Here is a 72089-nt window from a genome sequence, read left to right on the forward strand (position 1 = left end):
CCCCCAGGGGCACAGAAGAGAGCTGCAGTCATGCCCCATATATAGCCATCCTTGTCTGTTGGGGATCGCATCTTTATGTTTCCATAAAGATCTGTGCAAGTCCTAACTGGTACTGTGGATGTGAACCCAATTATCAATAGAACTTTGAAGGTGTTATGAATTAAGGTGTGGACTCATTTTCTAAAAGGATCTTTGAAGACTGAATCAGGGTGGGCTTTAAGCCGTATGATTGCAGTTGTTATCAGCAGAGGAAATTTGGATGTGGCCAGTCAGTAGAATCCAGAAGTAGGAGGAGCCAGAAAGGGAGATCGCCACATGATGGGCGGATGGTCATCATCAGAATGCTACAGACTTTGGAGAAAGAATGGCCTTGGTTTTGGACTTCTCACCTCCAAAACTGTAAGACAATAAATTCCTGTTGTGTGGAATTTGTCATAGCATCCCTGACAAAGTAAGACATTGTCTTTGATCCACTTTGAGTTAATTTTTGTATATGGTGTGAGGCAGGGGTCCACCTGCTTCTTCTGCATATGGATACCCCGTTTTCCCAGCACCTTTTGCTGAAGAGACTATTCTTTCTCAGTTGAGTGAACTTGGCACACTTGTCAAAAATCACTTGACCATGGATGTGAGGGTTTATTTCTGAACTCTCAATTTGATTCCATTTGTCTAAATGTCTGTCCTTGTGCCAGTATGTCTTGGGGTTTTTTATGGCATTCCAGACAGAAATAAGCCTTGATGAATTGGGATTTTTTAGGTAAATTGTCTCTAGACACTGGAATCTGGACTAACTGTTCACTCAGTCAAGTATCTCTGTATAGTAATATATAGCTCTGTCTCTCTGAGCATTTTGAGATTACATTCTCATCTGAAATGTTATTCCATCCAGGGGGAGTTTAAACTCCTTTGGACAGGAGGGTCATTTCCTGTTTGGGGTGGGAGCTGAAACTGATTCCTCCATTTACATAGCACCTGCCACTTTTATGTGGTGCTACTAAGTTCCTGTCCCCCCAAGGCACCGCCCCCCCCTCAGTGAGCCAAGGTCCTGGGCTGGTTCTTTTTCAGGCACTTCGGGCCTATGCCCTGTGTCTTAAACTTGGATAAATTATTTCTACTTCCACTGTTGCCACCTAGCTCAGAATGGACCTGGGGCTGGCTTGTGTGAGAACGGCTAGAAAATAGGCAGATGTGCTGACGAAAGTATGTTACAGAGTGGGGAAAGAGAAAAGGAAGAGCTGACTTCAGCTGCCTTTTTCTTTTCTTTCAAAGATTTATTTATTTATTTATTTCTCTCCCCTCCCCCCCACCCTGGTTGTCTGTTCTCTGTGTCTATTTGCCGCATCTTCTTCTTTGTCCGCTTTTGTTGTTGTCAGTGGAACGGGAATCTGTGTTTCTTTTTGTTGTGTCAGCTCTCTGTGTGGGTGGCGCCATTCCTGGGCAGGCTGCACATTCTTTCGCGCTGGGCGGCTCTTCTTACGGGGCGCATTCCTTGCGCGTGAGGCTCCCCTACGGGGGGGACACCCCTGCGTGGCACAGCACTCCTTGCACGCATCAGCACTGCGCATGGGTCAACTCCACATGGGTCAAGGAGGCCCGGGGTTTGAACCGTGTGGTAGACGGACGCCCTAACCACTGGGCCAGGTCCGCTTCCCTTTAGCTGCCTTTTTAACTATTAAACCACAAAGAAGAATAAAGAAAGCTCATCCTGTCATAAAACACTTTTCATCAACAAGGAACATATCATTTTTCATTTTAGGGTTCTTAATTAAACACTAGCAGTAAATGGATTTCTTTAGTATCTGTGTGGTTTGTAAAGAAATTTCACCTCCAAGGCAATCTCACAAAAAAGAACCTGGAAGCCAAAATCCAACATTCTCGTTCTCAATTTCAGGGCAAGGCAACCTTGCAGGTGATGGCACGGTGGATCTCGCCCCACTCCTGCCTGCAGAATAAAGGGCTGCAGCTTCTGCGTCCTGCTGCCACGCCAATTCCAAGGAGCTTTGGTTCATTTCCTATATGTTTATTAAGTTAATAGAATGCAAAACAAAAAATCCCTTGAACTTTCCAGCAATAGACTAACGACTGCTTTGTTTGAAAGGAACTCCGATTCTCTTCTTTCATTGATTCTCTGTCCCAGGAGCCACACTGGCCACAGTGCCCTCCCCCCCACCTGGCAAGGCCTTGCAGAGGGGACAGCTGCCGGGGCCACCCAGCAGAGCTCCTGGACAGCGCATCGGCCAGGCCTGCCGCGCAAGGTGCCGTCAGGGGCTCAGGGGCCCAGGGGCCCCTCTGCCTTCCAGCCCGAATCACCTTTGACTGAACTCACATTTTCTCTAAACAATATGCCTCATGGTGGAGGGAACACGGGTGGGTGGCCCATCCTGCCGCCAGTGGGACAGAAACTTCCGTGCCTGCCCTCGGTAGTTCTGAGGCCTTGGACCAGTTCCCTGAGCTTCCCGAGCCAGGTGTCATCTATAGATTGGGGTAAACGAGAATGCCCGAGGAACGCCGAGGACCAGGCTCACAGGTGGCAGGACGCCCTCTCCCTTCCTTATAGCAAACCATCATTAGAGCAGTTTTACATTCACAGACAAATGGATCAGAAAGTAGAGTTCTCATGTACCCCACACCTAGCCCCCAGTGCCCCTCTGGTTAACATCCTGCAGTAGTGTGGAACACTTGCTACAATTGATGACCCAATATTGATACATTATTAGTTACTAAAGTCTACAGTTTACACTAGGGTTCACTCGGCGCTGTACCCAATGGGTTTCGATAGATGCATAATATCATGCATCTACCATTACAATATCACACAGTGTAGTTTCATTGACCTAAAAATCCCCTATGCTCCCCACATTCATCTCCCCCTCCCTTCCCCTGAACCCTGGGCAATCACCAAACTTTTAACTATCTCCATGGTTTTGCCTTTCCCAGAACGACATATAGCTGGAATTGTACAGTATGTAGCCTTTTCAGGCTGGCTTCTTTCAATTATCAATGTGCATTTAAGATTCTTCCATGTATTTTTGTAGCTTGATGGCTCGGTTCTTTTATTTCAGGAGGTACCGGGGATTGAACCCAGGACCTTGTACATGGGAAGCAGTTGTTCAACCACTTGAGCTACATCTGCTCCCAGCTCAGTACTTTTTATTACTGAATAATACTCCATTGTAAGGATGCACCACAGTGTGTTTATACATCCCCTATGGAAGGGCATCTTGGTTGTTTCCAATTTTGGGCATGGGCAAATATGATTAAAGCTGCTATAACCATTGTATGCAGGTTTTTGAGTGGACATAAATTTTAAACTCATTTTGGGTTAATATCTAGGAGAACAAATGATGAATTGTATTGTAAACTTACGTTTAGCTTTGTAAGAAACTGCCAAACGGTCTTCCAGAGTGGCTGTACCATTTTGCTGTCCCTCTGACCATGTTTGAAAGATCCTTTTGGGCTACCAGCTTTTGATGTTACCAGGGTTTGTTTTGGATTGTGGCCATTTGGATAGACATGTCCCCGCCTTTCCTTTCTTTCCCGGTAGGAGTCAAGTCCCAGACACAAGAGACTGGAACCCCCAATTCAACCCTAGATGACTGTCACTTGGTGAAGCTCAGCCAGGGGCTAAGTTCCAGCTTTCTGTGGGTGCTCATCTCCTCTTCTCCACCTAAGGGGTGCCCCTGGGGGCTCAGGGCATTTGTGAAATGGGCTGATTCTCCTTAGGCCTGCCACTATCAGTAAGAGTTGTTTTTAAAAGGCCCATCAGTCCCAGTGTCGTCATTGTTTTGATAACGATGATTATTACAGACCTTCTCCAGAGCTGTTTCCCACAGCCGCTGCCTATAAATCCAGGGTAGATTCCTCAAGAGAGTAGAAAGGGCCCCACGGTGAAAACTTGGGTTGGATTTACTCTTAATGGCCACTTCAAAAAAATATCCAAGTAATAATATTATAAAAGGCCTCTTTCCATTTTAAAATATTGTAATTTTTAAAAATCAGAAGGAAAATTCCTCTGAACCAGCAGCAAAGAATTATATCAACACGTTTCTCTGAGAACAAGCTTAAACCAAACATCTATGGGTCAAGTCATATTTGCAACATCTTAACTTGGGCTAATTAGGAGAATTGTAAGGCAATTTCCAGCTTTTCCCCCTACCACACCTCTGTTTGGGGATATGCAGATATTTTCTCCACTTCCACATTTTATTAATATTTATTTGGTTTTTAGCCAATCCTCAGATTTCGCTTTCCTCCATGCTCTGAAAAGGGACTGAATGCTGACGTTGCCTGACATACATTCTCTCACGCAAATGGAGGTTTTGTCCACAACTTCATAGCTCATTCAGTGGAGTCGGAGGCACGTCATGGGGAGGGCGGATTATTAGAGCCATACCAGAGGTGCGGAAGAAGCTCTCCTTTCTTTGGGTGCCTCAGCGTCTACCGGGAAGAGACTGATCCCAAAGAGCCCTCTGCCAGGCGCTGCTCCCTCCACCCTTGCCGTTGTCCTTCCATTCCCCCTCGGGTGCGTCTGCTTCCTTGAGGGTGCTCCCAGGGAGTTTTGCTTTCTGTTTATTTGTATTATTTATTCTTTTTCCTTCTTTTTGGTTTTATCCACTGATCATAAACAAGTGGTAACTCCATTTCCAGACTCTGAAAATCAGTTTCCTTTTCCGACTTTTCCAGTTCCTCTTACTCAAGATCGAGTCCAGTGAGTAACGGTTGGGATGGTCCAGGTTTCCACACAGATCTGAAGACAGGGGTGTGAGGGCGAGCCCAGCCTCGATGGGGTGGGAGTGGGCTTTGGCTTGGTGGAGTGATGGGGTGTGCACATTCTCACTTTTGAGTTCGGGTAAGCAGTGTGAATTGGACAAACAGGAGACACTATAAAAATAAAATGTCTTAGATGAACAGATGATTAGAATTCACAGGCTGCTACAAATTTTACTAAACTCCTCTCCACTTGTTGAAAAAGAAGCTTTCAAATTCGGTATATTGAATAAATAGGTCCCAGGAAAGAGGTCTGCTAAAACCAAAGGGCAGGAGTTAACTCAGCTTACAGAGAGCACTGCAAGCACAAAGCCCAGGGCGAAAAAAGCTCTGAAACGCTCTCTGTTTAGACTTCAAAGAGACTCAAGGCCGCAGCAGCTGGGCCTGGCGGCTCCTTCTTTGATAATGACACCGCTCACCCTCGTGCACCCAGGACAAGCCAACGGCTATGTGCAGAGGAGCCACCGAAAGGGAGAATGCAAATAGGAAAGATCAATACTTAGATTCTGTATGATAAGGGATCAAGGCAGAAAGACAAGTTTAAACACAAGCAAATAGAATGAATCAAGGCACAGAAGTAATTTTAGAAACGTAAACGTAAAATTTGAAACAGCATGAAGTACTGGTAAAGTGCACAAATAACTGAAAATGTAAATATCCAGCCTGACTAGTGTACTCTAAACCACTTTGATCTTTCAGAACAATGTGAAAATATATCTAATAAAAGCTAAAAAATTGTTTCATGACCTTTATCCCAATACACTTCTTTGGGAATTACACCACATAAAAATTATTTCTTTATCAATGTGAAAAAGAGGAACCAGCCCAGATGCTCAGGAATGAGGAATTGGTTTGCTAAATGATGGCATGTGAGCCTAAAAGTATGCATCCTTACCTCCTTATTTTATAGATGAGGAACTGACACCGCCGGGAAATTAATCCCTGTGGGAGAATGGTTTTCACCTCCTGCCAATTTGCACGACTGGGGAGCGAGCCGAGGAGTCCTGCATGGGAAGATTCGGAGGCTCTACCTGGACTCCTGCAAAAGAAAACCTGTTCCGCGAACCGCTTCTGCCATTTGGGCAAGAGCCAGGAATGGTGGGGAGCTCAGGTGGAGTTTGCGCCCATGCATGCTTCCGTCAGCAGGGAGCCAGTCTCTTCCTGACTCTCCAAGGGGAAAGGAAGGCCCAGCGGGCAAAGGAAGGCCCACCTCTTCTCCAAATGACCAATCTCCCAGAAACTCCACAGCCCCAGCCCTCCCAGCCTCCTACACACCTCTGTGAAGGGCGAAGAACCCTGGAGGGAGGAGGATGTACGACAGAGTGTGAAGACAAGAGTAAGAATAATTTCAGGGTTGCAGTTTTGCTCTTACTAGTTTCCATTCCCTGCTGCTAAGGAGAGTCTCTCCTGAGGAGGAATCCTTTGAGAGCAAAGCAGAGAGGACCCTTCCAGAAATACTGATGACCAAGAAGAGCTGATTTTCATATTTAAACGTAAACTTTTCTTTTCAGCTATTGTCTGCTTTCATTCCCATTCGCTGGAAAGAAATGGCCCTTCCAATAGCTACTACCAAAGTTTTCATGATTCATAGACTAAAAGCCACAAATAAAATTGTCACATAATTTATTTCAGATTTGATGTATGTTATTCAAAGTCGTGGTTAAAATCTATTTTATAAAATATTTACTTCATTTACATAGATCTTCAACTTTACTTTATCTTATAAAATAATATTTTTCACCTCTTAATAGCAAGAAATAAAATGGGCTACTGCTAAGCTCTGGGTAATGTTTTCTTTTCACTAAATATATAGAACAAGTTTGATCATGATGCATCTGATTTAGAGATTCATGGCCAATAAAATTTTGCTTTTTATGTTTTACTATGTAGTAAAATTGATAATATATTTATGTTATTTTGATCAGTTGTGTTCTAAAATAATCATTTTCATGAAAATTCAATCTGAAAGAAAAATTAAAGCCTAGAATATTATGACCACATTGAAAGGATAAAATTTCAGTTTGATACATTTATTTTATGCGATACTATAACTAATTAGATACCTTCAAGAATAACAATATGGTATGTAGATAAAAATCTGTGCAGGAAGTGAGTTGGAAATAGAGTTTCAAGAAGAAAAAAACTAGCTTAGTTCATTTTTAAAAATGGATTTTGGTGAGCATCAAGTCATTATTGTTTTGAAATTTCATCAAATACTTTTAAAAGAGTGATGTAACAGTTTTATTTTTAGATGTTCAATATTTGCATCTTTGCAATTCTAAATTTATGATGAACATTTGGAACATTCACCTTAAAATATGCAATGGAGTGAATAGTTTTCAAAATTCTTTTAGGGGGTATATGACAAAAATATTTGTAAACTATTATACTGCAGAGGTTGTTCTATGAGAAATGCCTCACAAAAATGGTATCTTGATCAAATAAATTTGAGAAATGCTTCAAATTCCTGTTTTGAAATTTTACAATGTATACTAACTACTCTGATAAATCCCATAGTAAAGAAGCATGTTTAGCTTTTTTGGGGGGTGGAACTGGGGACTGGGGATTGAACCTGGGACCTTGTATATGGGAGGTGGGAGCTCAACTGCTTGAGCCACATCTACTCCCATGTTTAGCTTTGTTTAATCCAATGTCTCCCAAATTTATTTGATCTCTGATCCCAATTTTCTCAAACACGCCCTTTTAATATCCAATGGGAGGGAAGCGGATGTGGCTAAAGTGGTTTAAGTCCCTCTGCTTACCATACGGAAGGACCCGGGTTCGATCCCTGGGGCCTCCTGGTGAAAAAGAAGAAAAAGTGTGCCCGCGTGGTGAGCCAAGTGCCTGTGCAGTGAGCCCAGTGCCCAGGCGGTGAGCTGAGTGCCCACGTGGTGAGCCGAATGCCCACGTGAGTAATCATGTAGCAAGCCAAGTGCCCATGTGGTGAGCCAGTGCCTGCATGATGAGTCAGTGCCCATGCAAGTGAGTCACATAGCAACATGATGACACAACAAAAGAAAGCTGAAGGGGAGAGTCAAGGTGAAGCCCAGCAGAGACCAGAAACAGAGGTGGCACAATTGACAGGGACCCTCTCTCCACATCAAAGTTCCCCAGGATCGAATCCCAATGAATCCTAGAAGAGGAAGACAAGAAGAGAAGACCAAAAGAGAAACAGATACAGAAGATTCACAGCGAATGGACACAGACAGCAAAAACAGCATGGTGGGGGAGGGGAAGAGAGGGAAAAAAAAATAAAATTGTAGTGTTTAATAAAAGAAAAAAAAAGCAGTTTGAAAAAATATATATCCAATGGGATAGTCTTGGGGAAAAGCTGTGCTGCCATATTGCCATAGTTCCTTAGATTAAATTTATGTCCAAAAACATGTGAATGAAATATTAAGTGAGAAAAATAGATGAAAATAATGCCGACAAACATTACAACTATATAAAACTGTATTGGTCCAAAAATTTGGACCAATATAAATATTTTAGCATTCCCTCACCTTTTCTTTTGTAATGTTGCCTAAGACAATGACAAAAAATAAGAGAAGAAAAAGAGGGAGGGAGTCAGAAAGTGACGTACCCAGGCAGGTGGGCAGGAATGAGAGCTGGTTGGTTGGTTGGTTGACTTAGGAGAAGGTCCTCACCATCAGTTAACAGAGCCCCTGGCCTCATCCACACCAAACCTTAGTATCGGGGAATGATCTCAATCTGGAAAGGTGTTTTAGCCTGTAGAGCCCAGCTCTGGAGAATTAAATATTCAGTGCAATCTGGTAGACATTTAAGTTTGGGGGCAAAAGAGCTAATATCAAATTTGGGTGTGAACAGTTCATCTCACTTGGATGAACTATTGCCAGTTAGTGACCTTTCTCTGATAAAACACCTTGGGAAGGAATGGAGCAGCTGGCTGGGTGTCATGATCTCACAGGTGAGCTGTGCATGTTTCCTCCTTCCAGAGAATCACCTCTTGTAGGTGCTAGTATCTGTGGCAGACTCAGCTTGTCACATCTTAAGGAGGACGGTGCATCTGTGAAACAAAACCTTCAGTCTTTAAAAAGGAGGGATCTCAAGTGAGCAACGCCATGGGACAAAGCCAAATATAAGGATCCAACAGGAATGAGAATATATCTGGCAGAAAACCACCAGTTTCAAACCAACTCTACCAGCTTCTTGATTGAAGACAGGTACTGCTGGAATCCATGAGCGACTGCATCTTGACAAAAGGGAAGAGAAGGGCTCAGAATACCAGCTTCAATACAAGGAAGTCTTTAACTTCCTAAAGAAAGCTGTCACTCTTTATATCGTCAAGTCTGAAGTAATCTGCCCTTGATTATCTGAGAATTTAATTGCAGATTATCTATAGCTTTCATATATAGAGACATATAATTCCCAAAATGGTCCCAACAATATCCACCATCCCATATGCTCTTTTTTCAATGAGTCATCCCCATCCCTATATCAAGATGCAGTCTACTTCCCCTCATCCTGAATCTGAGCTGATCTGGAACCCATTTTGACCAACAGAACATGGTAGAAATTAGCTGGTTTGCTTCCAAGGCAAGCCCTCAAGAGATTTGCAGCCTCCACCTCCTTCTTGAAGTCTAGCTGCCTTGTTGCAAGGAAGTCCAAGAATTAACACAGAAAAACCCAGAAGAGAACTGAGTAAACAACCTAGCTCCCAACTGGTTGGCGCCAACATGGGAGTGAGTCCATTTTGGACCTTGCAGTCAGACCAGAAGCCCCACAGATGCCATGTGAAGCAGAACTACTTGGCCAACTCACAGAACTGTGAGAAATGTAAAGCTTATTTTAAGCCAATAACCTTTGGGATGGTTTCCTACGCAGCCATAGATAACTGAAACGGTAACCCAAGATCTTCTCTTCCTGTGACTCATAGGCATCCCGTGACAGGTAAGGATCCGGGAAGGGGCTTAGAAGGGGGACATCTCAGACCATGTGTGACTCTTGTGTGCTCAGGCCTCATGAATATCTCTGAATATCAGGAGGACGTTTGCATTGTCTGTAAGATGTGCTGTGTCTGAAAACTCCAAGAACCTTAGTATCAGGCAGTGGAAGTTCAAAATATATGTCTGCTGCTTGATGGTTAGTTGTATGACCTTGGACAAATTACTGAAATTCTTGGGAGTCCCAGGATGTTTATGGCAAACATGACCAAATGGCCCACCTACATTGGTACACCCACAGGAATGGATTATCTTCAAGAACATGATTTTTCTGGGGTTACATCACAGTGCACCCACACAGATAAAACACTTCCTCAGCAGGGTTCTCCTAAGGATTTAATGAAATAACAATTTTTTTAAAAAATAATAAATTGGCACATATATATATCTATATATATTTTCCCCTCACCCCGCACTGCTGTTTTTGCTGTCTGTGTCCATTCACTGTGTGATCTTCTGTATCTATTTCTCCTTTTGTCTTCTCTTCTCATTTTTTTTCTCCTCTAGGATTCACTGGGATTTGATCCTGGCAACCTCTGATGTGGAGAGAGGTTCCCTGTCAGCTGCACAACCTCAGTTCCTGGTCTCTGCCGCGCTTCATCTTGACTCTCCCCTTCTCTCTTTAGTTGCGTCATCATCTTGCTGCGTGACTCCCTTGCATGGCACTGGCTCACCGTGCAGGCACGCCTTTTCTTCTTCTTTTTCACCAGGAGGCCCCAGGGGTCAAACCCAGGTCCTCCCATATGATAGGCAGAGGCCCTATCACTTGATCCACATCTGCTTCCCAGAAATAACATATTTGATGTGCCCAGCACCGTACTCCAAATACTGCTGCTGTGATTGCTGTTGCTCCTGCTCTTCCTTCTTTGCCTCGCCCACAATATAAAAAGCATGCTGGAGAAAAGGTAAGAAGGCGCATGCAGAATCTTGGGCCCATGTCATCTAATTTATGATTCCTAAGGCCAGGACACTGTAGGAGGGACAAAGTGCCCCAAAACCTTAGAGAAAGATTCCGGGAGACTTTGGAAATAATTCGACCTGTCGAAAGGTCATGGATTCAGCTACATGAATCGTAAAATGTAAATTATGATTCCAAGTGTGAAAATGAGCAAATTGAAAGTAATTTTTCAAGTTAAAAAAAAAAATCAAAGGAAAGAGCCTGTAAAGCATCAGCTGGAGGGACTGCCTTCTCTGTCCTCCTGCCCTCACTACACCTGACGAACACACCCTACTCCCTTGGGGTCTTTCGGTCTTTTAGTTCTGTTTTTTGTGCACTGCCTTAGACCCGGGGCGCACGGTGAGGTCAGAAAGACCAGAGGCAGAAAGTCAGTTTCATCCGCTGCCCGCCGTGAGCTCAGCACTTAACCTGGGCAGCAGGCACCTCTTCTGGGTACTAACCCCTCCTACCCCCGATGCCCATCTGCAGGGTCACAGAAGTGGGCCCCAATATTCTATAACCCCCTCCTTACGCCCCCAGCAACAGCTGCTGGCACTAAATTGGGCAACTCACCCACACTGAACCAATCTGATTCTTTCCTCCAGAAACTTGGATTAGGGTCTAGAGAGAGGCAGGCAGTTTCTTTGTGGGGCTGGAATTGAGCTGTGACTGTGAGTGCTCTGGGGAGACCACCCACCCACCACCATGGGGGCGGGATGGCAGGGAGCCAGGGGCTCGACACCCAGCAGACCCAGAGGATACAGAGAGCAGAGAATTCCAAATTCTTCATGACTTTCGATAGCCTGATTTGAGGCCCAGCTCTTTCTCTTTGGATTCCATAGAATACCTCTGAATCCTTAGAAAACAGTCTATTTATTTGCTTAAAATAACTGAGATTAGTTGTTTGCAGCCAGATATTCCTCCCTAGGCCACCCTAACAAATCACTCAACTTCGTTATGTTTCCATTTCTTCATCTAGAATAGCAGGGAATTCTACCTCCAGTTGACATTAAGTTGCACTTTCCTAGCGCCTGCCTCACGGCCTAGGCTAGGGTTTTCTTACTATAGACAGAGAAATGGAGTCCTTGTACAGCAGGTCTCTAGGAGGGAGCTCCCTCCAGAGCATGCCAGCCAGAGAGAATTTATCTTTCTATACACCAGCAAAGGCCTACAATACTCACCAAGAGAAATCAAAGTCCCTAGGTGAGGAGGAGTCTTTGCAAACAGAAGCTGGGTAAAATACTTGTTCAGATGGAATTTCAGGCATGACCCCATGTATTAGTCAGCCAAAGGGGTGCTGATGCAAAATACCAGAAACTGGTTGGTTTTTATAAAGGGTATTTATTTGGGGAAGGAGCTTACAAATACGAGGCCCTAAAACAAGTTACTTCCCTCACCAAAGTCTATTTCCATGTGTTGGAGCAGGATGGCTGCCAATGGCTGCTGGGGTTCAGGCTTCCTGGGTTCCTCCCTTCCAGGGTCTTGCTTGTCTCTGGGTTCAGGGTTTCTTTCTTCCCGGGGCTTCCTTTTCTTTCCTCTGTGAGCTTATTTCTTGGGGCTCCAGCTTAAGGCTTCAGCATCAAACACCAATGTTAAAACTCCAACATCAAAAACCCCCAACTCTGTCCTTTGCCATGCCTTTTATCTGTGAGTCCCCACCGACCAAGGGTACAGACCAGATTACAAACATAATCCAATATCTATTTTTGGAATTCATAACCATTTCAAACTGCTTCACCCCATAAGTATAGAAAATTCTAGGGGCTATCTTCTTTCTATATTTTCAGCCAGTCCCATTAAATTATGTATTATACTGAATTATATAGTTCCTTATACTATTATGAATGGTTTTTTAAATGCAAATCTTGTCTTCCTCATCAAATTAAATGTTCTTCTAGAGTAGAGATCAAATTGCACATTTCAACCCTGTTCTGAACTGCCACTCTTGGTATGTGGCAGTCATGAAAGACATGCAGTCAGATTGCACTCACCACCCAAGTAACGCATTGCTTAAGGATGCCCTTAACTACATCAAGATAGAGAAGTATATGGAATTTCCTGGCTGGAGGAAATAAATAGAATAAATGAATGATGTCAACAAATATTTATTGAGCTCCTGCTCACCCACTTACACATCCAGGCACCTGCAGCTCATCTTCCCAAGAGCAAGAAGAGAGCAAATGGGCACTGGCTGCTCTCCCCTTCGTTCTGATAAAAGTCTGTTGCTCGAATATGCCACAGAAGTATATACCTTGCACACAGATCATGTGCTAATCCATGTCCTTCGTGAAAGAGCTGGGATGAAATGTGCAAGGATTTTTATTAGGGGAAATGCCTGTGTGAGAGAACACAGGAAGGACACTGGATGAGGCTGGGAGACGCAGACCAGGACACAGATCTGATTCAGAGGGAAAGAGAGAGGGTTGAAGGCCCCAGGGAGCCACGCAGTGCCAGGAAGTCTCAATGACGTCAGAGGAGACCTGCGGCCCAGGAACAGTCCTGCCTCAGTGTCCCTGGCCTGCTCGGTACAGGCTGAAAGCAGGCCCGGAGGCCAGGGCCGGGGCTCACACTAACTGTGGATTTCAGAGCAGAGCCCCTGGGGTCCCCGTAGTTGGCAATCTGCAGGGCATGGCCACTGCAGACGTTCAAGTGTTTGCTGTGCTGAAACCACAGTATACCCAGGCACATCCTGCCCTTTTCTTACCCAGTCCATTCTCACCTTGACTGAATAAACTACAGCTCCCAGGAGGTAAATGACCTGTCATTCAGTTTGAGAGTCTGGACAAATTTCCATAATACCAGTCCATTAGGAAGTTCCTAGGATCCATGCTATTTTCAATTTCGGCATGTTCAGATCACCCAGCAAACACGCCATTTACTTGGTATGGGCCAAGATTTGTTCTCCAAAAAACAGATATGGTGCAAGAGAAGTATGTGTACATGAGAGAGAGAGAGTGAGAAAATGAGAAACAGATAGATACCTAGCAGATTCAGAATTTGCAGCAGCTAAGTTTCAAATCTGAATATTTCAGCATTTACCTTCTTTGAATGAAATGAAAGAGCAGAGACAATGTAGTCAAAATCACTTAATGTCAAGTCATTAATAAAAAATCTGCTTATGGATTTTTTTTCCCACCAGTTTGCAAGCAATTTGGCAAAATTGCAATACAGTTAGCCAAATACTCACTGACATCAAAACACTCTCAAGGTTCTTGATAAGTGAAAAAGCACTGCTTTCCCAGACTAACAAACATGTGGTGTCAACCAAAGCAAACAAAACTTATTTCAACAAATTAAAACTTGCCATTTTGTGCCTCCTCAATAGACATTTTGGTTATACAAAGCAGTACCATTTGAGAAGACCAGAAGAATAATTGTACTAATTCTGTAGAATTAAAGGGCTAAGAAATTGCCTGTGTTCTGGATGATATTAATTTTCTGCTACTTTTATTTATAGAACACACTATTTACATTACTCTGGAAGAAGAAATCTAATCATATTTAAATCAATTTTTCTAGTAGCAGATTAAGCTAGATTTGTAATGGCTTGCAAAATGACAAATTTAATGATATTTGCAAAATAACTATCTTTGAACAGAAAAGTAGTCTTATTTTGTGTCCACATCTGACCTTCCTACACAATCATGGCAAGAAAAATAAATTTTATTCAGGGAAAAACCATTGGCTACTTCCCTTGGACCTGTGTGCTTAATCTAATTTAGTCAAACTAAAAGGAGTACAAAGAGCCAAGGGTTAACTTACACATATCACTCAGATCAGCTTTAAAAATTATTTCTCTTCCCAAAAATCCAACACCTTTTGTTTGGAATTTGAAAATAGGGAACAACTGCACCTAATTTTTATGATTGTTTTCCTATGAGCACCTTCTTCTTGAACATTCTTTCATTCTATCATTCCTTCCAACATTTATCGATTAGTGTGTGCCTGTAATTCTGTTAGGTTCTTGGAGGACATGAAATATAAGAACTGCATCTTTGTCTCAGGAAACTTTCAAGTTAGCCGGAAAATGAAGCATGCACATACACGCCTACAGTACTTGACCACGTGCAATCAGAGAAATAGAAGTGTAAGCCTGAGAGGGGTAAGTCTGAGTTCTGGAGTGAAAGAAGACAAAGAATAGACCAGAAAAGAGAAAACTGTGAGGAGAGAGAGGAGGAAGGAGAATATAAAGCATGGGCCCTTCTGTTGAAGGAGAGTCCCATTTAAGGGAGAAGGGGGGCATCAAACAGGAAAGGTGAGAGAAGGCATATAGCAGGCATTTTTCATGTCAGACTAGGGAGTTTAGCCTCGATTCAGTAGGCAGCAAGAACCACTAAAGGCTTTTACCAGGGGAGTAACTTAAACAAAGCTTAGGAAGATTAATTCGGTGGGGATGTGCATAGTCCCTAGAAGAGACAGTAAGAAGCAGAGAAGCAGGGGGCCCTTACAGAGCATGAGGAAGAGGGTCCAAGTCAGGAAGGGGCAGGGGATGGAAAGTGAGGGCGAATGGAATAGCCGCTAAAAGTGAAGAATTGTCAGGATTTGGTTGCTCAAATGGATGAGCATGCAGGAGAAATGAGGACAAAAGTGGCCCCTGTCCAAGCTTGGAAATGGGTTGACTGGAAGAAAAATAGGGAAGATGGGGAGATGCTGGCATGGACTGAAGGGATGCATGGTGGGGGGCAACAAGACTTTGAACCTGATCACATAGAGTCTGTGTGTGAAGGGCATGTCCAGACAGTCACTTTGTAGGTAATTAGAAATGTGGGACTAGAACTCAGGAGAGCACCTACAGATTTGTGCTTGAGATTTGGGAGTGATAAGAGTGAGAAAGAGGGAAGCAGATGTGGCTCAAGTGATAGAGCTTCCGCCTACCATATGGGAGGACCTGGGTTCTATTCCTGGGGCCTCCTGGTGAAAAAGAAGAAGAAAAAGCATGTCTGTGCGGCAAGCCAGTGCCCACGTGAGTGCCTGCATGGTGAGCCAGTGCCCCATGTACATGAGTCATGCAGCAAGATGATGATGCATCAAAAGAGAGACAAGGGGAAAGTCAAGGTGAAACACAGCAGAGACCAGGAATTGAGGTGGCACAATTGACAGGGACTCTCTCTCTCTATCAGAAGTTTCCAGATTATATCCGGTGAATCCTAGAAGAGAGAAAATGAGAAGAGAAGACGACACAAACAGCAAAAACAGCAGAGCGGGAGGAGGGGTGGGAGGATAAATACATTTTAAAATCTTTTAAAAAAGAGTGAGAGTTTGGTTCCCTGGACACAGAGAAGCCCATGGAAGTAGATAATGTGGTAGGCAGAGGAGAGGTATGGCAGGAGCAAGAGAAGACTAGAAAAGAGAGCTAACTCAAGACAGAACTTTAGGAAGTGCTCATGTCTTCCAAATGTCTGTCCCCTGCTCCTCCAATACATCTGCAACAGGAGGTGCCTGCTGGCCAGCTGCCCCTCCGTCATCACATTCTCCCACCAGCTGCTCTCAGCGGCATCCTTGGGTGGGTGGGCATGGTGCAGAGATGTCAGCATGTCTCCTTTGGGGTCTGCCCTTTAATTAGGAGCAAAACAACTCACAAGGCTCTGGGGTATGGTAAAAACTGTATTAAAATTTGGGGGATAACTAGAATATATTGTAAATCAGGAAAAAAATAAAGCTTACGACTATTTGCTAAATACGATTATTCCCAGAGTCCTAGAGAAAAGGTGGAAAGTCAACGCTTTGACCCGGCACCTCCACCTCCTAGTCTTGCTTGCATGATTTAAGGGCCCTCCTTTACTTTCGCTGCTTAAGGAAAAGGCCATCTTACTTTTTCTGCTGTGCAAATATCCACATTCTGGTCTGGACCCAGCAGCACCTCTAACCCTGGGCTATATTCTCACTCCACACTGGCATGCAATCCAGGGAGCACAGTACGCTACCAGGATGTTTCCCAGAGTCGTTTCCCAGCTGGCTTCAGATAAACAGTCCAAGGGCTTTCTCCAAGTTCAGTCCCTGTTCAGGCATCTCCACTGGTGGGAGGTGAAGACAACGCTCCAGATTTTCCTTCTGTTCTCACGTTGATTACATGAAAACCACCCTCACACACTCCTCTCAGGGTCAAACAATAACTCTCAGAGATAAAATGCCTACATAGATATTCAAAAAGCAAAATATTTTCCTAAAGGCAATGCAACCTGCCCACACTGCCCCAGCCTATCACTGCAGTGACTTTCTACATGGTTAGGCAGAACAAGTTGTTTACCATTTTCCCTTCTTCTGCCCCAGCACATGGCCAGGGCCCCCCTGTGAGACACTGGGCTCTCCAACAGCAGACCCCTCCTCTACCCCAAAGAGCACGGGGCTGCTACAGAGATCCTCAAAAGCTCTGAGGTTACCTTTTTCTTACAAGGAACATGAGAAGAACAGCCAGCTAAAGTGGCTGAGAACTAATGGTCAGAAAGGTTAAAGAATAGGGAAAATACAACTATAATTTAGGCCAAGAAAAGAAAGAGATTCAGGGACTAAAAGCCCTGAATTCTAGGTGCTTCAAAGAAATCAACATTGAAGAAAATGGCAAAAGTCATTGAATTTCCAATCTAGATGTCACTGGTAACCATCTACAGAGGCGTTTCAATAGAACAAGGGGTGAGGGTGGTTGCTGAAAGGCAATACCTGCCAAATGAACTTCCATCCTCAGCAAAAATATCCTGCAAGATTGAGGGTGATACAAAGACACTTCCTGATAAGCAAAAATAGAGAATTTGTCACCAGCAGAACCACACTTTAGGCACAAAGGGAAATGAGCTCAGACAGAGGATTAAAGATACAAGAAGGACCAAAGAACAACTGAAGGGGTAAATATGTATGTACATCTACTTGAGGGCAAATATGTATCCCAGTCTAAATGAATATTTGATTGTATAAACACTAATAACCATGAATTATGGAGTAATTTTCAATCTGCATAATGAGTTTATTAGTGTTCATGGTATAAGCCTCTCTTCAAAACAAATTTTTAAAGAAAGGTCAGGATAGAGCCAAGATGGTGGCAGAGTAAGGAGCTCCTGGAGTCAGCTCATGAAACAGGGCAGCTGGTGGTCCCCCAGAGCTACCTACAGCACTTTTTGGAGGACCCAGGAGACCAGAGAAGTGTCCTGCAACATCCTTGCCAGTGTGGAACAGGGAGACTACCCATCTGCACAGAGGAATCGTGAGTAGAGCCCTCCATGCCGCAGATGTTGGTGCCCATGGCACGCAAGCCACCTCGGGAGCTATTCTGTGGTTGGAGTTGAAGTTCCATCTCCCCACAAAAAATGGGAGGAAGACACGGTGTGGCACCGACTTCAGCTCCAGACTAGTAGATTCGGCGGGCTGAAGTAGTATCGTAGGAACAACTAAACTTTGAGCCTGTTTAGGTCAGAGGGAAGCTGGGGGCCAACATTATGACTTCACCCCAGGCACGAGGGGAAGCGGCGCTGACTGAAAATCACAGTGCTTGTAAAGACCGACTTCTTCCCACCCAGGCTGGACTGCAGCTCTAGACTAAACCCCAGTCCTACCTCTGGCAGGGAGGAAGCTGGGGGCACCTGCACCACCTCTCTGGGAAGCTGCCAGCCATGCCGCAGAGGCTGGTGCCCATCCTACCCTAGGGGCGCAAGCCGCCTCAGGAGCTATTCTGTGGCTGGAGTTAAAAGTTCCATTTCCTATAAATGGTAGTGGAAGAGACAGATGTCCACTGACCTCAGCTACTGATTAGTGGACTCAGCTGGCTAAAGTATAATCCTAGAGACAGCTAGGGTCTGAGCCTGTCCAAGTGGGAAAGAGTCCGGTAGCTGCCATGTTGACTCCGCCCCCGGCATGAGGGGTAGCCTGGCTGACTGAAATCCAGTGAAGTTAGGGACTGGCTTCTTTCCACCAAGGTCAGACTGCAGACCTAGCCCAGGCTCCAGCCCCACCTCCAGCAGAGAGGGAGCTGGCGGGACCTGCACCAGGCCCTCCAGGCAACTGCAAGTGCCCTCCACTGGCAGAGGCTGAATACTTGGACGCCTGGGGCTGCATCCCCGCACCCTAAGAGAACAGGAGAGGAGCAGGGTATCCTCGGCCTCTCCAGGCAATGGCAGGAGTTTTCTGCCCACACAGATTTGTTGAGTGCCTTTGAGCCCCTCTCCACCTCTGTTCCCCAACAGGGTAGGAGGAGGTTAATGTTGTCTCAACCTCTCAGGGCAACAGTTTTGGGCTGCACAAGTCTGACTGCTGGGCACCTGTGACTCCACCTCCATCCCCAATAGGACAATAGACAGACTGTGTTTGCCCAGCCTCTTTGGGTAATGGCAGGTGCTTTTTGCCCACACAGCCTGATCTGGTGGGTACCTGTGGACTCAGTCCCCAACAGGAAAGAAGGGGACTGGTCTTTCCACCGCCTTTTTGGACAACAGCAAACCTTCAGCCTGCATGGTCTGGACTATTGGATGCCTATGAATCCACCCCCATCCCTAATGGGATAGGAGGGTTTTGGTGTCTCCACAGCCTCTCTGGACAACAGTGGACACTTTCAGTCAACAGGGACTGAACTGTCGGGTGCCTATGGATCCAACCCCCTTTAAGAGGACAGAAGGGGGATGGTGTTTCCTCAAACTCTGCAGGCAATGGCAGGTATTTTTGGCCTAAAAAGACTGAACTGGTGAGCACCCATAGAACCACCCCCACCAGCCAATAGGATAGGAGGGGGCTGATGCTTCCTCAGCCTCTCTGGGCAATGGTGGGTACTTTTAGCCTACAGGACTGAACTGTTGACCACTTGTGGTTCTGTTCCCACCCCTTAAATGGCAGAAGGGACAGTACTCCCTAAGCCTCTCAGGACAACTGTGTCAGCGGCACAGAAGTTGAGGCAAAAGAGCAGGGCAAGAGCCATATATATTTATGATTGTTATTTCTTCCTGCTGAATCATCCCTTTTATTAATATGTAATGTCCTTCCTTGTCTCTACCAACACTTTGGCTTTTAAAGTCTGTATCATCTGATATAAGTATAGCTACTCCAGCTTTTTTTTTATTACCGCATGTGTGGAATAACTTTTTCCAACCTTTCACTTTCAATTTATTGGTATCCTTGGGTCTAAGGTGAGTCTCTTGCAGACAACATATAGATGGCTTATATTTTCTTATTCATTCTGCCAGTCTGTGTCTTTTGATTGAGGAGTTTAATCCATTAACATTCAATGTTATTACTGTAAAGGCAATTCTTATTTCATCTATTTTGATCTTTGTGTTTTGTCTGTCATTTTGTATTTGACACTTTTAGTTGCTGTTACTGATACAGTTGTCATTTCTAGACTCTCTTCCAGGCCTCTCTCTCCTGTCTTTTCTTTTCAGGCTGTAATACTCTCTCTAGTATTTCTTGCAAAGCTGGTCTTTTTGTTACCAACTCTCTCAGTTTCTGTTTATCCGTAAATATTCTAATTTCACCCTCATTTTTAAAATATAATCTTGCTGGGTATAAATCCATGCCTGGCAGTTTTTCTCCTGCAGTATCTTAAATACATCATATCACTGCCTTCTTGCCTCCATGGTTTCTGGTGAGAAATCGGCACTTAATCTTATTGGGTATTCCTTATATGTTATGCATTGCTTTTCTCTTGCGGCTCTCAGAATTCCCTCTTTGTCTCTGGCATTTGACCTTCTCATGAGTATGTGTCTTGGAGTTGGTCTATTTGGATTTATTTGGATGGGAGTACATTGTGCTTCTTGGACAGGGATATCTATGTCCTTCAATAAGGTTGGGAAATTTTCCACCATTATTTCTTCAAATATTTCTTATGCTCCTTTTCCCTTCTTCTCTCCTCTGGGACACCCATGACATATATGTTTGCACATCTCTAGTTGTTATTTAGTTTCCTGAGACCCTGTTCAATTTTTTCCATTCTTTTCTTCATCTGTTCTTTTTGTTTGTTCACTTTCAGGGGCCATGTCTTTAGGGTTGCTGAGCCTTTCTTCTGCTTCCTCAAATCTGCTGTTACATACCTCCAGTGTATTTTTAACTTCATTCATTGCACCTTTCATTGCCATAAGGTCTGCTATTTTTCTTTCAAATTCTTCTTTGTGCTCATCCAATGTCTTCTTAATATCCTTAATCTCATTAGCCATCTCATTAAATTTATTACGGAGATTTGTTTGACCATCTAAGATTAGTTGTCTCAACTCCTTTAGGTCATCTGCAGGCTTATCTTGTTCCTTTAATTGGGCCATCTCTTCCTGTTTCTTGGTATGGATTGTAATTTCTTGTTGGCGTTTCTGCATCTGGCTTTCTAGATGTATTTATTCTGGGTGCAGTTTCTCCCTTTAGTTTAGGGATTTCTTATCCTTTCTTCCTTGGTGGTTGTGTAGGAGGAGCCAAGGATGTAGTTGGTGCCATAAGCTAAGGAGGCTGAAGCTGCCCACATTGACCCAGGAAGTGATGAAGCTTCTCTCACCTTTCTCCTCTGTCAGGAGTAGGGACAGAGCTGTATAGCCATGTATAATAATGCCAGTTGGGCACAAGACTGTCTGTAATCACCCGGAGACACTGATGAAGGTTCACACTCCTTCCTCCCTTACCTTAGGCAGGGATGGAGCTATAGTTTTGGTCAGCAATCTATGCTGTGTGGGTCCAAAATGACCATAGTTGCTCAGGTAAACTGATGTATCACCAGACCCCCTCCATGCCAGGAGTGGGAATGGACTCTCTGGAGTGCCCAAAAATCTGTGATTCAAAAGACCTCATAAAGAAGGTAAAAAGGCAGCCCAGTCAATGGAAGAAAATATTTGAAGATTTATTTATTTATTTCTGTCCCCTTCCCCCCCCCCGCCAACCCAGTTGTCTGTTCTCTGTGTCTATTTGCTGCATCTTCTTTGTCCGCTTCTGTTGTTGTCAGCGGCATGGGAATCTGTGTTTCTTTTTATTGTGTCATCTTGTTGTGTCAGCTCTCCGTGTGGGTGGCACCATTCCTGGGCAGGCTGCACTTTCTTTCATGCTGGGCCGCTCTCCTTATGGGGTGCACTCCTTGTGCATGGGGCTCCCCTACGCGGGGGACACCCCTGCGTGGCAGGGCACTCCTTGTGCACATCAGCACTGCGCATGGGCCAGCTCCACATGAGTCAAGGAGGCCCGGAGTTTGAGCCACAGACCTCCCATGTGGTAGATGGACGCCCTAACCACTGGGCCAAGTCCACCGTCTGGAAGAAAATATTTAGAAACCACTTATCTGATAAGGATTTGATCTCCATTCTATATAAAGAGATCATACAACTCAACAATAAAAGCAATCCAATTAAAAAATGGGCAAAAGATTTAAATAGACATTTCTCCAAAGAGAAAATACAAATGGACAAAAAGCACATGAAAAAAAGTTCCATATCACTAGCTATTAGGGAAATGCAAATTAAAGCAACAATGAGATACCATCTAACACCACGTAGAATGGCCATTATTTAAAAAGCAAATGAAGATTCAACTGTCAATAGCAGTGATAATGAAGACCCTCCAACAGATATCGTGGAAGAGGACCCTTTAAATTCTGGAGATGATGTTAGTGAGCAGGATGTGCCAGACCTGTTTGACACGGATAATGTAATTGTCTGTCAGTATGAAAAGATTCATCGAAGCAAGAACAAGTGGAAATTCTATTTGAAAGATGGTGTTATGTGTTTTGGAGGGAGAGACTATGTATTTGCAAAAGCCATCGGTGATGCAGAGTGGTAAATCTTATGAGCTCAGTATATCAACACATCACATCAGTGGGACTATATTACATGCTGTGAAACTTATTTTTATTTTAAATATAGTCCAATAGAGAGCTGCTCAAATTTTTAGTTCACTGTATAGAATTTAATAAATTTAATAAATATAATTGAGATGTGGATACCAAAAAAAAAAAAAAAGCAGAGAATAGTAAGTGCTGGAGAGGATATGGAGAAATAGAAACACTCCTTCACTGGTGGTGGGAGTATAGAATGGTGCAGCCTCTGCGGAAGACAGTTTGGTGGTTCCTCAGGAAGCTAAATATAGAACTGCCATATGATCCAGCAATTCCTCTACTAGGAATATATCCAGAAGAACTAAAAACTATGACACAAACAGACATCTGCACACCAATGTTCATAGTAGCATTGTTCACAATTGCCAAAAGAAGGAAACAACCCAAGTGTCCATCCACCAATGAATGGATAAACAAAATGTGGTATATACGTATGATGGAATACTATGCTGCAATAAGAAGAAATGAAATTGGGACATATGTGATAACATGGATGAGTCTTGAAGACATTATAGTAAGCGAAGTAAGCCAGACACCAAAGGACAAATATTGCATGGTCTCATTAATATGAACTAAATACAAATAATAAACACATTGAATTCATGGAATTAAAACCTAGAGTATAGGTTATAAGGAGATAAGAGGAGGGCCGAGAAGAACTATGGATGCTTAATGTATATAGAAATTTTAATTAACTTGACTGTAAAAGTGTGGAGATGGATAGAGTTGACAGTAACATATTATAGTGAGTAGCAACTGGTTTATAAATGGGATTGTGACTGAAAAAGGTAGTCTGGGGAAGTAAATGTCAATAAAAAGAAAGCTAAAGATAATCTAGGGGCTGAATAACACAGTGAACACAGAGGTGGTTGAGAATTGTGGTTAAGGGTACAAATGCAAGAGAGTCCTTCTGTGAGCTAGAGCAGATATATCTCACTATTGCAGGGTGATGGGAATATGGAGAAACATGGGAAAACTATAATTGGTGTGACCAATAGACAGTGGTTAACAGCAATACTATATTCTCACATCAGTGCCAAGCTGTACTGTGTTGATAATGGAGGTGTACAGAAAAAGTGTGCCAAAGTGTGCTATCAACCATGATTGGTGGTAATAATGTGATGATATTATCTCATAATCTGTAACAAATGTTCCACCAGGGTGTGGAGTTTTATGGGAAATCTACACATCTGTATGATTGCTTTGCAAGTTCACAATATCTGTAACAAAAATTTTTTTTTAAAAAAGTATGGGTTGGGAGAAAAATACACCAAATGTAAAATAAGGAACATAATTGGTAGTATATTTTGATGATACTCTTGCATAGTTTGTAACAAATGTTTCACACCAATGCAAAGACTTGGTGGAGGGTGATGTATAAGACCCCTATATGATGTCATATATGTTTATTTTGTAAGTTCTCAGTCTTTACACTTATTGTTTATGTGTGTTCATGTATGAATGATACACTTCAATAAAAATTTTTTAAAAAAGAAAAAAATGTCATCTGAGATTTAAAGGAGATGTTAAAATGCATGACAGGATTTATATATACATAGGGGGATAAAAGGATTTAAAGTTCTGAGGTGCTTGCATTGTCCAAGAATTTGGTGAAAGTCCCAACTAACATTAGATTTGATAAGTCAAGGATGCATGTTGTGTAATCTTTAAGGTAACCACTAAAAGACTAGTAAAAGCATATAAACTTCCAAACTAACAGGAAAATAACAGAATAAGAAAAAACAATAAATTATATCAGGAGTCACATTAAATGCCAATGGGTCAGGAAGTGGATGTGGCTCAAGCGATTGAGATCCTGCCTACCACACCGGAGGTTCCTGGTTCGGTTCCCAGTGCCTCCTAAGGAAGACAACCAGCTGATGGGCAGGCACAGCAAGCTGACACTGCAAGATGAAGCAACAAGAAACACAAGAAGGAAAACGCAATTAGAGACAAAACAAAGCTGGGCATGGAGGTGGCTTAAGTGATTAGATGTCTCCGGCCTATATCCAGAGATCCTAGGTTCAGTTTCTGGTGCCTCCTAAAGAATCAAGGAAGACAAACTGACACACCAAATGCAAAAAATGAAGGGGTGGGGAGAGATAAATAACTAAAATAAATATATGTTTTTAAATGCCAATGGGTCAAAAGTTTCAAATGAAAATAGTCATGGTAGCAGATGTAGCTCAATGGTTGTGCACCTGCCTCCCACATATGAGGTCCCAGGTTCAATCCCCAGGAACTCCTTAAAAAAAAGTCAGAATTGATTAAGAAATAATCTATAAGAAAAACATAAGTTTACAGAAAGGGCAAATGTGAAGAAGCTAATCAAAAGAAAACTCATACATATTTATGTCACCATCAAACAAAACATACTAGATTAGAAATGTTGATAATTGAAACTAGGTGATGGAAACATGGGGAGTTATAATTATACTATTGCACGTGTTTGAAATATTCCATAAGAAAAAAGGAGCCCCTAAGACAGAAAAGCATTACAAAGGGAAACTTTATTATGATAAAAACTTTAATTCATAGAAAGATTTAATCATTTTAAATTTGTAGGAACCTAGGAACATACCCTTAAATAGCAAAAATCAACAGAATCACAAGAAGAAATAGGAAAATTCATAGTCAAAGTGGGAGATTTTAAACATACAGATTTCAGTAACAGGACAAGCAGACAAAAAATACTGGTAAAGATGAAGAAGGTTTGAGCAACATGATTAATAACATTGATCTACTAAACATATGTAAGAGGCTATATCCAATTTAATTGCAGAATTCACATTATTTTACAGAATAGTTACAAAAATTGTCCATATGTGACCCATAAAATGTGAATAAATTTAAAGGATTTATCTTTAAATCTTACAAAGCATATTCTGATCAAAATACCTAGAAGGCGGCGGACTTGGCCCAGTGGTTAAGGCGTCTGTCTACCACATGGGAGGTCTGCGGTTCAAACCCCGGGCCTCCTTGACCCGTGTGGAGTTGGCCCATGCGCAGTGCAGATGCCCGCAAGGAGTGCCCTGCCATGCAGGGGTATTCCCCATGTAGGGGAGCCCCATGCACAAGGAGTGCGCCCTGTAAGGAGAGCCACCCAGCGCGAAAGAAAGTGCAGCCTGCCCAGGAATGGCGTCGCACACACAGAGAGCAGACACAACAAGATGACGCAACAAAAAGAAACACAGGTTCCCATGCCGCTGACAACAACGGAAGCAGACAAAGAAAAAGATGCAGCAAATAGACACAGAGAACAGACAACCGGGGTGGGGGCGGGGGAAGAGAAATAAATAAATAAATAAATCTTAAAAAAAGAATATATGAAGATCTGAAACAAACTAAGCAACCAACTGAAGAAATTAGAATGGTAACATCAAATTAAACCTAAGGGAGAAAATAATAAACAGAAGTAGAAATTAATGAAACAGAAAACAGATGCAAGCAGATTTACTAAAAATCCCAGAGCATTAATAAAAATTACAAGAAAATAAAATAAATAATTCTATCCAATACATGACAAAATTTAGATGAAATGGACAAATACCTAGAAAAATACAATTTATCAAAATTGACACAAGAAGAAATAGAAAATTGGAACAATCCCATAACTATTTGTATTGAATATACAGTTGAAAATCTTGCCACAAAGAAATCTCCAGACCCAGATGGTTTTGTCAGTAAATTCTACAGAACACAGATAGATAAAAGAATGCCAGTTTTGTTCGAATTCTTCCATAAAACAAAAAGAGAGAATGCTCTTAGTTTCTTAGTTTCTAGTTAATCAGGCTAGTATAACCTAAACACAAAAACCTAATAAGGACAGTAAAAGGAAGGAAAATTATAGGCCATCTAATTCTTGAACTTAGAGGCAAAATTCCTAAATAAAATGTTAGCAAATTCCCAAAATATAAAACAAGGATAATACATCATGACCAAGTTGGGCTTTCCTAGGAACTAACTTTGGTCAAACATTCAAAAATCAGTTAATATATGTACCACCTTAACAGAAGAGAAAAATCGCACGGTCATCCCAATAAATGCAGAAAAATCATTTGATAGAATTCAACACCTATTTATGAAAACTACTCTTAATAACCTAGAAATAGATGGGAACTTCCTTCATCTGATAAAAGGCACTGTGCCAGTTATGAATTTATTGCTTCAGCTCCAAATTCACCCTTCAGTACATGCTCTGTGATAGTGGACTGGATTCTTTAAGCCTTTTTCCTTCACTAGGAGCCCAACGTTACGTTTCACCAGTAGAGGGTGTAGGTGAGACAATGCAGGAGAAAGGGGGCTCCCCAGTTCCAGTGTGCAGGTTTTGTTTTTTCTTGTTCCTGCTGCACAGTCGGTCAGGGGTGTGAGCGTGTGGGCACATCTGGGGCACTCTGCTCCGGCTGTGTGCCCGGAGTGTGCAGTCCTTGGCCATCTCAAGCCTCAGCCCACACCAGTGACTGCATCCCCGGCCCTCCTGCAGTGCCTGGCCTGGCCTCACCACAGTGCCCTAACTCCTGCAGGCCCGCCCACCAGCTTCGGTTTGGTTTGTCTGAACCCTGGAGGCTGGTTCTGCTTGATCAGAGACTATGAACCAACTTTGTCCTGAAAAACCCAGTAACTTTCTCCCCCACCAGAGTGCTGCGACCACATCTTCTACAACGAGGTCTGGACCTTGGTTTTGGGAAAGGTTTGTCCTTATTTGGGTACTCACCCTCATGCCTGGGGTATCCTTTAGCATTCTCTGTACATCCTCCTATCATGACTTAATAATTATTTATAGTGAACTTTTCCCATATAAATTCCTGTATAGTTTCTGATTGGGTCTGTCTGGACCCAGATTGATACATTATCTACAAAATATCTACAGTAAATATCATACTTAATGGCTAAATGTTCTTATTCTCAAAGGAAAAATAGAACTTTGTACTGGAGGACCTAACCATTGCAGTAAGGTAAGAAAAAAACCCAAAATCCCAAGGTACCAACATACAGATAGCAATTTTAGTTCTCTTTACCAATAATAAGAAGTTAGAAAAAGAAACTTACAAAAATAACCAGGGGACCAGATATGGCTCAAGTAGTTGAGTGCCTACTTCCCACATGGAAGGTCCTGGGTTTGATCCCCAGTCTCTTAAAATCAAAAAGCAAACAACAAGCAAACATAAAAAAAAACAATTCAGGGGAGCCAATGTGGCTCAGTAGTTGAGTACAGGCTTCCCACATACAAAGTCTGGAGTTCAGTCCCTGGTCGCAGTAACTCAAAAAAAAAAAAAAACATTCACAACATCAGAAATATCAAATACCTAGGAATCAGTGCAATGAAAGAGTGTAAGAGGGGAGGAAGGATGATGGCAATGACCCAGGATGGGGATTGGGTCTATAAAGATTTGGGGGGTGGGGGGTGATGTGCATACTTGATGTTCAGGTAGACATAAAGTCAAAGTCAAATGCCCTAGGAGAACAGAGGAGGGCTGAGAGACTAAGGGCCATGGTGAGGGTGAAGAACAGGCTCGCAGATGTGAGAAGCCAGAAGAAGTAAAATGTAGTAAACATATGAGGGGAATTTGAAGGAACAGGGAGTAAAATGTAATGTATTGATACTGTGTATATAAAATTAGGATTTTTCAGCTTAGTATTCTTTCATTCATGCATTTATTCATTTATTCAAGTATTTATTGTCAGGATCTGTTCTAGGTACAGTAGAGAATACAAGAAAGTATAAGACATAGTTCTCCCTTTAGTTTTAACTAAAATAAAACATACCCTCCACCTCAAAGGACTTTGTCAAAAGTTTGAGAAGGCAGCCAACTCTATGGGAGAAATATTTGGAAATCACATATCCAATAAGGGTTTAATATCCATGAGATATAGGGAGATGCGACAACTCAACAATAAAAAACAAACTACCCATTTAAAAAATTGGCAAAAGACTTGAATGGACATTTCTCCAAAGAAAACTTACAAATGGTGGAAAAACACTTTATTTAACATCATTAGCAATTAGGGAAACGCAAATCAAGACTACAGTGAGGGACAACCGGCAAGATGACAGCAGAGTAAGGAGCTCCTAGAGTCAGCTCCTGCTACAGGGCAGTTAGTAAACACCAAGAGCTATTTGACGCACCTCTTTGGGAGCTCCAGTAGACTAGAAGAGCATCCTGCAACATCTGTGAAGGAATGGAAGGGGGAGACTGCCCATCTGCAGAGAAGACTCATAAGTAGAATGCTCCATGCCACAGAGGCCAGTGCCCATCCTCCACTGCAAGCACAAGTCGCCTCAGGAGCTGTTCCATGGCTGAAGTTGAAAGCTCCACTTCTCCAAAACAGGAGAAGAGACGGTTGGCCACCAACTTTAGCTGCTGATTAGTAAATTCAGCAGCCTAAAGTATAATCCTAAGAACAGCTGAGGTTTGAACATGTCCAAGTCAGAAAGAGGCCAGTAGCTGCCATCTTAACTCTGCACCTGGCGCAAGGGAAAGCGGGGCAGACTAAAAATCATAGTACTGGTAGGGACCGGCTTCTTTCCATCCAAATCAGATTGTAGCTCTAGCATAAGCCCCAGCCCCGCCTCTGGCAGGGAAGAATCTTGGGGGACCTGCATCAGCCTCTCTGGGAAATTACTGGCAAGCCACTGAGGTCAGTGATCATCCTGCTTTGGCAGCACAGGAACTATTCTGTGGCTGGAATTGGAAGCCCCATTTCCCACAAACAGGGGAGGAGGAGATGGTTGGCCACCGATTTCAGTTACTGATTAGTAGACTCAGCTGGATAAGGTATAACCCTAGGAACAGCTAGACAATGGTATGCTATATTTAAGATACTACAAGAGAAAAACTTCCAGCCAAGAATCTTATATCTGGCAAGATTGTCTTTCAAAAATGAGGGTGAGTTTAGAATATTCACAGATAAACAGAAACAGAGAATTTCTAACCAAGAGACCAGATTTTCAGGAAATACTAAAGGGTGTGCTAGAGCCTGAAAAGAAAAGACGGGAGAGAGAGGCCTGGAAGAGAGTCTAGAAATGAAGATTATTTCAATAAAAGTAACTAAAAGTGTCAAAAGAGTGGTGAAAATAAAATATGACAGATAAAACTCAAATTGTCAGGAATAAACTTAACCAACGATGTAAAGCACTTGTATTCAGAAAACTGCAACTCAAAGTTAAAAGAAATCAAAAACGTCCTAAATAACTGGAAGAACATTCCATGTTCATGGATTGGGGGGCCAAATATAATTGAGATGTCAATTCTACTCAGATTGATATACAGACTCAATGCAAAATTGATAAAAATTCCAGCAGCATTTTTTTCAAAACTGAAAGCACAATTATCAAACTTATTTGGACAGGTAAGGGGTCCTGAATAGCCAGAAACATCTTAAAAAAGAAAAGCAAACTCTCGTCTCCAAACTTTAAATCATATTACCTAGCTATAGTGGTAAAAACAGCATGGTACTGGCATCAAGACAGACACATAGACCAAATTGATGATTCAGAAACAGACCCTCACATGTATGGTCAAGTGATTTTTGACTAGCCTGTCAAACCCACCCTGCTCAGGCAGGACAGTCCATTCAACAAATGGCACTGGAAGAACTAGATATCTGTAGCCGAAAAAGGGAGGGGGACCCCTATCTTACATCTTGTCCAGGGATTAACTCAAGATGGATCAAAAACCTGGAAATAAGAACAAGAACCATAAAGCTTCTGGAAGAGATTGTGGGAAAATATGTTCAGGACCTGGTGGAAGGTGGTGGATTCTTAAAGGAGATAAAAGGAGGACTGAGATGGACTGCTGATGTTTAATGTATGAAGAAGTTTTAATTAGCTTTACTGTAAAAGTGTGGAAATGTATGGAATGGGTGGTAACACATAGTGAGTAACAGCTAGTTTATAAATGGGGATGTGGCTGAAAATGGTAGTGTAGGGATGTAAATGCCAATTGACAGAATGCTAGAGAATAGTCTAGGAACTGAACAGCACGGTAAACCAAGAGGTGGAGGAGAATTGTGGTTGATGGTACAGATGCAAGAGTGTCCTTTGTAAGCTAGAGCAGATGTACATCACTATTGCAGGGTGGTGAGAATGTGAAGAAGCATGGGAAAAACACAACTGGAGTGACCCATGGACTGTGGTTAGCAGAATAATATAATATTCTTGCATCTATGCCATAGATGTACCGTGTTGATAATGAGGCAGTATGGAAAATGTGTGCCAAATATAGACTATGGATGTGGTAACAATCAGATGATATTATCTTATCTGTAACAAATGTTCCACCATAGTGTGGTGTGTTGATAGAGGTGTGTTGTTTGGGATTTCTGCACTTGTGCATGACTGTTTTATAAGTTTACAACTTCTGTCATAAAAATATATTTTAAAAATAATAATAGGATGGGTTGGAGGAAAAATACACCAAATATAAGATAAGGACTATAATTAGTAGTAAGATTTTGACAATATTCTTTCATAATTTGTAACAAATGTCTCACGACAAGCAAGATGTTGGTGGAGGGCTGATGTATGGGACCCCTGGGTGATGTTACACATTTGCTTTGTAAGTTCACAACTTTCACTATGCACGTATTGTTTATGTATGTTCATATAGAAATGATATAAAGATAATAATAATAATAAGGTGGGTTTGGGGAAAATACTTTGATTAGTAGTAATATTTTGACAATGCTCTTTAATCATTAGTTAAAAATGTTTAACAACAATGCAAAGTATTAGTGGTAGGGTGAGGTACAAGAGTCCTGCATGGTGTTATATATGTTTGTTTTGTTAGTTCACAACTATTACAATACACTTATTGTTTATGTATGAGTGATATACCTCAATAAATTTTTTAAGTGCAAAAAAAAAAAAACAATACAAGAGATCATTTCACACTTATTAGAACAGCCACTACTAAAAAGTCAGAAAATTACAAATGCTGGAGAGGATCAGAATGCTTATTTACTGTTGTTGGGACTGTAGAATGGTACAGCCACTGTGGAGGACTGTGTGGCAGTTCCTAAAGAAGCTGAATATAGATTTGTCTTGTGACCTGGCAATACCACTACTAGGTATATATCCAGAAGAACTGAGAGCAGTGACATGAACAGCCATCTGAACACAGATGTTCACAGCAGCATTATTCACAATTGCCAAGAGATGGGAACAACCCAGGTGTCCATCAACCGATGAATGGATGAACAAACTGTGGTGTATTCACACGATGGAATGTTCTGTAACTGTAAGAAGAAATGAAGTCGTGAAGCAATAGACAACATGGATGAACCTGGAGGACATTATGTTGAGTTAAACAAGGCAACAAGGACAAATACTGTATGATTGCACAACTATGAAATACATATATTGTGTAATCTCATGGAGTTAATAACTTGAATATGGGTCATTAGAAAATAGAATGAGGGTAGAGAATGGAAACCTGAGGGTTAACTTATGCAGAATTGGTAAAAAGGATGTGAGTTAATCTTTGACTCACAGGGTGAGATGAAAGCTCAACATAATGTCTGTAACTGGCAGTACTCTTACGTGGGTAGGAAATTGATCTAAAGGGAATGTCTTAAGGTCATGTATATTACTAAAAGGAAAGATAAATATGGAACTGGATGGCATAGTAAAACCGCATGTGCAATATGAATATGGGTAAACTGCATACATAAGGCTGTTTTTCCTTGAAATTGAACAAATGTATGTGAACACTATACAAGATGTTAATATCAGACAGAAAAATACCATTATGCTAAATGAAAGAAACCAGACACAAGGTACCATTTATGATTCCATTTATGTAAAGTAAATATAAATCAATTTACAAAGATGAAATTAGATTAGTGGTTCTGTAGGGCTGGGGAAGGACTGTGAAGGGGTGTAGAGTTTTTCTTTTTGGAGTAATGAAATTGTTCTAAAATATTTTGTGGTGATGAATCGCAATATTGTGATTATACTAAAAGCTGTTGATTATACACTTTGGATAGACCATACCAATATGAATTTACCTCAATAAAACTGCTTAATAAATACATAATTGTGAAAGAACAGCCAGAAATAGCAGCCATTTACAGCAGGGAAGCATAGAGGGATCAAGGGTGAAGAATTTTCTTGTTAATTTGTTTGTTGTTTATTATTATATTATTGAAATAATGAAAATGCTCTAATGATTGAGGTGATGAGTGCACAACTATGTGGTTATACCAAATACCATTGATTATACACTTTGGATGAATCGTATGCTTTATTAATATGTATCAATAAAATCTATTTGTTAAAAAAAAAAAACACCCTCAAGAATATTTGAGTAATAATTCAAGATCCCCACTGCCCAAAGGACGAAGCCCAAACTATTTCTCCCCCCATGGTATGCAAGGGCCACCCCAATTTGGCTCCTTGTCAGTGGCCGGTGGCATTTCCTCATCCGCCCTGCTCTACCCTAGAGCATTTCACAGTCACCGACCACACATGACAGGCGTGGCCCCACACCCTTGAAGTGTTGATTCTCACGACAACCTTAAGAGGCAGTTACCCAATATCTGCAGCGTACAGATGAGGCCACTGAAGCAGAGAGGTCAAGTACCTAGGTCCTGGTTACACAGCTTGGAGGTGATGGGACACCCCTCAGGACTCCCACCCAGAGGTCCTGGCTCCAGGGCACGTGCTCTGAACTACAGTTGGGTCACAGCCATGCTCACTCTGTTCCTGACAAGACCAAACCCTGTCATCTCTCTGTGGATTTGGATTTGCTCTGTGTTGGCTTCTCCACGGGGAGAAATCGTATTCATCTGCCAAAACCCAAGTCAAAGGCCACCTCCTCTGTGCTGCTTTCCTGGCCACTGCAGCAGGGTTAGTCTCTAGCTTCCCACACATGCTCTGTCTTCTCCAGACCTCTGCTAACATGTCCTGGAATGTCCTTGGGGGCAGGAACTTTGACTTATTTTTTTGTATATCGTCTCTGGAATCTGTCACATATGAGATGACAGGAAATGTTGAATTGTATCCAAAGAGGAACATAAATCCTAAATAAGTGGTATTGACGCTGAAGCCTATTAATGTTAGAAAAGAGAGAGGGTCCTGTGGTCTGAGGTGGCCCAGAGAATGGGGTGGCCCTTGGCTAGACCTTAAAAGATGAGGAAAATGGATGGCCAGAGGCAGTGACCCTGGTGGGGTAAGAACATGTGGAAAGGCCTGGAGTCACCAATGCACAACGTGTCCTCAGGGGTTGGTCAGTGACTAAATCTGCCAGGTTCTCAGTCTGAAGTTTAAGCAATCATGGAGCCGATGTGACTCAGCGGTTGAGCACCGGCTTCCCACACATGAGGTCTCAGGTTCAATCCTCGGCCCTGATTCTTCAAAAAAAGCAAAACAAAAACAAAGTAAAGCAATCAGTGTTTAGGATGTCAAGAATGCCAAACTCCTGATACGAAGCCCCACCCCCAGGAGCCCTCCGAAGATCTGTTCCTTAAGTAAATCCAGAAAACCTGACTGCTTCTAAGTACAAGAGCGCTTGGGGGAAAAAAAGACAGACTTAAATTTAACCAGATTTAGATTTTTGGATCGTTTTTATGGTACATAATTCACTGCAGGATTGCAACTGCCCTGAATAAGATTCTGTTTTAAATAAATCAGTATTGGCGTGCAGAGATTTCACTGCATGTTCTTTGCAACCAGGCCATCTGAACCGCGGCCACTGACAGGGGCCCAGCCTGAGACTCCACACAGCGTCCACCTAACACCCACCCAAGCCCAAAGCAAGTGCCTCGGCAAGCTTCCTGCAGTGATGATACAAGCAGTCCTCCAGCCCTTTCTTGGAGCCAGCCAAGGAAGGGCCACTGGGTAGACAAAAGGAGGCATGGGAGGACTTCTCCGTGGTCCCTTCCAGGGGAGGGGTTGGGTTACTGGTGGGAGGTCTCTGAACGACACTCTGATGAATTAGGAGAGTTGAGCTTCCACCATGCAGTTTACATAGCCTTTCTTGTTGGGGCTGGTTTATGTTATTCCATTTCTTCTAAGTCAATTTTAGGAAGATAAGGAATATTTAAGTAGTATTTTCTACAGGTGCCTATAAAAGCGAAACTCTCCAAAACTCTGCAGATGACACCAAACCCATCATAACTTCCTCTGGGTGTATGAGAAAAGCCTCTTGCCCCACTTCTACCTTCTCTTCAAGAGTCACTAAGAGAGAATCAAATATAGGAAATAAGATCATTACTGAATTAGGAAATCTTTCCTTTTACTTCTTCTAGATGTTGACCTTAGATTCTTCATTAATAAAAATAACATTTCATTGGCACTTCCACATCTACAAATTACCTTAACGTCCTTGCTCTCATTTAAACTCATCTTGCAAATAAGAAAATGCTGCTCCATTAGTTTTATTTTATTTTATTTTATTTTGTTTTGTTTATTCATTTTTTAAAAAATATTACATTCAAAAAATATGAGGTCCCCATTCACCCCCACCGCCCCCACCCTACCACTCCCCCCACGGTAACACTCTCGCCCATCATCATGACACATCCATTGCATCTGGTGAGTACATCTCTGGGCATCGCTGCACCCCATGGCCTGTGGTCCACACCATAGCCCACATTCTCCCACGTTCCATCCAGTGGGCCATGGGAGGACATACAATGTCCAGCATTTGTCCCTGCAGCACCACCTAGGACAACTCCAAGTCCCGAAAATGCCTCCACATCTCATCTCTTCCTCCCATTCCCCGCACCCAGCAGCCACCATGGCCACTTTTTTCACACCAATGCCACATTTTCTCGATTATTAACCACAATAGTTCATGAATAGAATATCATTAAGTCCATTCTAATCCTTACTGTATTCCTCCTTCCTGTGGACCTTGGCTTGGTTGTGTCCATTCCACATCTATGTCAAGAGGGGGCTTAGGTTCCACATGGATAATGGATGAAATCCTCCTGCTTTCAGTTGTAGGCACTCTAGGCTTCATGGTGTGGTGGTTGACATTCTTCAACTCTATGTTAGCTGAGTGGGGTAAGTCCAATAAATCAGAGTGTAGGAGCTGAAGTCTGTTGAGGCTCAGGGCCTGGCTATCATATTGTCAGTCCAGAGATTCAAATCCCCTAGATATATCTTAAACCCCAACACCAACTACAATTCCAGTAAAGTAGCATGAAAGGCTACTTTAGATCACATTTGAGTCCAGCTCCATCACGCAGAAACACCAGCTCCAAAGAAGGGCTAACTGACATGGCAGTGAACTCCATCTGCCATGAGCATAGAACCTGTGGGTCTCTTTAGCCCTCAAAAGAACCAATACCTGGGGTTGTATCTACTTTATCTGTCTCTGAGACTCTGCTCAGGTGTGCATAAGGGCAATCCTTCTAACAACCTCCAGACTCTTTTTTAGAGACTCAGAGCCATATAAACTCATTTGTCCTTTCCATTTCCCCCTTACTTTAGGTCAAACAGCATTTTTAATTCCTGTTATTACATGTAAACAGGGATATTCTGCTGGTCCGCATTGAACCTTTAATTCAAGGTCATTTTCTAGTTACATCATCAGCTGGTACTTGGTAGTGATCCCTCGGTGCCAGGGAGGCTCATCCCCGGGTGTCATGTCCCACTCTGGGGGGAAGGCATTGCATTTACATGCAGAGTTTGGCTTAGAGACTGGCCACATTTGAGTAACACGGAGGCTGTCAGGAGGGAACTCTTAGGCATAGTGCTGCTCTAGGCCTTGTTCTTATTTCAGGTGTTTAGGCTCACAAGCATAGTTATTAGTATCAGGGGCTCACTGTTGGACCCTCATTCCTTCCTGGTCCTTGCCATTGCACCTGGGGGACTGCTGCTGCTCCCCTAGGGACCAGCGTCCAAGTTTGTCCTGGTCAGTTTTTTTTTTATTATTATTATTTTATGTGTCCTGGTCATTTTAAGACCATCGCCAGCCCCAGGCCTCAGAACATTAACCATAGCAAACACATTACAAGACACCCAGATCCCATGGATAATCTAAATTTTTTGCTGTATAATTTTTATAATTCTAATTTGGAGTTTTGTTATAACTTATAAGTAAAATCTTTCCCATGATTAAGACTGTTATATTTTTATGTAACCATATAAGGCTTGAGTTGACTAGCAGCTGATATGTTGATATCACTTTACATTTTGCAGATCCTTAATTATTTATTTCAATTTCAAGGCTTTATTTTCATGTTTAGATGCCAATGCATTTTTTTTTTTTTTACTCAATGTTAGATAGAAAGCTGCACCTGTAAGAAAACAAAAGCTTACTCGATTGTGGTGGAGAAAAGCATTTTATTAACTATCTTGCAGGAACAGTAGGACCTGGATAAAATGGCTGGTGCCCCAAACAACAAGAAACAATGATATGTATAACCTAAGCCTCACATGCAGAACCCTCCCCTGTTCCCCAATGATTGGATACTTCAGGGATTACAGCCTATCAGAGAAGTCTAACTAACTTACCAAGTTCCGGCTCTGAGTCCGGGGCTCCCAGCTCTCTACACCCCAGTGGACTGGGCCAACTCAGGCCACTTTCACTCCTGGCCCACTTTTCAATTTTGGCGCTGCTTTCACTATTGGCCCCACCCCCACTTTTCATCATTGGCCCTTCTTGCTTTGGCCCTGCCCCCACCTCTCACCATTGGCCCGTCTTGCTTTGGCCCCGCCCCCACCCCTCACCATTGGCCCTTCTTGCTTTGGCCCCGCCCCCACACCATTGGCCCCCATTGCATCCCGCACCACTTTTCAAATTCCTGGCCGGCCAAAGCAGCTAGAAGCTCTTTCCCTCCCTCCTCAAACGGCTGAGCAGGCTCCGGCTTCCCCTTTGTGAAAATTAAGCCCAACCCTTTCCCACGGTCAAACCTTGTCGTGGGCCTTTGGGCGCTCACAGGCCCTGAGCACCCAGCCAAGCATGGCTAAGGGCAGACACAGCCCGTCCCTGCCTCTGTACCACGTGGCGCCAGGCGCGGGCGTGTCCTGAGCACAGGCTTAGAGGCTGGAACACCGGAGGCGGGTGGCGGCGGCCGTCTACCGGCCCGGGGTGGCTGCGCCCAGAGAATGGAGACGGGCAGCCCCTGGCCTTCCACCAGCAGATGGTCCCCCGTCGATCGTTCCGGGACGGTGTCCTGCCTGCACCCTGGAAAAGGCTAAACCACGACGTTCAACCACACAGTTAAGCCAGTATCCAGAACTCCCAAGACGATCAGGAGAGAGTCTGTTCTAGATGTTAGTAGAGTTCTTCCTAGCACAAACCTCCCAGGCCGGTGTTCAAGATCCAGGGATGCCCGGATTTGCACCGACAGGCGAGCGGGTGCTCCTGGCCCCTTCCCCCAAACCTCAGCTCCAGAGGAGCCAGGGGGAGCAGAAGGCAGGCCCTCCTTCTGTTGCCACGGAGACACTCGGACTCCTTCCGTCAAGCAGGGGATTAAGGGTGTTTCTCCCGAAACTCCCACAGGCTGGCCTCGCCGTGCATGTATGCATCATATTCCCAATAATTCTGACTCAGCTGAATTTTTGTAACACGCCTTTTAAATGCACAGATAAGGGAAACCTCTTTAAAGGCACAGTGCTCCAAATCCTTTTGGAAAAAAATAAAAATAAAAATCTTTAATAGCATAAGCAGTCACTGCCTTAAAAGTCTCTTTGGATATTCTTTTTTTTTTTATGTTCTGCAGAGTTTTATTAAATCAGACTACATTACTTTAGTATTTGCAAAAACAGATTGCATCAGGCCTTGGAATTTAGAAAGAAAAGTCATTTGTTGTTTATATCATTCCACTTTTCTTCAGTAACTGAAAGACATTTGAAGCTTTAAGATATGGAGAAACCTGGGGATTTGGGGAAGGCTCTCCACTCATCAATTCCTCTGGTTGCCATGGAGAATAACAGTTTTAAGGCATCTTTAAGGGAAGTCAGCGCTGAGCTGAAACCTCTCTTTTCTTGAGTGAGAAAGAACACTGAGGGGGTGGGGGGTGGGGCGAGAGAGGGAGGAGTCTCTTCACTGCTCTGAACATAAAATAATCCGAGGATGAAGCCGCGGATCCTTGTGCTTATTGGGAAGAGGAGAAATTAACCTGGAAACACGGGGAGGAGTTCTGGGGCAATGCACCCTCCAGAACTTTCCAGGCCTTCCTGTCACTCTCAGCATCATTTCTGCATCCTCAGAGCCATGGGCCGCCAAGGCTGGTTCTTCCCATCATGTCCATGAGGCTTCTTTTGCCAAGTGGTCTGCTTTTTCACGCCGGTCCGGGCTTCCAAGAATACTCTTTCCATCTTTGTCCACATCCTTCCCAATGGCCTAAAAATAACTTCCATCTGCCCCTGTAGCCAACTCCTTCCTCTCCCCTGACAAATTCTTCCTCTGATCCCGCAGCCGCAGGGAGCCCCCGGGTTCTGCTCACCTTCAGGAAGGAGAGGACTACCATATAATCACATTAACAAAAACAATCGACATTTATTAGCACCTGGGAAGCACCTTCCAAGGATTACTTCGTTTCATCTTTCAGCAACTTTAAGATAGGTCTTAAAGTTCAGTAACTTTAAGAGAGGGGGTAGAGGGGGTTTCTATCCCCACTCCCCATTTTCCAAAGAAAGAAACCTTCTTGCATAACTTGAGCAACTTGGCAACAGAGCCGGCAAGTGGCAGAGCTGGGCTCAGCCCAGACCGTCCAGCTCCCATGTCCCTTCTCTTACTGTCCCTCCATTTCGTCATTCATGCGTTTATTTGACCCATGTTTTTCGGGCTCTCCTTCATGCCACGCACTGTTCAGGACATGGAGCAATATCAAGGCCCAAAAGATTTCCACCCTCATTATAATTCTTTGATTCTAGCAGGGGGAGCTAGATCATAAAAGAGCAAATAAACCAGGTCATTTCTGAAAGTAGTGGAAGCTGTGGAGAAAATATTTTGGGGAAGGGGACAGAGCAGCCGTCCTCCAGCTTGAGTGTGCATCAGATCCCCTGCAGGGTTCGTAAGATCACAGGCTGCTGGCTCCACCCCCAGAGTTTCTGGTCCAGAAGCCCCGCCCAGGCCCAGGAATCTGCACTTTTTTTTTTTTAAGGAGGTACCGGGATTGAATTTGGGACTTCTTACGTGGGAGGCAGGTGCTCAGCCACTGAGCTACACTGGCTCTGCAAGCTGCACCTGCTGACAGGCTCCCAGGTGATGCTGATTAGCTGGTCCTTGAACTACACTGAGAACCCCTGGGCTGGAGAGTGCAAGGGATTGAGTGGGGAGAGCAGCAGCCTCTCCTAGGACGTGCCTTTTGAGGTGAGCTGAGACCTAGGTGATGACAGGAGTAAGCCACCTGGAGGTCTGAGGACAAAGGATTCCAAGCAGGGGAAGGCGAGTGCAACATCCCCGCAGTGGGAATGAATGGGGGGTACCGGAGAGACCGAGCAGAGATCTGAGTCGGGAGTATAAGAGAGGCAAGCCATAGCCAGTTCAGACCCAAGGCACGTCAGTTCCTTCTTTTCCTCCTGCTCAGCTGGACGGTGTTGTTTTAAGTGGTGATAACATGAAAATCAGAATGTCTTTAGCCAATGAAACAATGGCAATTGACTTTAAAGAAGATCCACTGTAAGATTATTTTAAATAGGCACTTACTATGGCACATGTAAAATATGACTGCAGTTGCCCTTCACCCCAATCCAATTTTAAACTGCAATTTTTCAAGTAAAAATGATCAATTGTGTTATATGCAATGTAGATCAGCCATGTGCATCCTTTAACTCTATTTTCTTATCTAGGCACTTTGTCAAATCTGCAAGTTGTTGCAAAAAATCAAAGACAGGAGCCATGCTTTTTATTTCTTCCTCCTTCTACCTTAGTGCTTTTCAAATATCAATGTGCCTAGAACTGAGTTAACTCAACAGGCTCTCCGAAAAGGGACAGTACAGAGGAGAGCTCTAGGTGAACCTCCAGGCTTGCTAGGCAGAGCCCGTTGCCCGCCCCTGGTCGCTGAGTACTGAGCTGAGAAAGAAATCAGTTGGCTTCTCAGCCAAGGTCAGCCTGGTTTATGTCAGAACAACTGGCTCTCATCTTTCTCTCAGCAAGCATGTGGAGCTGCTTCTGCTCAAGGTCTTTATTATCTTCCTTTGCTTTTATCTGCTTGGATGAAGCAATGATGCTCTGTGTGATCAATAAAAAGAGCCTGCTTATCTCATTTCTCAGAGAAATGAAGGCCATTAAGTGTTTAAATTTCCTAGCCATTGCACAATAAATAGTTGGCTGGAGCATCCAGAAATTTATTGTTGGTGAACACTTGTGCCTTAGATTCTTACAGAAACTTTGTTTTACTCTTCACTTTAATTTTTTTTTTCTTTTACATTTCCTCTTATAAAATAAAATCTAAGAAAATGAGGTCTCTCCCCTGAGCATATCTTGGAGGTTCCAGTTCAGCCTGGAACTTGAAGGCTAGAGCTAGAGGGAAGAGATGGACCTCCACTCCTAGCCACAGTAGGGTTCTCGTTCTTGCTGCTGTGACTTTCTGTGCCTGCCTGCCCAGTCCCATGACAATTCTGACCCTTCACTTCTAACTTCCTGACTCAGGCCTGGCCAAAAAACCTTGGGTTTCTGGGTCTTTGCTTCTGCTTGGTGGGTCAAAGGCACCCTGATCCAGATTAGCTGACGTAAGCACCTGGGGAGGAAGGCCAACTGACCCCCAATTCTGAGGTTCTAAAAGGGCCGAGGATGAGTAGCACTTCTACATGCCAACCAGGAGAGAGTGGAGGCATCCCCAGGAGGGCGGTGAGAACGTGGAGGGCACTTCTGACCAGGTCCTGGGCCCTGCTGGAGGACCTTCCTATCAGGATACATCAGGGTACCTTTGGTTTCAAGTGACAGAAACCCAGTGTAAACTAACCTAAAACAAAAAAGGGGAGAAGGTCTGAACTTAGGTCTATGTACTGGGATGTCCAAAGTGGGATGGTTTCAGGTCCCACTGAATCCTGGGTTCAAGTTATATCATCAGGAATCATTTCTCCCTACACTTGGATTTCTTTTTAGGCAGGAGTTCCTTGTGGGCTGGCAAAGAGGACCATGGGCTTATCACCTCCAGATTATTGAGGAGAGAGCATGTTTCTTTTCCCAGAGATACAGTAAAATTCCAGGGCAGGACCTCAGTGGTCCAGTGTAGGTGGTCTGCCACCTTCTAAGTGAATCTCTGGGGCCAGAATGGTGGAATACTCAACTACAGCCCATCTCTGGAGCTGGGAAGTGGCGGGGTAGGGTGGGATGGGAGTTGGCTCCATCCAAGCCACTGAGAATAAGGAGGGGTAGTTCCTCAGAGAGGTCCCAGGAAGCAAAAAATAAAGACACAAAACGTTTATGGGGGAGCGAATTTGGCCAATGGATTGGGCGTCCGCCTACCACATGGGAGGTCCAAGGTTCAAACCCAGGACCTCCTGACCCATGTGATGAGCTGGCCCACGCGCGGTGCTGATGCATGCAAGGGGTGCTGTGCCGCGCAGGGGTGTCCCCTGTATAGGGGAGCCACACACACAAGGAGTGCGGCCCGTAAGGAGAGCTGCCCAGTGAGAAAAAAGCGCAGCCCACCCAGGAATGGCACCGCACACACAGAGAGCTGACCCTGCAAGATGACACAACAAAAAGAGACACAGATCCCCGGTGCTGCTGACAAGAATACAAGCAGACACAGGAGAACACACAGCGAATGGATACAGAGAACAGACAACTGGGGAGGGGGGAGAGAAATTTTAAAAAAAGAAATTTTTTTTTAATTAAAATTTTTTAAAAAGTTTATGGGCTCCTACACTAGGCTGGCTTCTAAAAAGTGCCCCCAAATTGTCAAATGAAAAATTAATAAAAAAGGGAAAAGTGCCATTTCAAATATTTGAGATATTTGAAAAAATATTCATATAAAAGAGAGAGTGGAATGAAAAGAGGCTGGAAATGTGACATGACGTATAGAAGTTATAAGAGAGGCAGATTTCACCTTGGTGCAATGAAATACCTTTCTGAGGACAGCAGAAATGTCGCCTCCTGAAGCAGTGAGTGCCCCATTCGCAGCCCAGCTCTAGCAGGATGACTGGCTTCCCCCAGCAATGCTGGGAAGGGACTGTAGCGGTTTGATATGGTCTATGAATTCTAAAAAGAGATATTGGATTATGTTTGTAAACTGGTCTGTACCTGGGTGGGATTAAATTATGACTGGGGCTTTGATTGGGCCATGTCTGTAGGGTGTTGAGTCCCCACCCACCAGATAAAAGGCATGGCAAAGGCCAGAGCTGGAGGGTTTTTAATGTTGGAGTTTGATGCTGAAGTCTTAAGCTGGAGTCCTGGGAAGCAAGCACAGAGAGGAAAGAGAAGCAAGCCCTGGGCAGAGAAGAACCCTGAACCCAGAGAGAAGCAAGACCTGTGAAGAGAGGAGCCCAGTAAGCCTGAACCCTTGCAGACGTCGGCAGCCATCTTGCTCAAACACGGGAAAATAGACTTTGGTGTGGGAAGTAACTTAGACTTTATGGCCTGATATCTGTAAGCTCCTACCCCAAATAAAGACCCTTTATAAACGCCAACAGGCTTCTGGTATTTTGCATCAGCACCCATTTGGCTGACTAATACAGGGACCCTGAGGCAGACTGGCTACACTGACCCAAGGACTTCTAATCTCAAGATTTTATGATCCCCAAATTATTTGTTTCTAAGCTAGAGGCTAGAGAAGCAGCAAGGGAGGTACAGGCCAGAGGGGCCATTTGGGCAGCATCTGGGGCAGCACGTTTGGGAGCTTGGGGAGACAAGGGATTCGCATCTCTTGTCCCATTTAATCCTTGTGGCAACCCCTGAATTAAGCTTTAGTGACCCTGGTTTATAACCATGGGTGCAGAGAGGTTGGGGAGCTTGCCCAGAACTGCACTGTGAGTAAGGGGGCTGGAGCATGACTCCAGACCAGCCGACAGCTAAGCCCACGTCCTTAACCTCTCTGCTCTTTGGGCCCAAAAAGACTGGCTTTCCTTCACAAGAGCAGCAGCATACGTCTCCCTCTCGTCACCTCCCCACTCCCGCTAGCTCAGGATCGTCCTTGACAGGCTCCAGATGGCAGCGGGAGGGTCTAGTGAGAGGGGACGGGAATTAGTCACAGCGAGCCCAGCGTGGCTGGGAGAGAGGCCCAGATTCCCACCCCAGCACCTGAGATGCCGCGAGCAGGGGCAATGGCCGTGCACTGACAGCCGCCACGACAGCCAGCAGCCTCCGCCACGGGCAAACTCCAGGCCATCACCTGCTTAGGCAGGTGCCTCAGCTCCGCCAGGTAGGCCTCAGGAAATGAGCCACATCAGCTGCCATAGTAGCTTTTATCTTCCTTCTGGGTATTCAGAACAAATAACTTCCTTTTTCTGTTTTCCTTTTTATTATTATTATTTTAAAATATTTTTTAGCTCTGATTTTTTTAAGATTTATTTTATTTGTTTCTCTCCCCTTTCCCCCCTCCCCCACCCCAGTTGTCTGTTCTCTGTGTCTATTTGCTGTGTTCTTCTTTGTCCTCTTCTGTTGTGTCAGTGGCACGGGAATCTGTGTTTCTTTTTGTTGCGTCATCTTGTTGTGTCAGCTCTCCGTGTGTGCGGCGCCATTCCTGGGCAGGCTGCATTTTCTTTCACACTGGGCGGCTCTCCTTATGGGGTTCACTCCCTGCACATGGGGCTCCCCTACGCAGGGACATCCCTGCATGGCACGGCACTCCCTGCACGCATCAGCACTGCACATGGGCCAGCTGCACACGGGTCAAGGAGGCCCTGGGTTTGAATCATGGACCTCCCATGTAGACGGTCGCCCTAACCACTGGGCTAAGTTCACTTCCCTGTTTTCCTTTCCAAATAAACTAATTTCTTGGCAGACTTAAGGAGACATCAGGGAGTTCATGGAATTATTTTCTGTTTTTATTTAAGCATTTGCTTATGAAACAAGTATTTATTGAGCACCTACTATGTGTAAGCATCTGGGTTCTGCAGCAAGGATTAGTAATTGTTGAACTTAGAAATTGAAAACCCAAGTTTCCTTGGATAACTGGTAAAGGAATCTGTAGTCAAAAGTCTTAATACCTTAATGATCCCTCGTGTCCATCAGAAATTGAGCCACCAGAATTAATCTCAAAAGCTGGGGTAGATGCCCTGCCTTTTTGAAAGGGCCTTCATGAAAACTTTCCAGCTAGTTTCTTTTTTTTTTTTTTTAAGATTTATTTTATTTATTTCTCCCCCTCCCTGTTGTTTCCACTTGCTGTATCTGTTCATCTTCCTTGTTTCTTTAGGAGGCACTGGGAACCGAACCTGGGACTTCTGATGTGGGAGGGAGGCACCTAATCGCTTGAACCACCTCTGTTCCTTGCTTTGTTGTATCTCTCATTATGTTTTTTCTTCTTGAGTCTCTTGTTGCATCATCTTGTTGCGTTAGCTTGCTGCACCTGCCTGTCATGTCAGCTTGCTGTCTTGCTCATCTTCTTTAGGAAACACTGGAAACCTCTGCTCCCAGCTTTTTGTGTCTCTCATTGTTTTCCCTCTTGAATCTCTGATTGTGCCATCTTGTTGAATCAGCTTGCTGCACCTGCCTGTCACACCAGCTCACTGTTTCTTTAGGAGGCACCGGGAACCGAACCAGGGACCTCCCATGTGGTAGGCGGGAGCTCAGTCACTGAGCCACATCTACTTCCCCCAGCTAGTTTCTTAGACTGCAGACAGAAATGAAGAATCTTGTGTCTGCCTTCAGGCCTCATGACACTTTACATTTCTAATTGGTTCTTTAGCCCTCACACCTGCAGAAGCTGTTAGCGTGTTTGGGGCACAAAGAGTATGCTAGACAGCCGCCTATGCTCAAAACCAAACCACCCCTACCCAGGTTTTTACTAGAAGAGCACAGGAAGGAGATCCCCAGACCCAGGTGGGCCCCTGACCAAGAAGGCTCAGCTCTGCCCTGGGCCCCCCACTCCCTTCTTGCTGCCCCCCACCGCTGGCCCCAGCCACGCTTCCCAGCCCAGGCCAGCCCTGTCCTTTGCCCTTAGTGGCTCTCAGCATGTCAGACACAGGCTGAACTCCTGTGCGTCTGTGAGCGGAGGTGGGGTCTAAGAGCCCTCCTTTCGAATCTGAGTGGGCTTGTGTGTCTGGACCAATGGAGTTTGGCAAAAGTAAGGCTATGTGACTTGCAAGGCTGGATCGCAAAAGGCTGTGCAGTTTCCATCTGCTTCTCTTAGGCCTCCCACTCTGGGGGAAGCCAGGGGAGAAGTTCAGCTGCCCTGCTGGAGAGACCGCACATAGACACCCAGCCTGTGAGTGTCTCTCCACCTGTAGGCAAGGGCCTCTTGGACCCTCCCGGGCCCACCCACCAGCTGAGAACCACTGAGGAACCTCAGGAGACGCCACCAGGGCAAAAGAACCACCTCCCCGAGCTCTCCCCAGATTCCCGGTGCACAGACTCTATGGGCATCATGAGAGAGCTGTTGTTTTACCCCACTAAGTCTGGGGTAGTTGTTACACAGCAGTACTAACCCAGAATTGGCTCTAACGTGCAGCCAGGGGTAAGAACCACATTCTCACTCCATGGCCCATTTGCCCAAATGTTTAGACACAGTCCCAAAGGCTAGTGCAATGGCCTCCCGCCCTCCTGGAGCTTCCCACGCTTATCTCATGATCACCAACACTACCATCTGGCTCCCGCCCATCACTCCCTCCCGCAACAGTCACAGAGGTGCTTGTCTCACCCGGTCCCAGGCCACGGATGTCCTCACATCCCCGGGTGTGGTGTGGGTCCCATCTACCACAGGCCCAAGACATACACAGTCAGAACCTCGAACGTGCCAGTGGCCGCCCAGCCAGCGTCTCTCCCGGTCATTGTGCCATACCTTTTCCTAAGGCAATTACATAGTGACAATGGAAGCCAGGTTTCTCCAGGCCAAGCCTTCGTTCCCAGCATCAGCGCTGCCCTGGCAAAACCCAACGCTCCGCAATGCTCGCCCACCAGCTCCTCAGGCCCGCTGGGAATAGCTCTGCCCTTCCCCTCGGAGGACTTTTGCCAGATACCACTTGCCAAGTGGACTCAAACTGGTGGAAAACATCTGCTAAAGCACTAAGGCCTGCACAGTAACCTGTACCACCCTTTCTAAAACACGGTGAACTTGAAAGAAGACATAGACAGGAACACGGGGTTCTCAGAGAACTTGGGCTCCAGAGTGTATAATTTGTTAGAAAGGATTAAAAACAGCCACGCCAATTCTCTGGACATAACCCATCTTGCTTGGCTTGCTTTCCCATGTGGCCCACTATTTCTTTTTCCCTTTCTTTCCCCTTCTCAACCTGTTGCTAATGATCAGGTTTCCAGGTTGGTCAGGTCTCCAGAAGTTTCACGGAGGCTCACGGTGCCCTGAGCCGGCAAGCCTTGCTTCTTTCTTCAGCAGAAAGCTCTGCAGTTAACAATGGGCCTTTAGGGGTCAGTCACCTTGTCAAATACTTACCTCTGAAGACAGCCTGGGATTGACAAGACAGTTTGGCAAAGGCCAAGGACACTGGTCTTTTAAGGTAAGCACGTGATGGCTTCAATCTGAGCACATTTTGAGGGGTTAGCATTGGGCCAAAGAAAGAGAGATTATTTATTTTAAAGGCAGGTCTTATCTCAAGCCCACTAGCTAGAATGTAACAAAAGGCAAACTGAGTTTGGCTCTTGCAAGAGCCACTTGAAATTTCCCCTTCTTTGCATGTGGACTGTGTGCCCAGCATCCTTACAGGGCCTGCTTTTAAAGTTCTGAAGAGAAAATGTCTTCGAGAACTGCGAAAGGTTACTGTGACTTTGAGTTGTATTGGTGAAAACTATGCTGGCACATTTCCCCATCTATCAGTTAAGTGTAAGAACAACCACACTAGTGTGAAGGGGAGTGGGTGTAGCTCAGAGGTTGAGAGCCTGCCTCTCATGTACGAGGTCCCAGATTCAATCCCTGGTACCTCCTGAAAATAAAACAACTACTAGAGTGAAAATGTAATTTAAATTCCTTGCCAGTAACAGCCATAGCAATGACTCATCCTATAAGGGTTAAATAAAAGTTGTATTTCAGAAAAGTTGTATCTGTTGAAGTCACAAAATTGAGGGTTTGATTTTTCAGTCACCTAAAAAGTACTAGAGCTCTGCCAAGGAATAATAAAATTGCATTTCTGAGACCTAGCATGATATCGTTAGAGTCCCTTTTTGGAAAGCCTCAGGGTTTTAATGGCTCCTGATTTGTTCTTCCCTGAAACAAATCCTCCTTTAGGATTCTGAGCATCCATTTCCTGTTTTTAAAAGAACTAACATGCTTCATCAAAAATCATTATGAACATTTGAAGGCAACTTTCCTGAAGGATCTCCATCTCTTTTCTCACCTAATTTTCCCCAGGGAAGATGTGCATGTCTCTAATTCAAGAGCTAGTCACAAGAACGCAAATGCATAGGATAGACCTTGTGGTGCCAGCAATCAAGCTGGGCTTAGGCAAATGGATAGATTGTTCTTTTGCATTCTTAAGATTAGTTTCGTGAAAGAAGAAAACTGTCATGTGACTTCAAACACAGCCGAAGGATACTTAAGGTATGATCCCTGAGATCCCTGAGAATGTTTTAAAGATTTTTTTTTAAAACAAGGAAAAATATATCATAGGTGGCTACGTGTTACTTCTCCTGGGACCACCCTGCCACGTCTTCACCGGTTGACCGCAGCTAAGCCACCTGCACCCTGGCAAAACCAGCCCCTTGGAGGGGTTTTGTTTTCCTTTGCTTAAATTTTTTAAAAAATGTTTTCATCGCTGATAACGTACAAACAAAAAAACCCCAAAAAGCCAAAAATGTTTTAAGTGTCCATCTCAATGAGTTTTCATAAACTGAACACACCTGTTTTACCATCACCCAGATTTTTTTTAGAAGACAGAACAGAACAGAACCGGCTCCCCAGAAGTCCTTTCATTCTTCCTCCTGGGCACTACCCGCCCCCCCGGGGTGACCAGTGTCCTAACCCTGACACCATGGATTGGCTTCACCTGTCTGGGGGCTTTTTCTAAATGGAATCGCACAGTACATTCTCTTCTGTGTCTGGCTGCTTCGTCTGTGCCATCCATCCACGCGGCTGTGTGCGATCGCTAGCTGCTCATTCTCTTTGCTGGTTGGTATCCCTTTGTGAGAATACTCCACAATTTATTTGTCCATTCTCCTGTCAATGGATGTCTGGGGAGCCAGCTGCGGGAGCTCGGCTCTGTTGCAGCGGGCTGACGCCCAGCACGCTTCCTGATCTGTGCGCATGCGTTAAGCAGCCTGTTGGGAAAAGCACCTGCTCTTTAGGTCCCGCCAGCGCTGTCAGCTTGTCCGGTCTGTTGGCAGAGGCAGACCTTAGAAGAGAAAGCTGCAGCCAGCCACCTGTGAAAGCAGACGCTTTTTACATGAAAAAAAAAGTTAAAAAGAAGTCAGCACCTGAGAACAGAAGTGAGCGCTGTTCACATTACGTAGAGATCTGAGCAGCTGGCCCCAGCGACTTTGCATCTGAGATAATAAAGTAACATCTTATTGAAACAGATTACAGCCTAACAAATCCTGAGGAGGAATAGGGCACGCCCAGGGAAGTAAGAGGTGGTAGAAGCTGAGTGGTAAAATGTCACCAAGAAAATGTCAAGTTTAACACAAGGGCAAAAAAACAAGCTGCTTCATACAACAAAATCACTGGCTCCACTCTTCCCTGAGAAGGCAAGCTCACACTTCTATGAGGGGCTATTTCTCAGCCTTAAAAAATGGTGATAACCTCACCCTTGGAGGGTCGTGGGGGACAACGCAAGCCCATGGCTGAAGTGCTGGGAACCCTGAATAGAGCAGGTCAGACACTGCTGTCCCTCTCCACCCCCAGTGCTGTGGTTTATACCAAGAAATATACAGGGAGACTGCGTTCCTGTGCCTAGCTGGCTGGAAAGTGGTGACTTGCAGGGAAGTAAAACAGATCTCCAGCTCATTCCTTTTGAAAATCTGAAAAAATAATAAACGAGAAGACGGCACTGTGGCCAGCACCGAGCTGAAGAGTAAGTGGGGAGAGCGCAGAGAAGCGCCGCGGGGAGCAGCAGGGGCAGGTCACTGGGCACCAGGGTTTGCATTGTCATTCTGTTTGGTTTCAGTCTGTGCATATCAGACTCAGGTCACAAGGATAAAAGACTCTAGAGATATCTGCGTTTTGATCTGGTTTTTGTAGGCAAACCCATCTTCTTAGGTGTGCGACCACTTGGCTGGGTTAAAGTGGGGCGAGAGGTCTCAGGGTTTGCGGTGTGGGGGTCCAAGGTTCATGGGGTTCCTGGTTCCAAAGACAGCCTTTCATTCCTCCCATAAGTGGTGATGACAAGTTAGATTTGAGGGCAAAAGACAATATTACCTTTGGAAAGAAGTAGCAGGCAAAACGATGATGCTTTGAGGTCCCTGGTTATCAGAGCCTCCCTGCTGCAGCTCCAGCTGCACCACTGGTCTCGACTGGATTTGAAGATGGCCTCCCCAAGGTTTAATGGGAGGGTGGCAACTCCAGCCCTGGCCAGAGGCTTCAGGAACTGGGGAAAAGTGTTCTGGAGACGAGCATGAAAAAAGCCGCTCAAGCTCGGCTGGTTTCCTGGTCATAAAATGGGCCTGAGGCACCTTTGCCAGGGGAACTCCAGCTCAGTAATGAAAATATTTCACACTTATTCATGTTTGTGAAGTTGTCTGGTCCTCAAAGCACTGCTATTTGTTTTATCCCAACATGGAAGAGATAAGGCAAAAATCATACCAATTTTACAAATAAGCTCAAGCAAACCCAGATGATCAAACAATGGATGATTGGCCAGTGAGCAAAAGGCCATGGGGTATAAAAACCACAAACCTAGGTCTCCTCACACCATCTAGAAATAAGGACGCGAGCCTCTGGCACAGGCAGACGTGGATACCTTTCGGGTTCTTAATTAGCCATACTCTGAATTTAGAGCCGTGGACAGTGGTGGCCTTTGCTCGCCCACTGCCACAGGTATGCAAGCTTTAGCTTGTTACTTCCTCTCTAAGAATGCTGGGTGAACAGGTGTGAGAGATACGTAGGAGGGAGAGCTCACAGGATTTGAAGAACAGCTGCTTGGGGACAGGGACATCAAGGTGCCGCTAGGTTTCTGGCCTGAGGATGGGTTGGCTGAGCCAGGTGGCCCTGGAAGGTCTTGATAATAGAGAAAAACAAACTGGACTTCAGGATCCATGCATGCATTTATTCAGTTAACAAGCATCGATCCTTAATCAATAGCCTGCTAGGTGCTGAGAACTCTATCAGATGCAGAATCAGTGGGGGCCAGAGGAGTTTGCATGACTGAGTCCCTGAGAACTGACCGATCTCCATCTCACTCTGCAGTGTGGACTCACACAACTGTGGGAGACTCTAGGCTACCCAGGCTTAGTATGTGTGATTTGGCTTAGCATCCCCAGCAATTCACCCACCCACCGCCTAGCACAGTTGCAGGTTCTCAAGATACAGTTTGAATAAAGGAAGGAAAGAAGTATCTTTTTAAAACATAAATAATCGAATCACATCACAGCTTTGCTTAAAATTCATCAACGGGCCTTCAAGACCACACAGAAGCTGGCCTCTGTGGCCCTCTCAGTTTCATCTACACTCACTCTCTGTCTTATCTCCAGGCTTGTAATCACCACCACCCTCTGAAAGCTTCAGACTTGTTCTCCTCTCAGGACCTCTGGATCCTCTCCCCAAGGTCTTTATGGGCTGGCCGTCCCTCGTCTCCAACAGCACTCCCTCAGAGAGGAGTCTCCAGACGACCCTCAGCTCCTCTCTAGCCTATTCCCCTGCGGCATTTTCTTCACAGCACTTCCCACTACCCGAAACTACCCAACTGATTTTGTTTAGTGTAGCAGTTTGATATTATTGATAATTTCCAAAAAGGAATATTGGATTATGTTTGTAAACTGATCTTTTCCTCTGGGCATATGAGATTATATTGGACTCATAGGTTTACTTGATTAAGTAATTATGTAAACCTCTTGTGCCAGTAGGGCTTTGATTCTCTGCCCTTCGGTGGGACTCAGATACAAGGCATGGCAAAGGACAGAGTTAGGGGCTTTTAATGTTGGAGTTTTGACCTTGGAGTTTGAGGCTGAAGCTGCAGCCCCAGGGAGAGAGACAGAGCTGTTCGTCTGATAGTCTACAGCTGACCTCGTGGAGAAAACAGAGGAGCTGAGCCCAGAGGAACCCAGGAAGCCTGAACCCTGGCAGACATCAGCAGCCATCTTGCTCCAACACGTGAAAATAGACTTTGGTGAGGGAAGTAACTTATGTTTTATGGCCTGGTATCTGTAAGCACCACCCCAACTAAATACCCTTTCTAAAAACCAACCAATCTCTGGTGTTTTGCATCAGCACCCCTTTGACTGACTAACACATTTAGTAACCATTTCCCCACCACATATATTCTTGCATATATGAATGTGGGTAGATAAGTGAGAAGGCAACAGCTAAGCAGGAGAATTGCCCTAGTGTCATCTTGGTAGCATTAGAGACGCATGAATAGATTCAGAGTGGTTTAGGAGATAGAGGTGATGGAGGGTGGGGGTAAACTGGATAGAGAAGAGGAAAGTAAAGATGCCTCCCAGGTGTTTGAGCTGCTGGGATGGTTGTGCTGAGCCTGAGCCTAGAAAAGGGCCAGGGGGAAGCGGACATGTCTCTACTGATAGAGTGCCCACCTACCATAGAGGGAGTTCAGGGTTCAAACCCAGGGCCTCCTGACCCATGTGGTGAGCTGGCCCATGCACAGAGCTGCTGCGTGCAAGGAGTGCTGTGCCACATGGGGCGCCCCGCAGAGGGGTGCCCCCTACACAGGGAGTGCACCCCACAAAGAGAGCCGCCCTGCATGTAAAAAGCCCAGCCCACCCAGGAGTGGTGCCGCACACGTGGAGAGCTGATGCAGCAAGATGATGCGACAAAAAGAAACACAGTTTCCCAGTGCTGCCTGATAATACAAGCAAACATAGAAGAACACACAGCAAATGGACACAGAGAGCAGACACCGGGGGTGAGGTGGGGAGAGAAAGAAATAAAAATAAATCTTTAAAAAGAAAAGGGCCAGGTGTGCGTATTAAAGGTGAGTTGGCTTGGTGCCTCAGATAGAATAATGTCAGGTGAAAGTACATTTTTTGTAGAGTTGAGTGAAACTGCCAGCGTACTTACACATGCAACAGCACATTCTCTGGTGCTTGTGGATGATTAGGAAGAGGTACTGCAACATTTGATGAGACAGCAGTAGCAAATGCAGTTGTTAAAGAACATGCTGAGAACATAAGCTGTCGTACATTGTTTTCTACTCACTACCATTCATTAGTAGAAGATTATTCTCAAAATATTGCTGTGTGCCTAGGACACATGGCATGCATGGTAGGAAATGAATGTGAAGACCCCAGCCAGGAGACCGTTACCTTCCTCTATAAGTTCATTAAGGGAGCTTGTCCCAAAAGCTATGGCTATAATGCTGCAAGGCTTGCTAGTCTTCCAGAGGAGGTTATTCAAAAGGGACACAGAAAAGCAAGAGAATTTGAGAAGGTGACTCAGTCACTGCGATTATTTTGGGAAGTTTGCCTGGTTAGTGAAAAGTCGACTGTAGATGCTGATGCTCTTTAGAAGTTGTTGACTTTGATTAAGGAATTATAAACTACATTGGAAATTGAGTTGACTTTTGACAAAGGTGGGAAATTCAGACAATGTTATGATCTAATAAACTTTATTTTTTAAAAATGAAAAAAATAAATAAATAAAGGTGAGTTGGGCTTTTCAGGTACTAAGTTTGAAATGTCCTGAGGCATCCAAGAGGGTCTGCCAGGCAAGTATCTGGATACCTGGAGCTCAGCAGAGAGGCAAGAGCTGGAGATGCGGTTTGTGAATGAGAACCCAGTGGAAATCAAAGAGGAAAGAGGAGGGGGCCTTGGGCAACCCTTGAGGAGCTCCACACTGAATAGCAGAGAAGAGGGGGTGGGCTCAAAAAGGGGTCAGAGGGCTGGAGAAAGACAGGAGACACCGGCTCACAGTGGCCAAAGGAGTGAGGCAGGTTAGTACAGGGAAAGGAGAAGACGGGTCACAGCTGAGAGCCGGCAGACAACATGGCTGACAGAAAACATGGCCGCGAGACCCCGCCAAGCAACCCCTACTATGGAAAACAAAGCCAGGGCGCCCCGGCGAGACCCTGACCGTGAGGTCCCATTTGGAACTCTTTCCAGTGTCCACAGGAGGCCCTGGGGAATTCCAAACAGGCCTCCCCATTGGTCCCAGCTAACCTTAAACAAAAGGCTTCATCACTGGCCCCCTGAAAGCTAACAGCTCGGGTAGCCTATCAGGACAGCAAACAGTTGGGGCCCCGCCCCCAGCAGTGAGAAGGGGGCGGGTGAAGAGCAGTGGGAACAAAGGCAGTCTTCAGCCCCAAACTCTCTCTCTGCCTAGAGGACCCCGCATCCATATTTCCATGCGTAATTCTGTTCTTTTCTCCCATTTCTCAATAAATTCTTTTTACTGGCCAAACTAAACTGGCATGTTCTTAAATTCTTTTTGCTGTGTAGTCAAGAACCTGGAGGAATCCAGCAATCCCTGGCTTCAGGAGGAAGAGAATGTCAAGAGATGTTGATGGACTTGCTTGGCTCCCAAACTAGACTCCTTGAGAGGGTCATCTCCAGGGCTCCTTGCCCCACACCTAGTGTCCCCATACATGGATTGAGTTGACCTCAAGAGAGTCACCTCTAGCCCTGAGATCTACGGCCCCAATACATAGATATGAGATCCTCGGGCTCTCCAATTTTGTCTCTTCTATGACCTTTGCAAGGGCTCACTTATATAAGCCTTACAAAGACCCTACTCATTGCTTCTCCCCATTCTGCAATTGAGGAAACCAAGGCACAGACCGGATAAATGCCTTGCTCAAGTCACACAGCCAGCAAGGAGAGGTATCAGGATTCAAACCTAGAAAGTTGGCTTGCAGAGTTCCTGGTCTTTATCACCACACTGTGCTAACACTCCTCCCTCCCCCACATTTGCAGCCTCCTCTTTTGATGCAAGTGCTAATACAATAGCAGGAAAATTGCAATATCCAGTCTTTAACTTTAGTAATCAAAACATTGGTTTTGAATGCAAACACAAGATATGATCCAATCTCTTCTTAAGCTTTTGGTTATGATAATTATGCAGACTTGACTCTTTATCCCCTCTCCTCTATCTTCCTTAAGAGTTGCTTCGTCACTGTCTAGGAGAGTTCCTGAACTCTGGGAGGCTTCTGAGACACTTCTGAGGCCAGAGTGCCAGCCTGGAGGACACAGGGCCCTTCAGGCCTTCTCCACGCCTGGTGGTGGCAGGAATTCTGGAGCCAGAGCACACTGGAGTCATTCAGGGTGAAATCGGTCTCCTGGCCAACCTGCCACTGTGGCAGGCATCCAGGCAGAGCATCTCTCTACACGTCAGCTAAGCTTCTTGACTGAAGTCTCATTTGGTTCTGCTTCAGTTCTGACCTGAGTGAAAAGGCACGTTAAGGAACAGTTTGGTGATCTTTTCGGGCTGTGTGAGTTTCTCTGCTTGGTGAGCTGTCCTTTAGCGTCATTCAAAACGACGCTTCCTTTCCTGTCATGTTAATAACCAACATTTCTTTGCCCTCAAGTCTGCCACTCCCCTTAGGACTTTAAGCCAGTTTCTTTAAAACTTGAAAACCTATGTTTTAAATGAAAAATGCAACCAAGCCTGTCTTTCACAAGATGAAACAGGAGTTTCTCTTTAACTTCATAAAATCCCAGAGCAGCCAGTGTTGGAGTATATTTAATCACTTTACCTTCAAATAACACATTTCTGCGAAAAGTTGCGTGTTTAGCCTCATGAAATATAAATGTGTTGAGAATATCAAATAAGTATTATGTAGCTTCTTCTAATGGCCTACTGGAACTTCCTTGCTTCAGTAATGACACACTTTGGGGTAGAACTTCCTATTTTAAAAACCACATAAACTCCCCCACCCGTTCCCCTTCCAACACTTTAGTACTCTGATTATGTAGTATTTTTATCTTCCCACTGCAATTGACTCTTTACATCAAACATTACCATGCTCAGGGAAACCCATAGGAATAAAGTCACGTAAAAGAAGATTCACGGTGGTTGTTTTTCCTTGTTTTACGTCACTGGTACAGGTGTTGATAGGGGAGTGATATACTGGTGGGAAATGCCCCTAAAGCATACTTTAATGAACTGTGAATGCATTCATGTTGCCATAGGTTTATTTTTTCGAGAGGCCCACACAGTAGCTAACAAAATATTAAAATTCCATCCTGGGGAAGTCCTGCTACTTTCTCAAATATAACAGCAAAAGTCTCTGGAATATATGAGCCATGCCTAACAGAAGAAAGCAGGCCAATATGCCAAGCCCTTGATCTTAATGCTTGTACATATGAACCTTTTCCTGTAAAAATGATACTTAACCTAATTATAATCAGTGCTTAAAATTACCTCCAGAATTTCCTCCTGTCAGCCTTCATGTTACTCAAATGTGGCCAGTCTCGAAGCCAAACTCAGCATGTAAATGCAATGCCTTCCCCCCAGCGTGGGACATGACACCCGGGGATGAGCCTCCCTGGCACCGAGGGACCACTATCAACTACCAACTGATGATGCAACTGGAAAATGACCTTATACGGAAGGTTCAATGTGGATCAGCAGAATATCCCTGTCTACATAAAATAACATGACTTTAAAATGCTGTTTGACCTAAAGTAAGGGGGAAATGGAAAAGAGAAATGAGTTTATATGGCTACGAGTTTCTAAAAAAGAGTCTGGAGGCTGGCAGAAGGATTGCCCTCATGCACAACTGAGCAGAGTCAGAGAGACAGATAAAGCAGATACAACCCCCAGATATCGGTTCCTTCGAGGGCTAAAGAGACCCATGGGAGTTATGGTCATGGCCGATGGGGTTAACTACCAGGGCAGATGGCCCCTTTTTGGAACTGGTGTTTATGTGTGATGAATCTGGACTCAGATGGGATCTTCCTTCATAAGACTTTCATGCTAAGGTGATGGAGGTGCAGTTAATGTTGGGGTTTAAGATATATTTAGCGGATTTGAATCTCTGGACTGACAATGTGATAGCCAGGTCCTGAGCCTCAACAGACTCCAGCACCTACAATATGATTTATTGGACTTATCACACTCAGCTAAGATGGAGTTGAAGAAGGACAACCACCACACCATGGAGCCTAGAGTGATTACAACTGAAAGTGGGAGGATTGCATCCAACATCCATGTGGAATCTGAGCCTCCTCTTGACATAGAGGTACAATGGACACAACCAATCCAATGTCCACATAGAAGAGGTGGCATTGGATTGGGAAAAGTGGACATGGTGGACGATGGGTATGGGGAAAGGCAGGAAGAGATGAGAGGTGGAGGCGTCTTTGGGACATGGAGCTGCCCTGGATGGTGCTTCAGAGGCAATCACCAGACATTGTAAATCCTCACAGGGCCCACTGGATGGAATGGAGGAGAGTATGGGCCATGATGTGGACCATTGACTATGAGGTGCAGAGGTGACCAAAGATGTACTTACCAAATCCAATGGATGTGTCATGATGATGGGAACGAGTGTTGCTGGGGGGGGGGGGGAGGTGGGGTGGGGGGGGGGTTGAATGGGACCTCACATATATATTTTTAATGTAATATTACAAAATCAATAAAAAAAATAAAAAAATTAAAAAAAAAAAATAAAATTACCTCCAGAAAACCTCCTTGTTATTCTAATGTGGCTTCTCTTTAAGCCAAAATGCAGCAAATGAACTCACTGCCTTCCCCCCAACGTGGGACATTACACCTGGGGATGGGGCTCCCTGGCACTGAGGGATTCTTACCCAGCATTAACCAGGGATGCATTTGGAAAAAGACTATGACCCAAAGGGGGAAGAATTAAATTTAAAAAAGAGATTTTTATGGCTAAGAGATTTCAAAGTGAGTTGGGAGGTCAATCTGAGGCTATGTTTATGCAGGTCTCAGGCAGATTTCACCAACTGCCACAGTAGATAAAGCCTCACAAGGGCTCTACGGATGTGTGGACACCAGAGGCAAGGCACATAGCCTCATGAAATCAACATTCCCTCGCTGGCCCTGTTTGAAAATATATAATAATCTATTTCCCCAATATAACATAGTTATACTCATTTATAATTCCCCTCCTCATGATTCTTCTGTTCCTTTTATTTGAACCTGTACTTTTCAATATACCCATTAAATGTATCTCTGAGACTTAAATCCTTGGATTGTTCATCTGCTGGTGGAGCCCTGAATCACAGCAGAGTTGCAGCCAACCCCTGCTCTCCAGTTCTTTGGGCTTACACTGGACAACTGACAAAATGATGATGATGGACAAGTCCCATTCCAAAAAATAAGAAGTATTTACACCTGCAAGCAAAACAATTCCTTCCATCTGCCCCATAATAGCTATGTGCCCTCTCAGTCTAAGGCAGTCAGAGTGGACATCATCCCAAATCCCTCGAGATAAAGGAATGAACAAACATAAGGGAGGAGGGTAACCATGGACCAAAGTAGATTTATTGTTTTTATAGTTATTATCTTGTGTTAACAGAAGAATCTGGAACATTCATATAAAGATAGTGGTTGCCAGGGATTCAGAAAGAATGGGGAGGGATGAAGAGGTGGAACTTAGAGCATTTTTAGGGCAGTGAAATTGTGCTGTATGATACTGCCAATGACAACACATGACATTATATATTTGTCAAAGCCTCTAAAACTGTACAGCACAAAGTGTAAACCATAATGTCACATATAGACTTTGGTTAGTAGCAATGCTTCAATATTGATTCATTAATTGTAACAAATGTACCACACTAATATAAGACATTAATAATAGGGGAAACTGGGAAGTGGATTTGGCTCAACTGATAGAGCGTCCGCCTACCACATGGGAGGTCCAGGGTTCAAACCCAGGGCCTCCTGACCCATGTGATGAACTGGCGCACACGCAGTGCTGATGCGCGCAAGGAGTGCCGTGCCATGCAGGGGTGTCCCCTGAGTAGGGGAGCCCCATGCGCTAGGAGTGCGCCCTGTAAGGAGAGCCACCCAGCACAAAAAAAGTGCATCCTGCCCAAGAGTGGCGCCACACACATGGAGAGCTGACGCAGCAAGATGACACAACAAAAAAGAGACACAAATATCAGGTGCCCCTGACAAGAATCCAGGCAGACACAGAAAAACACACAGTGAATAGACACAGAGAACAGACAACTGGGGGAAGGGGGAGGGGTGGGAAGGGAAGAGAAATAAACTAAAAAGTAGTAAATCTTAAAAAAAAAACTAGGGGAACTATGTATGTGAGTAGGTGGGGAATTCCCTATACTTTCCATGTACTTTTTCTGTAAATCTAAAATTTCCCTAAAAATAAAGTTTATTATTACAAAAAAGTCATATATTCAGTATTTTCTCCAATTTGGTTCATTGCATCAGGATCTTTCTGGAGACAAGTGTACATTTGCATTGATGTATTATGCAAATTTTGTATATGTAGGTTTAAAATGGAAGCAACTCAATTCTGCACCTCAATTCTTTATGGAAACTTGCCTTTTTGTTGGGCTGACCAATCTCATCATCCATGCTGATCACCCCTTGTTCATTCTCAGTAATGAATTACATGAGCAGAACTTCTGAAAATGATGACAGGTTCCCTTATAAGGCCTCGACCTGGACTTACACCCTTCTTTGGGGTTCCTGATGAGGAGTCTCAGTTTCAAGTCTGACTTGATGCCCCCTACTCTAATGACATCCATCTGGAGGGCTGTGGAAGCAGAGAGATCTGGGTTCAGATTCTTGCTCTATAGTCAATAACCTAAGCCAGAAACTTTCGTGGAAGGGCTTCCTTGAGTTCTTCCTTTCCATCCTTCAAAGCCAGTCAATCACCGAGTCCCATCAATTCTGCCTCTTAAATAACACTCAACCTGCTTCTTTCCATCCCCACTGCCATACCTAGTTCACCCTTCATCACCATTGGCTTCATTATAGTTTCCTAAGTGGTCTCCCCTTCTCCACAGATGGAATTAATTCAAAAATACACATTTAACTACAGCATCTCCTGCTTAGAATCCCTCACTAGCAGCCCATCACCTGGAAGTTGGAACCTTGGCACCTCTTTTTACTCCTAAGCCCTCCTCCATGACCTGGTGCTCCTTGCCTTCCCAAGCTTGTCTCCCACACTCCCAATCTCACATGTCACCTCCAATAATATTGCGCCACTTCTGACAGGCGCACGCATACTGTGCCAGGTCACTCTTCCATGCCTTGGCTCTTAGCATTCCTTTTCAGGGTCCTGCCTCTGCTCCTTTTTGCCTAAGTCCTGACCTTGCCCAGCATAGAGCTTATGGCCTCTAGAAACCTCCTCTGCAAACTTGCCCTGCACCCAACCACCCAGTCCCCAAGCCCCTCAAGTGCCTGTCTCTTGGGCTCTGGGCATACCCTGCACATACTATGCTTGTTGGAATTTCCCTCTGATTCTACCTCATCTTCCAGGCCACTCCCCTTGTGGGTAAGGACGAGCTGTCTTTTTTCTCTGTACCTCCAGTTCAGCCCAGGATCTGTCCCAAAGTAGGCATTCGGTAAATGTATGTTGGTTGGTGATGGGGTTGGGGATGGAGGTAGCTTCTAGGGTACTGGACTTCTATCTATAGCCCACAGAAAAGCCCCTTTAGATTTTCACAAATGTTTAATTCAGATTCCTTTTTTTAAATGTTGCTAAATTATTTTTGAATACTGTAATATATTAGATTCAAATATGTTTTTTACAAACATATAACACCCTGCAGATCAACAGGGTAAATGTGTTGCAAAGGTAAATCATTCCAACCTCTGAATAACTTTTATTATTTCCTGGTTACTTACAGAATATCCCAAGGTTACAGAGCTAGTTATTTTAAAAACCGTTGCAGTTTTCAGCCATTTGTCTCCATGAATTAGGAATGTGTTATTACAATGTGAGGAGAGCAAACTTTAGAAGTAAACTAGACACTGGGGCTGCTGTCCAGTTGCAATTGTTTCCCATAATCTCAGGTTCTATTTTCTGCACTTATTAAAACTGCCTGTAATTCTTACTGCCTTTATAATGTGTGAGTATAATAAATTCTTCCCTCCATTCTGTTGCCCTCTCAAGCTACTATCCTACCAAGTCCCTGCCCTTTACACTGAAACTTCTTGAACGTGAAGTCCCCAGGCTGTGATGTCACATCCAGTCCCTCGCCTAACTCCACCTGGTTTTCCCCTGCTACTTGAATGACACCTTTCTCTCAAAGGTCACCAATGACTTTCAGATTTCAACATCCAGCAGTTTTCATAAGCCCATTTCCTCACTGACCTCTCTTGTGGCAGTTTACATTGGAAACCACCCCCTCAACCTTGACGTGCTCTTTGCTTCTGTGACTTCATCTCCTTTGGCCACTTCTCTCCTGTCTCTGAAGACTTTCTACCTCTTTCTATCTTGCCAAGGAAGATGGTCTTCCAGAGGTGGCTCTTCACCTCTTTACCTCTCTTTCCTGCCCCAGATTCTAAAGTTTCATGTATTATTATGGCGTCAATGATTTTGTTAGTTTCATTTTTTAATTATAAAAGTAAGCTATCTCATTAAAATTAAGTGAAACAACCCAATATTGTTTAAAGGAAAGGTCAGTAGATGACATGGTTTTTCCAAGTAAACCCTTATACTCAGGGATCTTTTCTGAGCTCTCAGACCAAATTCCCAACGTGTCTTTCAAACAGCTCTCCATGATGGCTGGCGTATCACACACAGTATCTTCTCTCCATAAATACCAGACTACCTCTTATCTCTTCATGTATTCACCCAAATTCCTCACAATTCTTTCAATTACTCCACACATTCCGGGACCATGTTGAGTGCTTAATACATTCCAGGCACCATGCTTAACATACTTTTATCATTTAAACCTTTCAACATCCCCACGAGGCAGGTTCTACTACTATCCCCTTCAAGAATGCATTGCACAAGCTCATTTGCATCAGCAAGTGGTGGATGAGGGTTCCAATCCAACAGTCTGTATTGAATGCATGCTTGCACTCTGACTTGTTTGGCTGAGGCTAGTGTGTTTTTCCTCTACTGACCTAGACTGTAAGCCCTTTGGAGAAAACAGATTTTTTTTTCATCTTTGCTTTCTTTGGGGCACTTTCTCTATCTCCATATTCAGCTCTTATTAAATTTCATGGCAGGGGGGCGAGATGTGGGAACCTCATACATATATATTTTTAAAGATTTCTTTCTTTCTTTCTCCCCCCTGCCCCCAGTTGTCTGCTCTCTGTGTCCATTCACTGTATGTTCTTCTGTGATCGCTTCCATCCCTATCAGCGGCACCGGGAATCTGTGTTTCTTTTTGTTGCGTCATCTTGCTGTGTCAGCTCTCTGTGTGTGCGGTGCCATTCTTGGGCAGGCTGCACTTTCTTTTGCGCTGGGCGGCTCTCCTTATGGGGCGCACTCCTTGTGCGTGGGGCTCCCCTACGTGGGGGACACCCCTGCATGGCAGGACCCTCCTTACGCGCATCAACACTGCACGTGGACCAGCTCCACACAGGTCAAGGAGGCCCGGGGTTTGAACCCTGGACCTCCCATGTGGTAGACGGATGCCCTAAGCACTGGGCCAAGTCTGCAGCCCCCAACAACTCTTTTGAAAAGCAAAATGCCTTGGGGACAATTTAAGGACTGTGTATTTCTGAATCCTGCTGGACTATGAATCAGTAGATTCAGCTCTGTATTGGGCAGCTTTCCTTCCTTCCAGATGAGGGTGGACCCAGGAGCATCTTTAATTGGAGAGAAGCTGTCCAGTAGTCCCTCCACACTTAGCCCTTTTTTTTTTGGTTTCAGGTTAACCTCTTTCTCCATTTCAAACTCCTCCTCTAGGCTAGGTTACTAAAAGGTCAAGGAAGATGCCAGATTTATCTCGTAGTACCTAAGTATTTCATTTTGCTGCGGGGCCCAAATGGAAATGGTTCTTTCCTCTCCTCAGTATCCCTTCCTTGCCTCATGATGATGTGGAGGGAAATCTGAAAACTGAGGAAGGTTTCAGGGGAGAGTCACAGGGTAAACAAAAACTTAGAGAATCCGTTCCTTCAAACACTACACTGAAAAATAACATTCATTTAATGACATGGAAAATGTTCATCATATATGAGGAGCAGCATTTGTATAATAAAAGGATCCCATTCTTATATTTTTCTACTTACATATGTGTTTTACACTCTAACTAGAAATTTTTAAAAATATGCATGGTGAGGATGGTCAACCACCACACCAGGAAACCGAGAGAGTCTACAACTGCAAGCAGGAGAATCACATCCCTCAGCCATGTGGGATCTAAGCCCCCTCTCAGTTTAGAGGTGGAGCGGACATCACCATCCCAGGGTCCACAGGATGGAGGAATAAAATATAGATTAGAGTAGACTTAGAAACTATTGTGACTAATAATGGAAGAAATTGTAGCATTGATTTGGAGACAGTGGCCATGGTAGTTGCTGAGGGCAGGGAGAGGGAAGAAGAGAGGTGATGTGGGGGCATTTTCTGGACTTGGAGTTGTCTTAAATGATATTGCAGGGACAGACGCTGGACATCATATATCCTGCCATAACCCACTGAATGGACTGGGGGAGAGCGTGAACTACAGGGTAAACCATAATCCATGCTGTGTAGCACGTGCTCTAAAATGAACTCACCGATGTACACCGAATGTACTCATGAATGCGCCGCACTGATGAAAGAGATTGTTGATGTGGGAGGAGTAGGGGCTGGGGAGTGGGGTTTATGGGAACCTCTTACATTTTTTAATGTAACATTTTGTGTGATCTATGTATCTTAAAAAAAAAAAAAAAAGACAATTAAAAAATTTCCAAAAAAAAACTGTGTACTGCAAGAAAGAAGGTACTATCGCCCATCCTTGTCCAGAGCTATTCACCCAAATGTTTTCCATGGTTGTGTATGTATGCCAACTTTTGAAGGAAGTTGTCTTCCCTTTTGAAAAATGTATTTTTGAACATGTTCTATAGTCAGTGTATTGCATTGGAACAAGTGTGTGTTTCCTATTGCACTGGACCACAGTCTTGGAACTCAGGGGCAAATCTGCACATGGCACAGGCCTCGCCCTTCCCGCATCTGTCTCCTCCTTGGCTCACCCAGCTCTCACCTTGGCTGCTGCTTTTTGGAGAAACAGAAGGAATGAAATACCACCAAGACCCTTCAGCTGCTGTCTGCAGGCCTGGGAGGCCTCCTGCCTGGCAGGAACTTGGTCAGGAGTGTACCACTTCCCCTTCAATAGGAATTCCAGGGGTGGAGTGGTGACATGACTTGACCAAAGAGGGCATGACCAGCTCAGAGGAAAACCAGGAATTGAGCAGAGCGCTCCTGATTCACCGTCTTGTGTTTTGACCACAGCGCCCCACTTCCTCTAGCTGCTTACCATCGCAGCAGGGCTCCCTCTTGGCCCTGGGGGGCAGGGGCAGGGAATGCCTGTTCAAAGCGGGTTCTTCACCTTCCCTGTCACTGCTCCTCTCCTTGAAGAGCCTGCTGTCTGCCCCTCTCCTGACCTCTTTTCAGCCCACGGGAACCTGCCAAGCCTCAGCTGGTGTTCTAGAAATGCTGGATGAGTGACCGGGGCTTCACAGTTTCCTCCTGCCACCCTGACTCTGTTATCCTTCACATCTCTGCTTATGCACAGAAGTTCCCTAAAAACCCCACGGCTCCCGGAGCCAATGCCAGAATCCAGTCTCAGGGAATAGGTAGCCTAGCAGGAAAAAGAATGCCACATTCCCACCCCTCAACATTCCCCAGCTTCAAATAAAAGGAATGGGTGACAAAAAGCACGGACACAATGAAAGCAAACAGGAGGGCAAAACACTTTCTGAAAGGTTGGACTCTGTGTCCTGTTTGTCCTTGACATCACCATCAGAACCTGAGAATTTCCTTTGTGTATGCCCTTGACCTTCATTCTGCCCAAGCGCTTTCCCTCCCGCTTCCTCTGGCCCATCCTTCTCCACAAAAGTCTCCCCAGCTCATTTTAGCAGATGAAGGCTGCTTATGACAACATGTACATTAGGATTTTACTGTTCATAGCTTATCTCCTCCCCAGCTCTTTGAGGACTGAAAACATAATCCTGGAAGCAGCAAGGTGTATGAGGCTTGGGACTGACCTGGGTAAATCTCCTGGTTCAACCCCTTGGTGGTTATGGCCAAGGGTAAACTGCTCTAACCACCTTGAGACTTGCTTATCTCATCTGCCAAGGATCCAACAAGAATGCCTATCTTATAGGAGTGGTGGGAAGATTTCAAGAGACAATATACATCAGGGTCCTGGTAATTTAGATATTTCCCCAACCTTTAATGTCTTCTCATCCTTCTCAACACCAAGCACAGGGCCTGTGGTATTGTAGATATACAAAAGATGTTGGTTGGTTGGTTGGTTGGTTGGTTGGTTGAAAGATGGTGGGTTACACTCCAGTCCTCCCTGAATTTCATCTGCATAGCTCAGATTTGGCCTCAGGAATGTACTATGGAAGGGGCATAGGGAAGAAATATTTGCTGGAACAAGCAAGAGCAGTAATTGTTTGAGAAAGGCCACCTGACATGAGCTGTGGTTTTCACTAGACAGAAGTCGACTTGCAGGGAGGGATCATGTGGAATCAGTGCCCTCACCTTCCTCTCTGTCTGTCTTCCAATACTCTGCTGGTGCTTCCCTTTTGGTGGAGCCATCCAAATGCCAAAGGGCAGGGGGCCAGAGTGGTAGTCCCTTGAGTCAGCTCCCTGAGCAAAGAGCTGGGTGGAGAAGGGTGGAGATTGGATCTGAGGGGCTCATAGAGAATATTCAGCATGAGAGGGAAGGAAAGAAAGAAATCAGAAGCAATTATAGAAAAATAAGAATAACAACAATAAAAACAGGCTAGAAATAAGTCCAAATAGTTCACTATCCTTTAGCAATGTAAACAGATTAAACTGACTTTCAGATTGGAAAATAAAAATGCACACTACTGCAATGTGCATTTAAAAGAGATATACTTCAAGCATAATGACACTGGTAGGAGGAAAATTAATAGATAGGAAATGATACATTACATAATTACTAACCAAGGAAAGGCTTCTTTAGCAATATTAATACCAGATATAATAGATTTTAAGGTGAAAAGTTTTCATGGAAATGAAGAAATCAGTACACAAAGAAGATATAAAACTCATGAAATCATAGTTACTTAATAACATACAAAGCTAAAATTGATGGGTTTACATGGAGAAATTGAAAAATTTATAATCATAAGAGGATATTTTAAAGCCTACTTCTCAAAAACTGACCTGATAAAGAAGACCAAAAATTGCAGAAAATTAGGGCACAGTTTGAATAAAACATTTTAAATAAGCGAAGTCTCACAGATAACATATAGACTATTGCATCCATCAAATAGGTAGCACATATTTTAAAAGCACAAATGGAGCATTTTCACAACTTGATCATAGTAGGCCACAAATGAAGTCTCAATAAATTCCAAAGAACCGATAATCATAATGCCCATGCTTTCTGAAAACAACACAATATTAGTATTTATTAAACATCACTAATAAAAAGACATCCAAAACACTTCACCCATGTATTTTGAAACTAAATGACATACTTCTAAATAATTCATATTTAAAGAAGAAACTACAAGGGAAAGTATAAAATATTTTATTTTTTATTTTTTGAAAGATTTATTTATTTACTTCTCCCCTCCTCCCTCTTCTTGTCTGTTCTCTGTGTCCATTTGCTATATGTTCTTATGTGTCTGCTTGTCTTCTCTTTAGGTGGCACTGGAAACCGATTCCAGGACCTTCCAGAGTTGGAGAGAGGTGCTCAATCTCTTGTACCACCTCAGCTCTCTGGTCTGCTGCCTCTCTTATTATCTCTCCTCTGTGTCTCTTTTTGTTGCATCATCTTGCTGCGCCAGCTCTCCACTCGGGCCAGCTTGCTGTGGGGCCAGCACTCCTGCGTGGGCTAACACTCTGCTCAGGCCAGCACTCCTCTTGGACCAGCTTGCCATGTGGGCCAGCACTCTGCATGGGCCAGCTCTCCACTTGGGCCAGCTTGTCACACGGACCAGCTTGCCTTCACCAGGAGGCCCCAGGAATCGAAACCTGACCTCCCATCTGTTAGATGGGAGCCCAATCGTTTGAACCACATCCACTTCCCAGTATAAAATATTTTAAACTAATAGGTATGAAAACACAACATATCAACTTTTTTTGGAATGTGGCCAAAGAACTACTTAAAGGGAAACTTTGGGTTTTAAACATACACAGTGGAAAACAAGAAAGACTTTAAATTAATGAGCTAAGGGTTTAATTCATGAAGCTAGAAAAAGAACAGCAGTGAATTAAATACTTACCTTAAAGAGTGTTACATTTAAATGAGATGATGTGGTTTTTTTTAGCCAGTGGACAACAAATTTATAAGATGCTTTTCTGAATTTTGTAGCTCTTTTTGCTTACTCAGTGCTTGGGATATATCAGGAGCTCATAAATGCTTGGTAAATGAATGCCCAAGAAATTTCTCACTCTCCAAGTTTCCAATACTGAGAATGAGAATTTTAGTTATTCTTTCTTATGGTTACTCTTTCACTTTCTTGAGAAATAGCCACCTTCTTTCTTGAAAGGGTTTTTTGCTTTATTTTTCCTGAAATAATAACTACAATTCATTAAGCATTTACATTATGCCAGGCACAAAGTGCTTTCATGACTTGACTTATTTAGTCTTCACAATAACCCTGTGAGACAGGTACTATATTACCCCTATCTTACAAGAGCAAAGTCAGGAAACAGACCTGGGAGTCAAACCAGGGAAATCAACTTGAATCCAAACTATGAACCACTGTGCCGGAAGCCTCTCCTGTAAGCACTCTAAAGAGATGAGCTGAAACCTAATTCTACTCTACAACACACACACACACTACTATGCCCGCCATGCACTGAGCAGGGGTAAAGAGTATATCTGGTGAAACAGAAGAGGCTCAACCAATTGGGCTTCCATCTACCATATAGAAGGTCCAGATTTTGATGCCCAGGACCTCCTGGTGGGGGCAAGCTGGCCCACGTGGCAAGCTGGCCCATGAGGGAATGCGGCCCCATGCAGAAGAGCTGCCCTGTGTGGGAATGCCGCCTTGCATGGGAAAGGCGTGCTGGCCGACGTGGAGAGCTGGTGCAGTAAGATGCTGCAACAAGAGACACAGAAGAGAGAAAGTAAGAAGATATAGCAGAACAGGGGAGCTGAGGTGGCACAAGAGAGTAATCGCCTCTCTCCCACTCCAGAAGTTTCCAGGATCAGTTCCCAGAGCCGCCTAATGAGAATACAAGCAAACACAAAAGAACACACAGCGAATGGACACAGAGAGCAGACAAAGGGGGGAATGGGGGGGGGGGGGGGAGAAATAAAATAAATACATCTTTTTAAAAAAAAAGAGTATATCTGTTAATTGGGTTATTATTTGTCTAACTTGAGATGCTAGTCCAGCCCCATCCAATAGAAATGAAATGCAAGCTGCATATTTAATTTAAAATGTTCTGGTAGTCACACTAAAAAGTGTGGAATTACAAAGCAGGTGAAATTAATCTTAATATTAGAGTTTATTTCACTCATCATATCTAAAATATCATCATTTTAACATGTAATAAATAAAAAATCATTGAGAAATTTCATATTATTTTTCTTTTTTTTTTTAAGATTTATTTATTTATTTATTTCTCTCCCCTTCCCCCCCACCCCCTGCCCCAATTGTCTGTTCTCTTTATCTATTTGCTACTTCTTCTTTGTCAGCTTCTGTTGTTGTCAGTGGCAGGGGAATCTGTGTTTCTTTTTGTTGGTCATCTTGTTGTGTCAGCTCTCCGTGTGGGTGGCACCATTCCTGGGCAGGCTTCACTTTTTTCTTGCGAGGTGGCTCTCCTTACGGGGCACGCTCCTTGCGTGTGGGGCTCCACTATGCGGGGGACACCACTGTGTGGCAGGGCACTCCTTGCACGCATCAGCACTGCGCATGGGCCAGCTCCATACGGATCAAGGAGGCCCGGGGTTTGAACCACGGACCTCCCATGTGGTAGACGGACACCCTAAGCACTGGACTAAGTCTGTTTCTCTCATATTATTTTTCATACTAAGCCTTGGAAATCTGGTATTTATTTTGCTCTGAAAGTACATGTCAATGCAGATACTAAATGTCCATCAGAAACATTTGATCTATATTTAGATTTCATAAATTACCATTGAAAAGTAGTTTCACATCCCAATTTGCTAGAAATGTACTAAAAAAGGTTTCCAGCTCCTCTTTTAAGAGTGCTTACATAATTGAATTGTCAGTTTTAAAATTTAAATTTAAATATTAAAATTAAATCGAGTTAAAAATCCAGTTCCTCAGTTGTACTGGTCACATTTCAAGTCCGCAATAGAAATGTATGCCTGGAGGTTTCTATATTGGGCAGTGCGGCTCTAGTTCATGTAAACACAACAAGGAATTGCCCCTTCCAAAGTATTCTACTTTTATTCAGCTGGCTGCTGGCCTATGCTACGGCACAGAACTTTCCATTCTAACCTCAGTATAAAGCAACTTTCTGCCTAAGCAAATATGTAGAAATAACCTCAGGATGTCAAATAGCCCAGGTAAATTTCTATTGAACTATAAAACTAATCACACCTGTTCTTTCTTTTTCAAGGATTAGTAAACTACACTTCAAAAGATATGAACAACCTTGTGTAAATGAAACAGTAGGGCGATTCGCAAATGAATCAAAGGTCCTGAATTTCAGGAGACCCCAGCCTGATGCGGTGGGAATTCCTTGGGTCTCCCAGTCTCCAAGCTGGGAGTTTCTGAGAATGAAGTGGAAGGAGAGCTCACGGCAAAACTGCTCCTTGAGCTCCCGCCTCCCGCCCAGAGCTTCCAGGCAGGCCCCATGCCAGCATGCCAGGCCATCTGTCCCCTTCTCCCCCCGCCTGGCTTGATCAGAAAGATGGAGGACTTTTTTTGGCTAAAGAAATTGAACACCCCAATCCAGTCATTCTTTGTGTTCTGGCATAAATCCAGGACTTGCAGACCCCTCGGGAGGCTCCTCTCCAGATGGCCTTGCTCGCTTTGCCGCTCAGCACCGGTCTTTCCAGCTTGTTGAAAGAGAGACTCAGAGAAATACTGCAAGGACTGTGCTTCCAGCGTCGACACAGACTTGTGGTGTGACTTGGGGCAGGTCTTTTTGGCTGAGATCCCGCATCTCTAAACCAGGAACAAGAAGACCTTCCCTACTTCAAGGACTATTGGGAAGGTGAAAGGAAAGTATCTGTTCTTTGTAAAACTACCCGAGGAAGCGTAGAGTGCTTTACACACTAAAAAGCATGTTGGCTGTAAGTCTTTCAAAGTAAGCCAGGAAAGACTTAGAAAATAGTTAAGTCCAATAGTCCTTCTCAGTTCCTGTTGGGGGTATAAATTGTAAAAACAAGAACAAAAAAAAAAAAAAATTTTTTTTTGGAGGGAAATTTGGCAAAATCTATCAAAATGTTAAGTTTAATACTCTTGGACCCATAAAATTCACACTCAAGAGTAATCTGAGAAATACTCAGATGTGTTGAAGAAGACAAATGTATAAGGATTTCACTGCAGCGTAGTTTGTAATAGCAAAACTTGAACCATCCCTGAGGTTCTAACTTAAGAGGTAATAAAGACAACTCTGCAGCTGCTTGGGGAGACCTCCATGTATTTATGTATAAAGGAAGTTATAACGTTTTGATGGCTTTTAAAAAGCAAAGTACAGGGAAGGGTATTTGGCTCAACAGATAGGATGTCCACCTACCATATGGGAGGTCCAGAGTTCAAACCCAGGGCCTCCTGACCGGTGTGGTGAGCTGGCCCATGTGTAGTGCTGATGTGCTCAAGGAGCGCAGTGCCACGCAGGGGTGTGCCCCATGTAGGGGAGCCCCACATGAAATGAGAGCCACCCAGCGGGAAGAAAAGTGCAGCCTGCCCAGGAGTGGTGCTGCACACATGGAGAGCTGAGGCAGCAAGATGATGCAACAACAAGAGAAACAGATTCCTGGTGCTGCTGACAAGAATACAAGCAGGCACAGAAGAACATACAGTGAATAGACAGAGAGCAGACAACTGCAGGGGGAGGGGGAGAAGGTGCGGGGAAGGGGAAATAAATAAATAAATAATAAATCTTTTTTAAAAAAGCAAAGTACAGATAAAATGATAAAACAGCATAAAGATATTGTTTATAATGCATTAAAACTACGGAAGGATATCAGCAAATACCAACCTCTTGGAAGATGGACTGAGGTGGACCCTTCACTTTCTGCTTTATCAGGTTCTATATTGTTTCAATGTTTACACTGAGCATGTGCCACTTTTTAATCAGCAAAAAGTAAAGATATTTCCATTTTAAAAACAATGAAAGAGAAAGAAAAATATGCCAAAGACGTTCTAGGCAGCAGGGAATTGAAACGGTTTCAAAATATGGTCCATTTCCTTGAGGAATTCTCAAAATAGTCAGGCATATTTAAGAACAAAGACTTTGCCTACCCTCAAACAATTCTCCTAGTTTTCCAAGTCACTTTGAACATTTTATTTTGAAATGAGCATATGAGATCTTTCACCATTTTTAATGCTTGTTGTAGCTTTGAAGTCTCAAGATAGGCTTTACTTCATTCTTTCATTTGTTCATTCAATAAATATTTTTGAGGCACCTTTCCCCCCGCCCCAAGGCACTAGCCTGTGCTACGGTGGAGCCAAGGGGATTTCTTTTTCTGACCCTGGGTAATTTGTGATGGGGGCCGGGGGTGAGCTGGGTGTCGAAGGAATGGTGGGATTTGGAAAAGTAAATATTACTCTCAAATTTAGAAATTGATCGAGCAATGCATAGTAGCTCACGTACGCGCACAAGTGCTAAGGCTGACTGCCGTTGTCTTCAGTTCCAGTGACTAAATAACCCCTTTCTGCCACGTGGCCTCCTCTTTGCAGCGTCAACCACAGGGCTAGCACGTGGACGTGGCAACCCGTGGCTCCTGTGGGAGCTCGCCCGGGGGTGGCCCTTCAGAGCGCTTGGCTGGGTTTTCACAGTGCAAGTTCAGGGTTCCTGTCCCTCACTCCATAGATTTTTCTGGTAATTGGAAACCTCTCAGCAAACCTGATCTCTGTTTGAACTGCCTTCACAAGTCACATTTGCCCGTGACCCCTGCTCCTCCCTCTGCACGCAAGGAGGCAGCTGGTGGTGGTCCCCAGGTCCCTAAGCCTGGTTCAGGTGTGCTCAGCCACGCAGCACGGCCTGGCTCGACAGGACCCGGCTCTTGAGCAAAGGGCTCCTCTGCAAAAGAGTGCTTCTGACCATTTCCTCCCAAAGTCCTATTTCAACATTCACGTCCCTCAATAAAAACGTCCATTTTGTTGTTGTTTGCCTTTTTTCCCCCTTTTGTTCTCATGACAGCTTCAGGGAAGCTTATGTGAAGTCATCATTTTCTCTCTGGTAAACAAGAGAAGCCAGTCATGAGGTTGGTGGCTTTGATTGGGTCAATCACTGTCTAGCCAACCTTTTGGGAACTACTGGAACCCTGAGCAGCAGATTTTGTAGACAGTTAAGCAG

At 44.2% G+C, this 72089-nt stretch overlaps 1 pseudogene; it reads left to right on the top strand.

Moving 5' to 3' along the window:
- Positions 1-17730: 17730 nt before the first annotated feature.
- On the top strand, positions 17731-53192 carry LOC101424729 (DNA mismatch repair protein Msh6-like; annotated as a pseudogene).
- Positions 53193-72089: the final 18897 nt, after the last annotated feature.

Source organism: Dasypus novemcinctus, chromosome 17 (genome assembly GCF_030445035.2).
Source record: "Dasypus novemcinctus isolate mDasNov1 chromosome 17, mDasNov1.1.hap2, whole genome shotgun sequence".
In the NCBI taxonomy this organism is placed as follows: Eukaryota; Metazoa; Chordata; class Mammalia; order Cingulata; family Dasypodidae; genus Dasypus; species Dasypus novemcinctus.